This window comes from Mustela erminea, chromosome 10 (genome assembly GCF_009829155.1).
Source record: "Mustela erminea isolate mMusErm1 chromosome 10, mMusErm1.Pri, whole genome shotgun sequence".
In the NCBI taxonomy this organism is placed as follows: domain Eukaryota; kingdom Metazoa; phylum Chordata; class Mammalia; order Carnivora; family Mustelidae; genus Mustela; species Mustela erminea.
The window spans coordinates 36063917-36136005 of record NC_045623.1 but is presented as its reverse complement, the minus strand read 5'-3'; positions in this window follow the sequence as shown (position 1 = coordinate 36136005).

The following is a 72089-nucleotide window of genomic DNA, read 5'->3' as shown; positions in this document are numbered from 1 at the left end:
AGGCCCTCATCCCCAGATCTGGTGAATATTGTTTTATATGGCAAAATATGCGATGAAATTGAAGATCTTGAAGTGGGGAAGTTATCCTGGATTATCCTGGTGGTCCCTAAATGCAATCACAGGTATCTTTGTAAGATGGAAGCAGAGGGAAATGTAACATGCACAGAAGAGAAGATGACAATGTGAAGGGGAGAAGAAAGAGAGTTCGAGATGCTGGCCTTGGAGCTGGAAGCTGTGCAGCCACCACCCAAGGCGTACCAGTGGCCACCAGAAGCTAGAAGAGGCAAGAAATGGATTCTCCACTAGAATCTTGGGAGATGGCAGAGCTCTGTGGACACCTTGGTTTCAGCCCTTTGAGACTAATTTTGGACTTTTGGCATCCAGAACAGTGAGAAAATTGATTCTGCTGTTTTAAGTCACCAAGCTTGTGGTATTTTGTAACAGTGACTGCCCCAATGAGGGGTGTCTTCACACCCCCCTTCAAGTCCTTCAAATGATAGTCACTCTTCTTAGATCACCTGTCTTTTCCCACTGACTCTTTGGGTGTTACTTAACTCCTCTGAGTGTCAGTTTCTTTTTTTGTAAAATGAGGATTATCATAGGGTTCTTGTAAGAATTAACTTTAAGAGATATACATACAAAATGCTTAGCATATCATTGGTATCAGCTTAGTGCTTAATGAATGCTGGTTGGTGGATGATATTACTATGTTCTGAGAATCCCTTTATACCTTTCCAGAACCTGTGAATTTACATTTCAGTTTGAGTCCATCTATATTACAGAGAGAGCTGATCAATCAAATCTCAATTTTTCCTCATCTAAAAGATTTTGCCAGCCCATTTATATTCACCAATGTCACAATGATGATGCATTTGATGTCTAAGAGTGTTAGATGTCTAAAGACATACCAATCAGTCCTGAGAGGCTGAGTTTCTATTTTTATCCCAAACATTTTTACTTTCCCAAAGGCTGAAGTCTTTGAACCTGGTGTCTTCAATCAAATCAGTGCTAATTTGCCCAACAAATGCTTAGAAATATGCCCATTTGCAGATGGGCATGCCTGTTGATATTAGGCAAAATGTCTTTTTCCAAAAGTGGGAAAGCATATAGAAGTATGAAAAAAATAATCCAAGGAGCCAGTATACTTTGAAAGGGGACAATTCATAATTGTAAAATCACCCAAAGTCATAAACAAAAAATAAATAGGACGACAAATTTATTAAAACCCATCTACCAGGAGATAAGTACAGAGAATGGAAGCTGATGGATGGCAAAGACGGGAAATAATTTATTTGAGTATCACCTATGGCTAGGCATGGTGCTAGGCATAGTCATATACTGATAGGTATTTGTTCTACTTAGCTCCAGTCAGAACAAATATTTTTGATAGTTTAAAGTGTTCTGTTATAGCTGTCCTCATTTGAACAGGCGTGGTTTTACTATTTACAGATACATAGCCTTATCTCTGCAAAGGTAACTGTTTTTTTGAGCATAACATACATTTAGAATACATTATTCTTTTAGGCGATGTAATTTTGTGGCTTCTAACCAATGTCTTGAAGGTTCCAGGCAACTGGGAAGCATCCACAGCCCCACTAAAAGCCCACTCTGACACTGAGGCCACAAAATGTGAGAGGTGCCAATACAATAGTAATAATCTACTACCACAATCTCATTCTTCAGTGGGGAAAAAGCAAGGCACAGTGTCCATACACCCACCTGGGGTAGTACAGTTGTTAACAAGCAAAGTGAAACCCGAAGTGTTTGCCTTTCTATCCAGAGCTCTATCTGTTCCACAGTAAAGGCACTACTGATTGATTGGTTGTTAGCTCTTTTCTCAACTGTCAATTGAAATGCCTCAAAAAGGCTGCAACATCCAGGAAGAGGAGGTTGTCCAGAACTGGCCTGGGAGTTTGGAGCCCCAAATTTAGAACTCAGCTCAACTACGGATTAGGTATAATTTTGGGAAGATCATTTATCCTCATTTTGCTTAAGATTTCCTCACCCAGGAAATGGTTCTCCCTCTTCTCTTTCACAGCACTTATCAATAATGTCATTGTTTAAGTCCAATGTCTGTTCTAGAGTGTGGTAAAGGCACAGTTAGACTCAAGCTATACTGTCTGGGTTCAAGTCTATACTCCAACATGTACTGAGTGTGTGGGCAAATTGCTTCATCTTTCTGTGCCTCAGTGTTTCCTCATCTATGAAATGAGACTGATGATAGAAGCTATCTCAGATGTAGGATAAATGAGTTAATATGTGTAGAACATTTAGAATAGTACTGGGTCCACATTAAGACTATCTGCATACTTACTCTCTGATTTTTCTGTTTCCTTCACCACTCCATTCCAAGTGCCAGTAGTATGCCTGATTGGATTCCTGCCTTTCTTTCCAATTTTATCTCCTGCGACTCTCCCACTGGCACTAAATTATTTGCATTTCTGACCAAGTTACCTGATGTTTCCATGACCTTGTTTGGAATTCTTCTACTTGAAATATCCTTTCACAGTTTTCAAGCTAAAATGTGATAAGAAAAAGACCAAACGTGAAAAAGGGACTGAGAAAAGGAAAGATTCTCTTAGCTTTCTTCAATGAAGTGACTGAATGCAAAAGATTATGTATAGGCTGCACAGTGTAAACAGTAAGATCCCCGTCCATTAGCTTTTATGACTCTATGAGGATGGATACTTAGTTCAGTCGAGCGTATCAATCGTCCTGGGCTTAGTACTGGCCGCCATGCCCACTAACTACTCATTCCAGGGCACCTAGAGACACTCAACTGGCTCCTGGGCACATGCTCTCTAATGCCTTAGGAGAGTTGAAAAATTTTTCCTCTTTGTGTTCCCAGTGCACAGCAACTTTAATTTCTTCCATTGTATGCTGGATAGATCTATGTTTAAGGTTTTCAATGTTTTGTGTTGCTTTTGTTTTTCCTTCTGACACACTGAGCTTTGCAGAGACAGGGATCCTGAGTTAGTCATCTCTATATGCTGGTATATACACACATTTCTTGGTTCTTGGGCACCTAACCCTTCTAGTTCTAAACTCTAGTTCTAACCCTTCCTTTTATTTTAGTTTATTTATTTTCATTTTATCCCTCCTTCTTCTTTCCTCAGTACTTTGGTTCATGTTTTTTCTCTTCTTATTCTTTATGCTCACCTGGGTATTCTCACCTGATCATATGGCTTCAACACCTCCCTATAGCAGATACCTTCATGATCTCTCTGTGTCTAGACCTGATCTCATCTTCAACCCAAATGCTGACCAGACATCTTTACTTGGGTAGTTCATGTGCACCTGAATGCAAGTCTATTTCTAAAACAGACCATACCCAACACTGTCATGCTATATACTCTTTAAATCTCATCATTGATGAATACCCCAACTGAAAAGCTTTGACTTCTTCATCTTCCTTTCCAACCACATCTAAGCAATCTCTAAATGCTGAAAATGGGAAATTTGTATTTCACATTTTTTATTCCTCCCCAAAATCCCCCTTGCCAATGCTTTATTTCATGTCTTCATTATCTCTAGTTTGACCTGTAGCAACAGTCCCTAGCTCCTTCCTAACAGTGACATTGAAGAAGAGTATGGTCCAGATGTTTTGCAGGCTATTTCTCAGTTTGGGTTTCTTTCCTTCCTTCTTTCCTTCTTCCCTTCTTCCCTCCCACCCTCCTCTTTTTCCTCCCACCCTTTCTTTCTTCCTTCCTCCCTACCTCCCTCCCTCTCTCTCTTCCCTTCCTTCCTTCTTTTCTTTCTTATTTATTTTAGAAAGAGAGAGAGAAAGACAGTGAAAGAGTGCATGATCAGGGGAAGAGACTGAGGGAGACGGAGGGAAGACGATTCCTGCTGAGTATGGAGCCCATTGCAGAGCTGGATCCCACCACCCTGAGATCATAAGCAAGCTGAAACCAAGAGTCAGATCCTCAACCAACTGAGCCACTGAGGCTCCCCACAGTTTGGGTTTTCTTATCTTTAGAGTCAAGTTATACATTTTGGGCAGATACATAAGTAATGTACCCTTCATTCTCAGTGTATTACATTAGAAGGTATATGATGACTCTTTGTAATTAATAAGTACTTTGTGGGAATATATTTTGAGGCCATCTAAATATCCTATTTATTCATCAAATTTTCACAAAGTAGTTTTATTATGCATTAATGATTCATGCCTGAATCAGTTATTGTTATATGGTTGCAAAATAGCAATTTGCTCACCCTATTATTCCCTCTATATTTTTTAGTTGACATTCTACTTTAATTCAATAATATATTTACCAACAGGATTCGATGAGGTATAATCCCATAGTGTCATTATTTATTTTGATGTTTTAATTGTCCCAGATTTGGCCAGTTGGAGACCCTTCAAGCTGGCTTCTGTGTCATTTTGACATGTCTTCCTAATTTCTTGAGCATAAAGAAGCATTTTGTCATCATTTTTGAGGAATATTTTGACTGGCTATAAAATTATAAACTATGTCTTCCACTCTGTCTAATCTTCTGTTAAACCCATCTTTTGAATTCTTCATTTCCAATATTGTATTCTTTGGTTCTATAAGATCTATTTGATTTTTTCATATAGATTACATGTTTCTGTTGAAATCTTCCATACTTTCCTTGGTTTCCTTGAACATAGTTATCTTAATGTCCCTATCTAGTAATTCTAATATCTGGATCATCTGTAGGTCTGTTTTTGCTTGCCTTTTGCTCAATTGGTAGTTCTTCTATGTCTCCTCCTCCTCCTCCTTCTTTCTGCTTCTTCTTCTTCTGACATATTTTATACTTTTTGGTTATTTGCTATACTATTCAATTAATTGCATATTAATTACAAATATTGTAGAGAATCTTAATGTGTTATCTTCCTTCTAAGAGAGTTAATATCTTTTAGGGCAATAAAGAGTACATAAAGAACACCTTAATTTTATTGAATATTGCTTTTAGGACTCTTTCATTTTATTTTGTCTTTTCCATGTTCTGGGATGGAACACTTCTCCATGTTTCAACTGAGAGTCTGGGAAGTTTACCAGGGCCATTCCATGTTGACCTGCTTTGAAATCCTTCCTTTGTCTTCCCAGAAGTCTAGTCTTCTAAAATCTCTGCTCAGTCCTTTGGCCTTCTAGGTGCTGTTCCAGATAGTTTTTTGAAGTCATACTCTGTGTGCAGCTTAGAAATTGGCCAAATCCTTAAGTGGATTTTTAATAGAGATTTTTAAGCTGACTTTCCTGTGGTTTTCTTCTTTAGGATTTTATTCCTCATCTCCCAGCTGCTTTAGCTTTCCTAAACTCTAAGATCTGTCTTCTCAGACTATTGGAACTGTCATTTTCTGCTGGGATTCAAATCCTTCATGCTAAAAATTTGCAAATGCCCATGAGGAAAAAGCTAGGTAATGTGGATCTCACTTAGAGTGCTTCCCTTTCCTCAAGGGATTTAAAGTCTCTTAAGTTCTGTCTGTGTTGGTTGCTCCCCAAAGTTAAAAAAAAAAAAAAATCATGTTTCTTACACAGGTTTTATAATAGATTTAAATGGGAAAGAGCTTAGACCAAATCAAGCTTGCTGAAGGCAAAAAATTTTCCATTTAGTAATTATATTAAAAATTTCAGAAATATTTTTTAGGTTCTCCTTTTGTTTTTGAGATTTAATATCATAGTGTTATGGTGAGATAGTAGTTTATGGGATATATTAGTTTGGGCCAAATAAAATTGCCATTTCGGGGTACCTGGGTGGCTCAGTTGGTTTGCATCTGATTCTTTATTTTGGCTGGGGTCACAGACTTGGTCTCATGGGATCAAGGCCTGTGTCGGGCTCCGTGCTCAGCAGAGAGTATGCTTGGGATTCTTTCTCTCCTTCTTCCTCTGCCCCTCTCCCCGCTTGCTCTCTCTCTCTCTCTCAAATAAATAAATAAATCTTTTAAAAAATTGCCATTTTTGTGGGTCAGATGCAAGTGAATATTGGCACTTTAAAGAATACTTCAATCTACAGTTTCTTTGTAATTTTTGATGCTTTAGAATCTAGAATATGGAATTTTTTATATCATGTATCTTCAGAAATTAACATGCACCCTGTATTGGTTGGATGTACTGTTTAGATTCTCTCTTTTTAAAACTCTTGTTGGGCTTCTGGTAATGCCGTTGAACTGGTCAGGAGGTTGGGCCATCTGCTGTAAACCACGAGGCACTAAGATTCCTACTTTGTAAAATGACCCATCAATACTAGAAAACATACATCTTCCTCAAGACTTACTATGAGGAAAGGGAACAGACACTGTTATCATCTGCGACCAACCAAACCTCTTTTCTTGCCTATGTAAAAGTAGGGAGGGGAGGGAAAGAGGCGGTCCAAACCAAGACTGCCTAGTGCCATATTTGAGCCTAAGCCAAAAGAAAGAATCATCAATATTGGTTCTTTCTTTATTGCAAATTTTGATTTTTGTTTCATCATAGATTTGTCTTAATTTTTAAAAGCATTACATTAAAATACTATTACTGGGTTTTTTGGTGCCTCCTTAGGTTCTATGCCTGACGTGAGTGCCTCACTACTTCCTCCTACTTTGGTGCCCAGATGTTCAGTCTATTACTTGTCTTCTCTGTGTGGAGAAGGGCTGTAAATTCTTGACTCCTGAAAGCAACACAAAGCCAGTGTGAACCAGAGAGAGCAGGCAACCTCCCAAACACCAATAACTGACTAGTCAGGTAAAATTTCTTACTTCAGACACCAGAAGGGTTAAGCTGCATAAAAAGGAAAAGGCAGAGTCATTACCAGACTGGACTTTTCCCCTTATGCTCAGCCCCCACCTCCCCAACGGTAGAGAAAGAGAAGATGGGGCCCGTCCCTGCTGCAGATCCCTGTGTTCTTTCAGCATTATAAGAGGAGAGGAAGAGAGATTTATATGGAAACTGAGTCTGAAGTCGTAACTAGATTGAAACTTCTAATAACCTACAGTTACCAAAGAGTTAGGCATTTATCTGAGTTATCATTAAAGAATGCTAAAGGGAAGATGCCTGGGGGGCTCAACTGGTTAAGTGTCAGCCTTCAACTCAGGTAATGATCCCCCCCGTGTCAGGCTCCCTGCTCAGCAGGGAGTCTGTTTCTTCCTCTTTCTGTCCCACCCCACTGCTTGTTCTCTCTCTTGCTCTCTCTCTAATAAATAAACAAAATATTAAAAAAGAAAAAAGAACAAAAAAGAATGATAAAGGGAGATTTGACAATATAAGGTGGAAAGTTCTTGGAAATGGGAAAACCACTTCATGCTTATCCCTACTGAGTTTATATATACTTCATAATCACTGCTTGTATATATATTGACACTACATGAGGCTTATTTAGAATATAATTCACATCTTTCACATTATCGTTTAATTTTTTTTTTCTACCTGATCTATCAGATTCTGAAGGAGGTCAATTAAATCTCCAGGTACTATTGCTGATTCAACCACTTATTTTCTGTGGTTCTGTTGGCTATTGCTATATGTATTTTCAGCCTATGTTGCCAAGTGGGTATACATTCAAAATAATTATACCTTCTTGACATTGTTTCTTGCAAATACTATTTTATCTCTCATGATTTAAATTCTCTTTTGTCTGATATCAAAATTTTTACCCTGGCTTCTTTGGGTTTGTGTTAGCCCGGAATATTTTCCAATAAATTATTTTTAACCTTTCAGTGTATTTGATATTAGGATTTATTTCTGAGTTTTAATTTAATATTTTTGTTTATTATTTATCCTTTGTCTTTTTCCCCTACTTTACACTGGATAAATCAAATTTTATTTTGTTACTCTGAAGATTACACATTCTATCTTTATTCTCTGAATATCTCTAGCTTATTTATACCCTTATTTCTCTGCAGTTTCCTTCCATCAACATCAAAAGCTTATCAGTAACCATATCTTCCCTCTGGACATAACAAGAATTCTAGCATTCTCTTACTTCTTCTCCATACCTGCTTTTGCCCTATGTAAGCTTTCAGAATTTTGAATGTGATCTTTGATACCCTTAACTATCACTTTATTAAATTCTTAAATCTTTCCTTAATTTTGGGAAATTCTCTGCCATCTTCCTATTTCTTCCTTTATATTTTCTTTCTCTTCTCTACTCTCTCTCTCTCTCTCTCTTTTTTCCTATTGGGATTCCTGTTGGTCAGATTTTGAAAATTCTACTTCAATGCCCCTTTCTTTGACTTTATTTTGACTCTTTCATTTTATCCCTACTTAGACCTTGCGTTTTGTGGCTGTATCTATTCTTCTCTTCAACCAATCCAATTAGGTTTTAAATTCAACTATTATATTTTTTATACCCAGTAGTTCTGATTTTCCTTTAAAAAGTTTGCTCCCCCTTTATGATACATTATCCATCCTTTCTCTCTCTCCGAAGATGTTTATTATACTTCAAATTCTTATTCCATCTGTTTCATCTATTTGACTCTGTTTGGCGTAGGCCATTCCAATTGTTGTTCATTTTACTGATGCTTCTCAGATGTCTTATTTTTCTCAGCTATGAGTTCATCCTTGTTCTCTTTTACTACTCCTGTTAATATGGGGGAAGTAGCAAAAGTCTAAATCATGGCCTGTGCTCTTCTGGGGAAGTGTTTTTGTTTCTGTTATTTTTTGGGGTCTTCCTTTGTTTTACTTTTGGGATACAGAGCAAGAATTTCTAGAGATGACTTTTCTGGGTTTAACTCATTCTTGTTTCTTTTGTTCCAGAAATTTAATCTCACACCCTACATTGTGGAGGGAAAAGGGGAGGGGTGGAAATGCTTATGGGGCCAGCCAGCTCACCTGTACTCAAAGACATTGGCTCCCTCCCCTCCCCTGGCATTACTCAGCCTGATTTAGCTCCAGTCCCCAAGATGGCTGTAGGTTGCCAGAGCTGGCTTTCTGACCCATAGCCACAGTACAGAAAAGATCCATTTAGGAGAGTAAAAAGGACACAACTAGAAATCTCTTCCCCAGCTAGCCTACCCTCTGGGGTCCAAGGCCCTCCCTTGCTCAAGCTACCATTCCCCTCCCTTACACTAGCTCCTCTGTTAGGATTTCTCACCACTTTTGAGATTCTTGTGTGAATGGGAGGCTGAAGTTCTGATACTCATCAACCTCTATATCCTGAGCCATCTATGTTTAGCCCAGGAAATGGAGACAATAGCCCATCATGATCAGGACTGTGAATAAATGGTCTGTTTCTCATTGATAGGAGATTATGGTCTACAGCTCTATCTCCATCAGAGACAAAATTTTGCAGCAAAATGCTTATAAATGGCCTCAACACATATAGGGTTAATAAATAAAACAAAATACAACTTTAAGATCTTTTATAGACGCTTCAGGATTTTTTTTCCCTAGGTTTCTACTCAATATTAATGTTTACCTCAGGGAGAAAAAGGACCTTATGCAAAAATATCTTATTCTCCCTTCCCCCATTTATATTAAATAACACAAAATTATTTTAATAATGTGATAAGGAATCTAGAGACAAAACACTTTGGTCTACAAAAGGGAACCAATTTATTTCATAAATCACATTCTTCTGCTCCTTCCAGCAATTTTCCTTTTCCCTGGGAGGGGGATGTTATTGTGTTCTTTCTGTGGCTCTTTGTGTAATTTTAATTTATCATTAAGTAACACTTTGCTTTTTAACATAAAGAATTCAGTGTGCTTGATGGAGCAGCGCTCCATGGAAAGTTAGTTCACAGCAACAACTGTTTGGAGCAGAGGAGTTTATTAATTTATCAGAACCTTATGTTCAATTTCAGATTTCTCGGCATAGGAACCAACAATCAGCTGCACCTGTTGCCAATTAAAGTATTAATGGCACATCAATCAAAGAAAAATCACTGCGAATGGAGATTATACAAGCTCTTTACTCATGTCATTTTTTGGAAATCATCCTTTAACTCAAAAACAAGAGATCTGCAAGCCATACCTTTCCATCTGCACCCTCCAGTTTTCTTGGTGATGATTTTAGTGACTGAACGCCTTAGACTAGGAGGGCAAGTGTATTTTCCACTGGAGGAAACCATGGTCTCAAATTTAAAAAGTAGTACTGTGCTGTACATATGGAGAGTGGCAGGACCCTGTGAACCATTTTAGAAAGCTTGATGTAAGTTAATTATTTTTTTTTAAGATTTTATTTATTTATTTCACAAAAAGCGTACTCACAAGCAGGGGAGTGGCAGGCATAGGGAGAGGGAGAAACAGACTCGCCCCTGAGCACAGAGCTCATGGGGAAGAGGGGAGGGGCTCAATCCCAGGACCCTGGATCGTGGCCTGAGTGGAAGGCAGACCCTTAACCAACTAAGCCACCCGGGCTCCCAGACAGAAGTTAGTTATTAGCTTTACAAAAAGTGGGGAGTACTAACATTGTCAAGATGGATGCAGTCTTCATTGCCTGAATAGCTTTCTTGGTTTACTTAGAAGAAGACATTCATGGTGTTAGCACAGGCCAGTCCTGGGTTTTTAATGCCCAGCACAAACCTTTACACATAGTAGGTATCCAATTATTATGTGTTGATCAATGGAAGGATTTCCTTGTTGGTAACCCAAATGTCTCTACTTCTCTCGAAAGTTTCCATGTGAAGCTCAGAGTAATATTTAAAAGAAAATATCCATTATAATATAATAAATATACCAGTATCATCTCAAATACTTTAGATGGCAAAAGTTTGGGAAACAGAGGAGAGTAAATATAAAGGTTTGAAATTACTGCTTTGAAGCATGGCTACAATTCTATATCCTCTGTTGTAGGGTGCTTAGGTATACATATTTTTTTCCTACCTACATTTTTCCCTTTGCAGAGCTACCTTGTGCCCCTTCTTTGTGGTGTAATGAATGAATTGGGAATCATGATACTCCAGGTTCCCTTGCCAACTCTCCACTGCGAAGCCTTAAAGAACAATGTGACCCATCCCATCAACTGGTCCTCCAGTAAGATACTGGTCTGTGGGATGAGTGGGCACGTGGCCAGAAGGAGCCCAACCAAATTGTTTAGGATGCCATGCTTAAAAAGTTATTTTTTTCCTCTAGGTTTTCTCTGCCAGGGCTTCCAGAAGTTACTTTCCACTAGCTGAATCCTTTCTGCAGTCGTAGTGTCACAGGGACCCCATAGAGGAAGCAAAGAGAAGAAGCGACGAGAAGCAAAAGGAGAACACAAGAGTCCTGCTAGCAGAGAATTCCTGATTTGGGCTGCTGGGCTTTTGCTGATGTAGTCTTCTCTTCACTTCTGGAAGCTATGCAACATCTCTTCCAGCCTTGCAAGGGAATACCTTTTTTTTTTTTTTTTTTGGTAGCAAATTTGAGTTGGGTTTCTTGTTGCTTGCAACTAAAGGGGGCTGACTAACACATTCAGGCTACGGTTCTAAAACATCCACTCCAAAGCCCGTCCCATCTCCCATCCCAAAGTCCAGAACAGTTGCATATTTTATCATGGAAATGCTGGTGTTACATTCACACGCCCATCTGACATTCTGTTCCGACCACATCGTATGTATACGTCGGGATGTCCCAATCTTGGCATTACAGATGTTTTGGATTGAATAACTCTTTGTGCAGCAGAAAATATTTAAAACTATCCCTGGCTCCTAGTCACTGAGTGCTGGTAACACCATTCCTCCCCTCATAATAAAGATGTCCAGAATGTCCTCAGACTTTGCCCAGTGTCACCGGGGAGTAGCAGTGGGTGGCAGGAGGGCAAAACTTGCCCCTGTGAAGAACGACTGTTACATATGGAGCATAAGCTCCATGAAAGCAAGAGTTTGTCTTCTTTTCTTTCTTTCAGATATGTGTCCCCTGGACAGAAAACCATGCTTGCCTTACAGTAGGTGCTCAGGGCTTATTTATTCAATGAGAAAACAAATGGACTCTGTGTAAATGGAGGGCGCTGTTGCAGATGCTGCTTGAATCACAAACAAGGAAAAGAAGACCAAGGGAGGCAAATGGGTCACCACCTAATTTTATGGCCCATGGTTAAAAACCTAACAGAACAACAGCATGCATAAGTTAGCAAACTAGGAATCCCGTGTACAGCGCAGTTTCTTTCAACAAGACAAGTAGAGAGTTGGGTCAGGAGGAGGGAAAATCATTTTAGAAATTGTTCTTAAAGCACTGTGGCCTTCTAGGTTCTCATTCTTTGTTTGTTTGTTTGTTTCCTATTTAAACAGAACAACATTGTTCCCAACAGTGAAGCCTGATCTGAGATCTGGGTAGTTAAAACAGAACCTAAGAAAAGGTCTCAGGAGGAAAAGAATGTCTACAGTAAATTTTTGCTTTTTTCACTAAAACAAAAACAAAAACAAAAACAAGACACATGCTTTTTGAATATTCTGATTTCCCCACGCTCACCAAGTACTTTTCCCATCAGGATTGAAATGATAGACACATAAGAGGGCCACCCCTAGATTTTATCTTCTTCCTTTTATTATAACTCAATATAACAATATGTGAGTTAGGAATTTAGTTTTGCAGTAAGTTTTCCCATCTTGAGGGGCACCGGATACACGAAGATACATGCATCTCCTTGGCAGGAATAACGTGCATTCATGAAATGATTGAGACCTATCTGATCCCGCCTCACAATGTTAGACACAAATCACATCCTTGTCACCCGCACAAAGCAGCGATGACCCGGCCTGCAAATTGCTGGGACAACTTCCATTGGCAGAGCTCTTCTCCGCCTGCTGGGCTCTCCCTCTTTTCTTCACCCCCTGTTCCCTTGAGCAAACTGAAATAAGCTTGGCCTCTGGCCATAAGAGGATGTTAATCCCCAATATACAGCACTGACACAGATAAAGACCATATTACACTATGGGAAAACATTAATAGAAAGAACAACAGTTCCAGAAGAACTTTATTAGATTCGAATGCAGTCCAACTTTTTCAGGAAATTAGGTCAACAGCTGTCTTTTCCGGTAAGTAGCCACTAGCCACATGGAGCTATTTAAATTTATTTGAATACATTAAAATGAAGTGAAAGTTAAATATTAGGTTCCTCAAAAACAAACAAACAAACAAGCAAATAAATAAATAAATATTAGTTTCCTCAATCTTGCTAACTACATTTCAAATGCTCAAAAGCCAGGTGCAGCTAGTGGTTACCACACTGGGCATCACAGAAGGTTCTAATGAACAGCAAGAGTTTGGAAAACAGCTCATCTGAAAGAAACAAAGATGCACATTCTCCCCAGTGGGGTGTCTTGTTAACTACGACCCTCCTATGTGGTCCTCACTGTAAGGAAGATTCAGCTAGAGAACTGGGGTCATAGTACCACTAGATGGCTAGTAAGACTCAACTCTTGCTCATCTTTTGTGACTATGATACTGACATCTAGATCCCAGGGTAACCATAAATTAGAAACACTGATGAGAACACAGCAGCTGACACCCACCATGGGAAGACCAAGTTGATTCAGACAAGCATTCTCTTATGAGAGAGTGTCAGGGCCAATTTCAATGCTTCCAACTCAGGCTTCTTTTTATTTCCAGACGTGTCACCTGGCAAGGTTAGAGTGACCTCTTGGTCCTAGCTGATACCTGCTTCCCAGCCGGTAACCTCTTCCCAGAGCATGTCTCTTTTCTCTTTATTTGCACAGCTCTGAGATTGGCCACCCCTCCCCCCCAATAAACTTATTGGCAGCTACTCCAGTCTTTGTTCCCTCCAGAATGGATAACCACAAAGCATCCCTGGAAGGCCACCCAGAAGTTTCAGCTGGCTCGGTGTGGCGCTATCCATCTGCCTGAAGGCACTGGGCACACGGCGCCAGGAACACCTGCGCTCCACAGTTTGCCCTGGCTACCTCGTCACTTCGCAGTGACATTCAAGGTACAGTCCCGAATGCCCATGTTTGAAATGGCCACCTCAGAGGTTGTCTCCTTTCCCTCAGCCCCGTCACAGCAGGGGGATGCTGGTCAGCTAAGAATGGTCCTGAGCAGGAGGTGAGAGTCAGAGCATTTCCTGAGGAATTTGCTTCCTGTCCTGGTCGGACAAAGCCAACTTCTCTGTGTTCAGGGACACAGTGGAAAAGCCATCTGTTTAGTTCGGATTCTGCCATGAAGGGGGTGGTCTTGGGAAATAGATACTTAAGAGTGTTTTTCTGCTCTCCTCATATACATTTAAAACTTTAAAAACACACTAAAAACAAACAAAACAAAACAAGTGATTAACTACAAGCCTTCGGTTTTCACTAGGAAGCCTTTAATTTTTTTTTTTTTAAAGTTGATTTTCTCATCAACTTTGTGACTCTTCCCCCAGAATAGTCCACGCTTCCTTCACTTGGCGCGTCCCCACTTCCTAAGCCTAATTTCTCAATCTTCGGCCACATGAAGGGGTTGGCTTTGGTTGTTTTCCTTCCCCAGTTCACTTCCTCTCGTGCCCACGCCGCCCCAGCACTTTGAAACCACTGCCATTAAAAAGTTCTTTTACAAAAACACTTCAATATTATCCCCTCCCTAAAAATGTCTTGTCAGATTTCTTCCTCTTGTTTGCTCCAGAAAGTGGCGCTTTGATTGTCCATTAGAGAGTTGTTTACATTTCTCCAAAAGCTCCATTTAGTTTCCTTGACAAGGTGGAATAAGTGACTGGCTGTGATGGATAGAGGCACCTGTCCTAATGGCTGCTCACACTGTGCCCACCAGTGCAGGTTACATTGATAAATTGACAACAGTTGGGACATGCTCTGCTAGCAGCAAGAATGAGGCTACGAGGACAAACACAGGCGGTGAGACAGTCTGCTTTCATATGCCTGGGAAAGGTGTGCAGCCTCCTCGTCTACCACCCCGACAGCTGCGGTGAGGGATTAGCGCACAGGCAGAATTTCTTTGTTACCTTGACACTACCTCTGCTGCTTAGTCTAGAATTCTGCTCACTGTCCTCGACCCCTCCGGCTCCCGGTTTACACGCCGGCCATCCCCGACTTGGGTGCCCTAATGAAAACCGCCCTGGAAGACTGAACTGGTAGGGCTCGTACATATTTATTTGGGTTTTCGCCTCCCTTCCTCGGAGACTTCTCTTTCCCCCCACCCCACCGTGGGAAAGACAATGTGAACGACAACAAAACGCTGCCTATTAGCTACGGGTTGATTACCAAGCAAATGTGGGAAGGAGCCTGATCAAGGCTAAGGTGTTAATTATCTGGAATAAGGAGCTCAGGAGGTTCCAAATTTGAGTAATGAAGAGGTGGCTGTCTGTCACTGCACCCTGCTCCGCCGGGGGTCTTAGAAGGTGTTCAGTTCCCTTCTCCAGCCTACCCTTTCATTTTCTTTTTTCCTCTCCGATGGTTTCGTGTTACCTTTAATAAGCCGGGCACAGCAGCGCGGCCCAGCAGTTGCCCGTCCCCTGGTGACAGAGGCCGAAGCCGGCGCGGGGAGGCAGGGGCAGCTCCCCGATCGCACAGCTCTCGCAGGCTCCCTTCCCCGGCAGATAAGTCGTGAGCCGTGGCGGGGCGAAGTGGTGGGTGGGTCCACTGACACCCGCGGCAATCTCCACACAGCCCCTCGCTTCATCCATTACATGCTTATCTTAACTGAAGACTAATCTAAAGGAACAAATGACCACCGAGAAAATGTTCCAACTTAATACAAAGTCATAAAAAGAAAAGAGGCGGGGGGTGAGAGAGAGACAGAGAGAATGCGGGAGCAAAAGAAGCATGGACATCATAATGCTTTCCTGAGCTTCGCTTTTAAATGGCCTAGTTACCGATTTTATGATAAGACACAGTTTGCCTTTATGATTTGCATGGGTAATGAAGCAATTAGCAGCCATCATATATAAAACATGCTAGTTCTTCATTAGATACCAAACAAAATGGCATCACACAAGATGTATAGTGTGGCGAGGCTCAAGTGACTCGCTCGTTCTATTTACTTTGTATGGAGTTTTGTTGGAAGCCGGGTTGCGGCACGCATCACATTAGAAGGCTAGACTGTGGTTAGTTTGATGTGAAATTCTGACTGGCTGGCAGTCGCCTCCACTCCCCACCCCCTAACTGCTACTAAATTTCATTTCAAGTTATAATTATTGACATTGGAAACAGCTACTCGGATCACAACAACAAAGCAACAATTATACAGGATCTGGTGTTTCTCATGCAAATTACAGCAATAAAATACAGGAAAATCCGGCCCACTTACAGACCAGTCTTTGTCTTTGGAGAACACAGTCTGAACTATTTGGTTAACTAAATTAAAATGTAAATCTTGGCTGGCTTTTCTTCTTAGATAGCGATATGAAACAGTTTCTAAAAGACAGAAAAAGCTTAAGGGACCACATTTCAAACAACTTGTCATGAATATACTTTTTTAATGAATTAGGGCTGAAAAGCTTAACTGTCTATAGCAATCAAGGATTCTAAAATGCTCTTCAAAGAGGAAAAGCATGAGGGGAGAGAGAGTCCTGTGTATTTACTCCTTCTCCGTTTGTTTATAAAGGAACTGGGGAGCTTTGGAAAGATGCACAGTTAACAGTGTCCCCCGTGTTTTCACCAGTAAAACCATATAGCTCTCTTATTCCCGGTTGGTGTAACGTGTATAATGAAACATATAACCTAGAGAAGGAGATTAGTGAGCATTAAAACTGAGTTCTTTTACTTTATTAGAGTTGTGTTCCTTCCTGGCTTTGTCTCTTCTTCCACACAAAAACCCAAGCCTGAGAAAGTGTCACAGTCAGGGAGGGCGAAATTAAAAAGTCAACCACAGTGGCATTAACGTTAAGGAGCCGTGAATGGAGCCCCTCCAGCCACATGGAGTTCTGCACAGAACCGGAAACAATGTTTGACTCTGTAGGGAAATGGTATGGCCTCCGAGATCCATTCTCATTACTGCTTAGGAAAAAAAAAAAAAAAAAAAAAAAACCAAAAACCTAAACTAAACTAAACAAAGCACCTCTCAACCGGCCTAAAAAAAGGTTTGGATCCACGAGGCGGCAATCAGAACTAAAGAAGAGGACATCAAAGAAAACGAGAAGAAAAGCAAGTGCCCGTGTCCCTGGCCAGGATTCAGCTAACTCCGGGTCTGCTTTGAAAGCCACACCTCGGAGTTTGACCATAAGTAAAGTGACCCATGTGAAGCCATGGACAGTGGAGGGTCCTGACATTTAATTTATGTTTTTAATTTTTTTTATACGGTGGAAAGAAATTGTGTGATCACATCTCATTTATAACAAATCTGATCTTTAAAAGGCAATAATTTTACAAATGCACTTTTGCATTAAGGATACTGTTATCATAAGCACGGAGCAAACGCCGTGTGGGCAGTCACTCTGACTTATTGCACTCTGTCCAGCCCCAGCGAGATAACCAAGAGTAATGGTTTTTGATAATCAGGCCACACTATTAATATAACATGAACCACAAGTGCTTTTGTACTGCAGCCCTGGTTAAACTAGCAAAGCTCATTGGAATATAAAGAAGGCGTGGGGAGTCAGGTTCTGTTTTCCGCTGCTTCGGCACTGAAAAATAGGACTCGTGGTGCTGTCTTGGGTGGTTCATGTCTCAGGGAACAAATGGCAGCGCTTGAAGAATGTTTCCCTTTAGAACCTCTGGTCCTTTCCGCTCCCTTCGAGCTCAGCAGCTACCCGCTAGGTCAGGACTGAGGTCCATGAATTGTAACAGATGGATTTCGAACGGCAGTTCTGTTGGCTGGGGTAAAGCTGGTGAAGCGGGCCGAGGTCCGTAGCAAGCTGGGTTTATGCTGGTCTCTCGCTGGTCTGTGACTGTTGAAATATTGCTGGGTGTAAAGGGGCTCATTTTGGCCAGTGTGAGCAATGGGGAATGCTGGCACTTCATTGTAAATGTTAATGTGAAGGAAAATAGGAGGGAAGTGCTTTTGGTGGTAAGAGTCAGGCAACATAATCATAACAAGTAAAACCAGGCTTAAGCATGTTACTCCAGTGTTTATTCGTATGGTGACATTTACTGTTACTTTCCTCGAAAAGGCAATGGTTTCCACGGATTTTAACGACCCAGAAACCATTATGAAGTTATCTTTGGACACACGATGTGTATCTCTGTCGCAGACCTCTCCATTTCCTCGGCCATGTGCGCTGGGGTGAATCCAGTCTTCACAATCAGTGCTTGGACTATTTTGGTAAATTGGAGGAGACATGTATTCAGTGAAGAGATGCGTAGTTCCTGAATTTCAGAATGAGGAGAGAAGGTTGGAAAGGGCTGGTTAGAGAAGCTGAGGCGTGATGAGACAGAGTGCCATGTTCCATCACTTAAGAACCTCCTCCGTGCCACGTTTTCCCGAAAACTTCCCCTTATAACGCATATCAGGAGTGGCTCTCCCTGGACCTCGCCATCTTTCATTGCAGAGATGAAGGTCAATGTCTACAGTATTTCGATTGTGACACTCTGGTGGCGATGGCTGTATACCACCCTTATACTGTTGGTCAGTCATTCATTAAATATTTATTGAGCACGTACTGTGTGTCCGCCAACGGACCAGGCATGGAGAAGGAGGATGAAATAAATCCGCTTCAAGGAGATCTGAATCTGGTATGAACAAATAGACATGTACATAATTGATTATAATACTTGGTAAAATGTGATAAGGAGAAGTCCTTGTAAGCTGCAGTGGGCAAGATTACACTGAACAAGAGAGAATTAATGAAGATTTTGATGCATTTAAGCTGAGCCTTGAAAAACGTGTCTGCTTTGCACACATGTTTTATCTTCCCTGCTATGTTGTAAATTAGTTGAGATTAGTCACTATGTCTAATTTATATCTTTACAAATTATTACATTGAGCAGAATGTTTGGTCTCTCAATGCATTGTATTAATCGGTACCATCTATGAGCACTGACTATGTTTTAGGCATTGTTATAAGCATATGTTATCAAATTTAATCCTTACAGCGCCTCCTGCAGTAGGATCCAAATTACCCCTATTTTACAGAGGAAAGTGAGGCACAGAGAGGCCAACTAAATCGCCTAAGGTCACAACTATTAAGTGGAGAGGGTGAACTGGAGCCCCAGCAGTCTGGTCTGACTGCAGAGACTACATTCCTCACCATACACTCGGCCTGTGGTCAACAAACATTGTTTGAATGTTAAATAAGCTAGCAGCAGTTTCTCAGCAGTTATAATGTGATTTCATTTACCACTGCAGAATTTCTTAAGAACACTTAGCTCAGGAAACAAAACAAAAAAATCATCAGGGTGCATAAAAATCAGTTTATGATTAAATTATTAATCTCTGCAAGACAGAGACAAGCGCTTGCCCACAATGTATTTGTTCTCTAAAAAGCCTTCAGGTTGTGGATTATCTAAGAGGGTCTTGACTTATGCTGATACTTTTTGAAAATAGTTTATACTGTTGGATGAATACACATCATTGCTCTTGGCACGAGTCCATTCTCATCGCAGAGTGTAATGAAGACACATCCACCCAGTAAACTTGGATTCCATGTTCCCGAGTCTCCAGCACCCTTGGTGTTGTGTGGGGAGCACAGAACAATTCTTCCCTGTAAGCAGAGGAGGATCATGGACATCTGGTTCTAGAGATGATCAATAGCTTGATCTTGTCTGCGCAGATAGGACCTCCTAGTGGCATAGATTGTAGGGAGTTGGTGGACCAACTGGGTAGAGAATAAGCAATGGTAACATCCATGCAAGCAAGCGAGTCACATCCAGACAACTGCTCAGTTAGAAAAGGGAGGAAACAGAATGTGCCCCAAGTGGGGCAAATACCTGCATTTCACCAGGTTCAGTGTCTGCTTCAATCCTATATCCATGATACAGTTAAACTTATTTCCAAGACACACACACACACACACACACACACACACACAGGTTGTGAAAAAAGTGCATATGAAACTAACAGATACACTTATTCTCTTAAAAATTGGCAAAGAGCAAAGAAAGCTGGAATATCCCGTTTGTTGAGGTTGCTGACAAATGACTTTTCTTATACATCACTGCATGAAGTACAAAAACATTGCCTTCTTGGTAATTTGGAAACTCTATCTAGAGCTATAAAATGTTATGCCAAAGGTACACCTAATTTCATGGCTAGTAATTCATCATAAGAAAATAATTAGCTATGAACATAAAGATTTGTGGATGCTGATGCACATCTAAAATTATTTAAAGTATTAAAAGGTAGAGATAACCTAAATGTTCATCAATAGGGAAGTGAAGAAATACATTTTAGCACATATATAAAATAAAATACAAAAAAAGAAGCAGAGTACAAAACTGTACATACAAAGTTGTCTTGATTTAGGATAAAGAAAATGCACCACACAGTAAACAGTAACTAATCTGTGTGGTAAAATTACTGATACTTTTTGTCTTTTTCCTTTACACATTTTATCTGGTTTCCCGAATTTTATGCCATGAACATGTATTGTTTTTATATTGTGAGTAAAAAATAAATATAAGGGGGGCCTGGGTGGCTCAGTGGGTTAAAGCCTCTGCCTTCGGCTCAGGTAATGATCCCATGGTCCTCGGGTCGAGCCCTGCATCGGGGGGGGGGGGGTCTCTGCTCAGCAGGGAACCTGTTTCCTCCTCTCTCTCTGTCTGCCTCTCTGCCCACTTGTGATCTCTGTCAAATAAATAAATAAAATCTTTTTTAAAAAAAGGAAATATAAAGTCCTATTTATGTATTCTTAAATACACAAGAATTTATGTATTTATTCTTAAGTAGGCTCCATGCTAGGCAGCGTGGGGCTTGAACTCACAACTCTTGAGATCAAGACCTGAGCTGAGATCAAGAGTCAATGCTCAACCAACTGAACCACCAAAGCATACCTGTAAAGTCCTATTTAGGACACTGTGGGCATGTTGAAGATCCATCCAGAAGGCCCTGGACTTTCTCTGTGAGACAACACTTGTCCCTTTTGTTCCAGAGTCCACTCTCAATTGCTGAAATCAGTGATGCCTTTTTCCTCACCCTTCCACAGTAAATTGTAGAAAAGGTAGAACTTTCTGATAAGATATGAGAGAGCAGCCATTAGAAGAACTTGGAAAAGGAATGGGTATTTGGAATATATCTCCATGGGGAAAATATAAGCTAGTTGATATGGAGAACTTGTTAGAAAACAGAAAATTTCCTTCCTGCCTGAGTTATGTCTAATTGCTATATGGGTAAGTTACTTTCTGGATTGTGGACATAGGCATACAATATAGATTGCTTTTTGCTTTGCAAGTGATAATACCTAAGTTTAACAAGTCAAACATTATTAATAGATTTTAATATGAAGTTTTTCGAAGAAGAAGAAATAAAAGGAAACAGTATTGAAAGAGATGTGAACATTTCCTAAATTTTGCTTTGTACTTCCCTAGATAAGTATTAATGTCTACATGGCCACAATGGAATAACAATAGCAAATTAATTACTATACCATTGGCTTATGAGGACAACAGTGTTGGCCCATTCCATAAATGCTTCTTTTTAGTTTAAACCTATGAATCAAATAAGTTTGATTTTCCCAGATATTGTCAAGATACAATGTCATTCACTCTCAATTATACCCCTGTTCATATGATTATGTACAATTGAATTCCCTTGTTTTCATACTTGACATTCACTCATTTATTGAATATTTACTGAATTCCTATGATGTAAAAAGAAACAAGACCTTTAATTCACTCTTTAAATTTTATTTCCAACCTCTTACGGATTTTCTAAAACTAATACCAATTATTTTTCTCTTACTCTTCCATCCGGTACCCAAAATGGTATGTGGCATGTTTATTTTTTAAATTAAAGTGAATTAAAATAAATTTTTAAAAATTTCATTATATCCCTTGAGATAATTGGAAACATAAAGTAACATAACATAGAAGAAAACTTGCCTTTATATCTCTGTGTGTGTGAATATGTGTTTAGTATTGGAAAGAAGCCTTACAGCTAATCAGTTAGATAATAAACAATCAGGAAAGCAACAAAAATTTTTATGGTCCTTAAAAAATGGTAATTGTAACTGACAACATAATTTTCACATAGTAACTTGGAGAAAATGGAAATATTTTAGTTTGTTCAACTTTCAGATTTGAATAGCAATAATAAAAAAAAATTCTGTTAACTGTATTGTGGCTCTAATTGCATTAAAATAATTTAATAAAAATTAAAGCTATTATTTAATTTAATATACTAAAATTTATAATTTAATTAAATAAAAATAAATAATTCAAAATATAAGGAACACTATGATCTAATGGCACAGTCTATTAATATAGCCCTGGCAAAGAAAAATGACTTAGTATCACAAAAAACTAAAATTGGAATCAACTTTCTATAATCCTAACTGCTCATTTTAAGAATAAGGAAATATGGTTATAGACAAGTTGAGAAACTTTTCCAATATTCTCAGCCAGGGGTGAGCCCAATATAAAATTCAGGTTTTCATATTTCCTTCATGGTCACCTTGCCTCAGCCTGCATGAGGCAAATTCCTCTGCTAAAACTCTGATCTGTTTGGTAAATGGTTTCTTTGCTAGCAGACCAAACTACCTTTAAGAAAGCTCAGTTTCAGAATAAAAAAAGAAGAAAGAAATAAAGAAAGGAAAAAAAAAAAAGAAAGGAAGAAATCATTTAACAGTGTAGGTAAATAAAAAATAGGAGTATATTTTTACTATAAAAATAGGAGTACAAATGTCTTGTGTAGTATAAAATATATGGAGGATTAAAATATATAGAAAATAATATAAGTGATAGAAAGGACAAAGGAAGTGAAAATGTAATATCAGCATTATTTGAGAAGGTAAAAACATGGACTATAATTAAACAAGGATGCATACTTTAGTATCTAGAGTAATTATTAAAAATAATGATAAAATACTAAAGAACTAATAGAAAATAGGATGATAGAAAAATAATTGAAAAGAAGGAAAAAAGGGAGAGAAAAACACACATAAAGCATAAGGAACAAATAGAAAATAATAAGATTATAGCTATAAAACTATAGACATCAGTAATTACATTTAATGTAAATGGCCTAAAACTCCCATTCAAAGAGAGAGGTAGTCAGATTGGATGAAAAACAAAAGCCAACTATATGTTGCTTATAGAAGACATGTCTTATATATATATATATATATAGATAATTTGAAAGTAATAGGATAGACAAAGGAATAATCCAAATCCTAACCTCCCTCCCAAAAAACTGCCGTATTTATAACAATATCCAAAAAAGGAGTATTTTTAAAGAGAAACAGTGACATTTTAAAATGATAAAAGGATCAAACTGCCAGGTATATATAAAATAATCATAAGCTCCTAACAACATAGTTTCAAAATAACAAGTCAAAAACTAACATAAACAAAAATATGCATAGATTTATCTATAACTGTGGTAAGAGAGTGTAACACATCTTATTAATTGATAGAGCAGAAAAAATTCAATGAAGACATAAAATATCTGAATCTAAAAATACATAGTATGTTGATGTGCATGTGGAATATTTACCAAAGTTGACCATATCCTGGATCATTAAGCAAGTTTCAATTTTTGAAAGACTGAGATCCCAGTGTGTTCTCTGACTTGAGCAGAATTAAGCTGAAATCAATAAAAACATTTTTAAAAATCCAATTTCTGGAGACCAAGGAACATATTTAAATATTGTCCTTGGAGGAATGCCTGGGTGGCACAGTTAGTTAAACATTTGACTCCGGGTTTCGACTCATGGCCTTGGTCTCAGGGTTGTGAGATCAAGCCCCACATTGGCTCCAAATTCAGCATGGAGTCTGCTTACATTTTCTTCTCCCTCCGCTTTTGCCAATCCCCCCACGCACACACTCTCTCTCTCTCAGATAATAAATAAACTTAAAAAAATCATTTATGTAAAAATAAGAAATTACAAAGGAAATTAGGAAATATTTTGAGCTAAATGATAATGAAAATATAACATCAAAACTTTTAGAAATTTGTGAAGGCTGTGATGAGAGGAAAATTGATAGCCTGAAATGGATACACTATAAAAGAAAGGCTGAAAATCAATAATGTGAGAATTGACCTAAAGAAATGTAGTGTAAGAACCCAAAACAAATGAAAAGCAAAAAAAAATAACAAAAAAAAACCCAAAAAACAAACAAAACAAAACAAAAGAAACGATTAAGTACAAAAGTAGAAGAAAAGAAGAAAAGGAAACAAACAAAATTTACAACAGGAATAAATCACTGACTCAAAATTTTATTCTTTGAAAAGATTCTTAAATTTATAGGCTGATCAAAAAGAGGAGAGAAGATACAAAATATCAGTCTTAGAACTGAAAAATGGGCTGTCACTGCAATCCTAGAGATATTAATAGGGTACTAGGAGCATAATATGGAAAACTTTATGTTAATAAACTTGAAAATTTAGATAATATAGATAGAGTTCTAGAAAAAGACAAGTTTTTAAAACTAATGCAATTTTAAATAGAAATTTCATATTGTTCTTATATCCATTAAATAAACGAATCCTTAATGAAAATCTCTCTCACACACACACACACACACACACACGCAAAATTTTTAAACCCAGATGGCTTCAACAGTGAATTCTTTCTTCCAAATAATTAAGGAAAATTACTCCAATCTTATATTCTTAAATTCATTTAAATTCATCTTAAATTCAATCTTATATTCTTAAATTCAATCTTAAATTCTCCCAGAAAATTGAACTGAAAACACTTCCCATTCATTTAAAAGGGCTAGGATAGCCTTGGTATTAAAACCTGTAAAGGACTTTGGTTTTTTTGTTGTTGTTGTTGTTGTTGTTGTTTTGTTTTGTTTAACCTGTCAAGGACTTTAAAGGAAAAGATAAATACAAGCCGATTTCTCTTGTAAATATTGTAAGGGGTGGCTGGGTGGCTCACGCAGTTAAACATCCCACTCTTACTTTTGGCTCCGGTCAAGATCTCATGGGTGGTCGGATGGAGCATAGAGTCAGATTCTGTCCTCAGATGTGTGCGGAGATGGTGAGTGCTTGAAAATGCTCACCCTCTGCCCTTCCCCCTACTCATGCACATGTGCTCTCTCTCTCTCTCTCTCTCTTGCTCTAAAATAAATAGATAAAACTTAAAAAAAATATATTGCTGCAAAAACCCTAAGTGATATATTAAAAAACAGAATCTAGTGACATTAAAAAATAATACATCATAACCAAGTCAACCTATACCAAGAATTCATCGTTAGTTTAATATTCAAAAATTAATCAGTGAACACCCATATTAATAGAATAAAGGAAAAAATATGATCACCTCAGGATATAAAAAATGGATTAAAATTTAATATCCATTCATGACTATGAAAAGTTTCAGGAAATTAAGAATAGAAGAAAATTTACTTAATCTGACACAGATTATTTTTACAAAAATCATTGACCATATGACTTTACGGACTGCCAAGGTATTTGGCTTCTTTTAAAAAATGCTAATCACCCAGACCAGCCTCTGGAAAATTATGGATCATCAGGGATTAAAGCTAAGAGTTTTTAAACAGGTTAACTAGTATCCAAATCAGTTATTAATCCTGGAGAATTAGCTTGTTCTGTCATTATTTCTAGATTAGAGTTGGTGATTCCCTACATTATACTAGGAAAGTTCTTGAGTTCCTTTAAAGAACGTGCTTCCCTTTATTCTCATTCTGTAAACATACCTGACAGGACATACTGCATTTACACTGAATATTTATGTATTTTTCTAAGTATACTTAACGAATTATTATGACATAAAGACAAATTTTTCATCACTGATTTAAAAATTTTAAAAATCCATGGGCCCTCAGGTAGAAAGTGTAGTTCAAAGTAGAGAGAAAGAAAAGATGTATGATGGCATCATGAAGGGATGAGTTCAGAATAGATGAATCACTTAAAGGTTTAGAGTTTCTGTTTTGAGAGGCGGACAATATGCCTGAAGAAATATATTGCATAAAGAATTATTAAGAATGAGGAAGGAGCTAGAACAACAGAGCTATTCTTCCAAACCTGAAAGCAAAATTCTATTAGCATTCCTTTAGTTATAATTAGATGATGGAGATTTATAATAATGAAAACAATACCACGATACTCACTTAGCCTGATCCTTTTCTTTAACTTCGCTGCAGGGTACAGGACTTTTACTTCCTTGAAACCAAATCCTGAGTTAGTTACACATCAGCTGACATGCAGCTAAGTGTAAAGTGGGCCACTCTCTGGTAGGAGGGACATACTTTTTCCCGTGCGCTGTTACCAAACTTGACATGCCATGAGGAAGAACCTTTGTCAATACAGGGGTGGGGGGGACTCATGAAAGAGTCTACAATCTGGAGTGGGTTGAAAGATACAGTTCAATGTGGGAGTCAGATTAGTGAAAACCAGATGTTAGTTTCTTGAGTGCACACAGGTTGGGTGGAGACATCTAGCGATGGACACAGGAGGAGAAAGGGGACACATAAGGAAATTTAGCATGGAGCAGTTTAGAAAAAACTGTCAAACCTCATTGAGTACTTGCATGTATGTAGAGATTTCTTTGGGATTTGCCCTGTCTGAATCAGTTAATGCCAGTAGAGAGGACTGAACAAAATGGATTTAGAAGAATGCTTAAGACAAAGGTAATGATGAGAATCATTAGTAATGGGCTTCCCACAAGAGGTATGCTTGCCATGCACATGACCTTCTCCAAAATTTACCTTAAGGCTATTTACACTACAGTATGGCCTGACTCTTTAGGAGTAGATGTATCTGGCTTTATGCACTACTATACTCCCAGAGTCTAATCCAGCGCCTGGCACATTAAGGGTGCTCAATAACTATATTTGGAATAAATGACACCCAAGATCAACTACTAGGGTAATAGTTGAATCTGTTTTCCTCTTGATACCTAGATCAATCAAAAATAAAACTTTTGACAAAAGTATCTTTTTTCCCTGATGACCTTTTTCCCTTTTCTTCATAGTTAATAAACACTTGGTATCTGATGTTAATTTATGGATCTCAATATTTATATATTTATATATATCATCTTTCTATCTTTCTATTGAGAGAATATGTATATATATTCACAGGTACATATAATTTGCGAATGCTTTTTACAGGAGTTTCTAAAAGCCACTCTGTGTCATACATTTTCCATGTTCTGCAAACTAAATAAGGGTTAGATAAGGATACATTGCCTACTCTGTCCCCATTATATTAAAACAAGTTAAAAGAGTGTTTCCACCTTTGTACATATGTGACATGGCAATGACCTTGTGGCCATGTATTGTGGTCCCAAAAGCACCCAGGACATCTGGGGGAAACGCCATCTCCTTTAGACTACAGAGTAAAATATGTACCTTGTCTTAACAAGGATCAAAAATGCTGATTTTCCTAATTGTTTACAATTTGTCTAAAAGAACAAGGAAAACAATATGCTATAAGAATACATCGCCCATTCATTCATATAGCAGTGCACAAATAATAGGGATAAAAAGTCAACTTAATATTCACATGGAAATCCATATTTACTAACACCATAAAGACCAGAAAGGAGCTATTCTATTATGAGGGATAAAATTCACTCACATTTCAAATTCACTGCAAATTGTTTGAAATAAGAATACACTAACTTTATGCCTTTCCTGAAAGTTCTATTGTTTTTTTCCTTAGAGGTCAAAGACACTAAGGTCTTAAAACGTGTTAAGACACAAAGCTTATGAGATGTAAATAATCATGGTAGAGATTTAGTGTTCACCGGGGAAAGTACTATTAACATATTTATGATGTCTTCTCTAGGCTACATTTTTAAAGGAAATTTAGACATAATTTAGACATGATTCTGTACCCAAGAAACTTAAGTCTGCTGGAGAGAGCATGAGGGAGATATAAATAAAAAATTATTGAACAATATAATTGATCTGCCTGACATGTCACAATCCGTCAACTTGTCAAAAGTCAAGAAAGCTATTTCTATCATTGTCTTTTGAATGCTATGTTTTCTTAAAAGCAAGGTATTTAAGCCACTACGAAAATGACTTCCCTTGAGTTTTATGACTTTTTAGTTTGTCTGTTTTGTTCCTTTGCATAGCTAATTCTAGTCTAGTTGGGTCCAACATTGGTATGACCTTTTGAGTAGGTCATGCCAGCATTTACTATCCTTCATTTTCTCATTGTTTTTCCACAATGTTCTGCAATGAACCTTTTAAACACATTTGTCCCATGCTTGGGGGGCTTTGCATAGTCTTCTATCTCTGCCTGGAAGTCTCTCATCTCAATGTCTTTGCTTGAATAATTACTATTCATTTTTCAGGTCTCAGCTTAGATACAGTTTCTGCAATTTGACATAGATCTTTAAAAGTCATTGGATTCCCTTCTTAACGTTCCTTGATAATAGTTTCTTGTTCTTAGGTATATTACACTTCAGTGCTATACTTCACTTGGCTATTTATTCACATCACTCCACCTAGACTGTAAGCTCATTAGGATAGAGAGTAGGGTCAATGTCTTGTTCAAGATTATGGGCCATCTTTGTATTGATGTATTCTGTATTCTGTATGTATTTGTATATGTTTTCTAGTATATCTATGTATAATAATATAATGAGACCATATGACAGAGTGGTTAAGTTGAGTTAACCAGACTAGATAAGTAACTAGTCTGCGTGGGTCAGAATCTCTGTTCTGCCACCTGCTAGCAATGTGATCATTATTTTTCCATACCTTAGTTGCATCATGTAGGAATCAGAGGTGACAAAAACATCAGAGTATTGTTGTAAATGTTAAGCAACTTAATAAATGTAAAGGTCTTAGTACCTAATAGATACTATGCAAATACTTGCTTTTATTATCATAAATATTCAGTAAATAAATGAATTAATCTCAGTATTACAGTCTCAGTATTATATTCACGTAGGTGCTACATATCCCCTACCCTCTAGTGATGCCATCCATCTTTTCCTTCCCAGCCTCATATTGTCTCCTGTTTAATCACTTTATTGAATCCCAGACCTCTGAGTTCCACTTGATATAGTCACTTCTCCACTTCAATTCTGAATTGATCACAAGGTCAAGGGCAGAACATTCGTCGGTCACAGGAGGATTACTATTTCTCAGTGCTGGTGCATCTGTCTTTGGACGTGAAAGGGCCCTTGTCCATGGTCACAGTCCACAAATAATATTGTTGAAAAAATGTAACCATTAGGAGCTGAGATGTGGAGCTGTTGCCTCTATCACTCCTTGAGGAAAAAGAGCTTTGAAGTGTGCCACAGACGAAAGCGAAGTCCTTATCCACAGAAAATGTCCCTACTTTACTCGAGTGTGGTTCTCTTATTGGAAGGAATGAATAGCTTATAAAATGAGCCAGCCTGGGTTAATCACTTCCCTCTCTTAACTACTTTCCATCATTTCTCTCTTCTCTGACTTTCTTCCCATGAGACTGGTGCGGCAGGACTAGTCCCCAAGACTTCTCTTGATCAAAGAGCACTTCCACTAGAATACACAATAGGGTAGGTCCCAGGAGAAGTGAATACTAAAAGCTACTCAAAGATCGCCCACTCCTTTGTCTGCTGGGTGGGCATTAGAAGCCCCTGGTTCTCACACATGGGCTAAGAGGGAACAGTAGATTAGATGATCAGATGTGATATAGGATGCAGCCATAATATTTTTTATGATTATCTTCTTGAGGAGTCTTGGTAGAATGATAGGGTAGACAGAATTTAATCATTAAGAGACTCTGCTCTAGGGCATGTACTTTTAGGACTAACAGCACTAAACTTCCATCAAAGAAAGAGATTTTTTAAGAGGATAGAAATGAGAGAAATTTTCAAAAACTGACTATTTAGGGTTTATAATGAAAATTGCACATTGTAGAACTCCTCTGATGCTATAATTTGCTTTCAAATTTCAATTTACTTTGAAATTGACAAAAAACAAAATTTCACTGAAACTAGTGAAAGAGGTCAATTTTAAAATTAAATTATTAGAGAAAAGACTACTTAAGACAATTAGACATGTATTACTTCTAGTGAAAAATCTGGTTAATTGAGAAATAATTTAATATTGAATTGATAAAAATAAAAATAAAAATACTTTTTAAAATTTCTTGTTAAAATTTTAAAAAGCTATATTTTTGAAAAGCATGTATCAAGAAAATGGTGTGAGACATGTTATGTGACTATATTTGAAAAATTAGATGGGACAGAAAAGTTTCTAGAAAACTATAATTACCACAACCGACTCCAAAAGTAACAGAAATTATGTCTACGTTTGGAAGAAGAAATAAATTGTATAAATAATTAAAATTCTACCACAATAAAAACACCAGACCCTAAATGATTTTAAAGATAATCTTTTCTAAACATTCCAGGGACAGAGAATCCCAATCTTAAATAAACTTTTCTAGGAAGAAAAAATAAATTGTTCTTTCTTAATTTTATTAGCCTATTGCAACTTTGAAATCTAAACCAGACAAGAACATTGTGAGAAAACAATATTGAGATATCTTATTTATGAATATAGATTAAAAATCATAAATGCAGGAGATACCTGTATACCATATTCATAGCAACATGAGACACAGTAGCCAAATCTGTAAGCAACCCATGTGTCCATGGATGGATGAATGGATAAATAAAATGTGGCATATATGCATAAAATGTATACATAGAGGTAGAATATTATTCGTCATTAAAAGGGAAGAAAATCCTGACACATACCGCAACATGGGTGAACCCATGAACCTAAGGCCTTACCGTAAATGAAATAAGACAGTCACAAAAAGACAAATATTCTATGGTTCTACTTATATAAGGTAGTTAAATTCACATGGAAAAAAGTAAGATGGTGATTGCTGAGGGCGGGCGAGAGGGGGATGAGCAGTGATTGTGTAATAGGTATAAAGTTTCAGTTTTGCAAAATGAAAAACTGCTGCAGATTGGTCATGCAATATCATGAGTATTTTTAATACTAAACTATACACTTTAAAGTTGCTAACATAGCAAATTTTATGGTATGTATAGTTTACTGGAATAAAAAAATTGTAAATAAAATGTATCCAAAAATCTATTAAAAGAAATACATCATGACCCAATTGAGAATATTTCAGAATTGCAAGTTTGGTTTAATATTAAGAAATCTGTTGGGCGCCTGGGTGGCTCAGTGGGTTAAGCCGCTGCCTTTGGCTCAGGTCATGATCTCAGGGTCCTGGGATCGAGTCCCGCATCGGGCTCTCTGCTCAGCAGGGAGCCTGCTTCCTCCTCTCTCTCTCTCTGCCTGCCTCTCTGCCTACTTGTGATCTCTCTCTGTCAAATAAATAAATAAATAAATCTTTAAAAAAAATATTAAGAAATCTGTTGAAGCAACTCACTACATTAATGAATTTAATGAGGAAAAAAAAACATGAGCTCACTCATCAGATGCAGAGAAAGTGAAGAAATTCAACACTTCTTTGTGATAGAAAGTTATAATAATCTAGAAATAGAAAGGAAATTCTTCAAAATGAAAAAACAAACAAACAAACAAACAAAAAAACCAAAAAAACAACCCAACCCTGCTAAATCAGCAGTGAAAACCATTCTCAACGGTGAAATATTTTAAATTTCAGAGATAGGAGAGGTTAAACACTAACTTGCCTTCATTTGTGTGCTGGGGGTCCTAGCTGTGTTTATTATATAGATGAATACATTTTTAAAGATAAATTAGAAATAAAGAAGGAAAAGTTTTATAATTCATTAATGACATGAATTTTTTTTTTTAAGAAAACAGTATATACTGACAAGGTTTAAGACTTCAAAGAGACTTCAGCAAGGTTTTTGGATAAATGATCAATATACAAAAATGCAGTGCATTCCTGCAAGCAAGAATTAGACAAATATTCAGAAAAGAGATTCCAACAAAATTTTTGAAAAGAAGCGAAAACCTTAAAGGAAAAAGATTTAAAGCTTTAAAGAGATCTAAACAAATGAAGGGACCAAATTAATAGATAGGAAAACTTATCATTATAATGACATAGTTTCTCTCCGAATTAAAGTATGAAGTTTAGTCAAAATTTGAATACGATTTTTAAAACATAATTTGACAAGTTATCATACATTTTATATGGAAATGCAAAGGCTAAGATGATTTAAAATAATACTAAGAAGATGCAGTATGTGATATTATATATCGAGAAGCATTATTATAATAATTAGACTCATAGTAGTTAATACAGTATGATAGTGAGTCAGAAAAAAAACACACTGGGCTATGGAACAGAAGCAACCTGACAAGTTGTCCAAAAGAGACCCAGGAACACAGAGAACTCTAATTTATGACCGAGGTGGCACGATAAATCCATGGTCTTCTAAATAACCATATGGGGGGGAAATTAATTCTTACCTCATAACAAACACAAAAGCATTCCTGGTGAGTTAGAGACCTTAACGTGAAAGCAAAACTTAAAAACACTTGTAAGAAATTAGAGAATACATTTATGATCTCAATGTAGGACAAGATAAATTAATAGAAAAGCCATAAGGAAAAATTTGACAACATTGAAAACTTCTATCCAACAAATACTACTATAACAAGAAAGGAAAAGTACAGACTGGGTGAAATGATTTGCAATACATAACTGACAAGCACTATTATCCTCAATACATAAAAACTTCCCACAAACCAATGAGAAAAAGAAAGCATTCTATTTTGAAAATGAGCAAGTGAAAAAAAAAAAATGAATGAGCAGGCAAAATAGGAAACAGAGTGGCCAATACTAAACAACAAGCTCAGTGATTGAACAAAAAGATGAGCTCAATCTTGGTAACCAGGGAATTTAAGTGTAGTTTACTGCAGTATACAATTTCTTTATTCACCAAATTTGCAAAATCTAAAAGCAAGATCTTAAAATGCATGAAGAGGGATGCCTCTGTGGGTCAGGTGGTTGGTTAAGATCTGCCTTCTGCTCAGGTCAGGATCTTGGGTTCCTGGGATGGAGTCCCTCCTTAGGCGCCCTGCTCAGCAGGGTGTCTGCTTGTCCCTCTGCCCCTCCCCGCACTAGTGCTCTCTCTCTCACTCATAAATAAATGATGTCTTTAAAAACGGTATAAAGAAAACAAATTTGTAGAACTCAAAAGCTAAATAAACAAGTGCACAATAACAAAAAATAAAAAATAAAAAAAAGCTAGGAAAATATCAAGAATTGGTGAGAAAACAGGGTAGAAAGGTACAATTTGATATAGGCACATTGGAGACAGTTTGATGCTATGAATAAAACCAGAGACGGGCGTAGCCTATGACCCAGTGATTGGAGAATTCCAGCCTGAGAGCACAGTGTTCTCATCCAAGAATGCTCACAAGGGTCTTCCACAGAATGGAAACTGCAGGAGGATGAGAGGATAAATATGTGTGTGTGTGTGTGTGTGTGTGTACATACACATATTATGCATATGTTCTCTACAATTACCTGGGAAGAAACAAGACCCTGAGAACGTCACATATTTGAAATAGCCTCCTTTTGGGATAAGATGATGGCCCCTGAGGAATAAGGTCCTTCTGCATTCAGCCCAATGGCTCCGATTCCTTGAAAGATAGACCTGTCTCCAGTTCCTTCCTTCGTCAAGGAGCAGAGGGCTCTCGGGCAGTTCCAGACACTAGCGACAAAGGTTGACTCGAGGCATCAGAACGAGAAGAATTATGTAGATTAAATTGTATTATTTTCTTTAACATGAGATATAAATGGGCCTGTGTACCAAAATGGTTTCACTAATCATTTTGGAGATCAAAGATTTCATTTCCTAAGAGCTCAAACTTCACATCTTTCAGCAAGGACTTACTTTGAACCCTGTTTAATGATGCTGGAGAAGACTTTTTTTTCTCTTGAACTACAGCTAAAAGACTTGTAAAAAAATGTTGTTTCAACAGTGAAGCACTTTAAATGACTGACTCTAACCACAATGTATAAAAAGTATAATTCAGACTTGGCAGAGTGAGCTAAATAAATAGTGATGATAAGGGACCTATCTAACAATGTAGCCGTCGTGTCTTGTCATTAACACAATTATGTCAGCGCAGTCAATCAGCACATTGCCTTGACTTTCAAGCCGGGGACTGAATACATGCTTTTAAAGTTGGAGGGAGGAGAGCGAGAGGAGAGCTATCACACTTAAGCCAGCAACGTGACTTCACAGTTATTCAGGGCTTTTTAAGAAAAACAAGGTTATACATTTACAAAATGCTTTGTTGTTGCAGTAATGCTAAAATTATTCTTATGAGTTCAATACCTGCTGTAATAACTCTCTGGCGATCCCAAACAAAAAGAGGGATTCGGGTTGCAGCCCTCTTTTCACATATGAGAAACTGATTTACTATCTGAAGTGATAATTAATGGGATTCCGTTCAGTTTCAAGTGGAGATGAATCGCACGAGAGGTGAGTATGGGCTCTCAGAATGGCAATATTCTTCTGAGAGCTCTCCTGAGCGTTCCGGGCTGAAAACCCTCCGTAATGGTAAGCAGCAGGGGACAGCACCTGGCAGCTGCAGATCGCCCATGACAACAGGCAGAGGGACTTTGCCACAGAAAAGGGAAGGACATATCTAAGAATCCTCTGTGTTATTTCTCTTCTGTTTAGCTCTATAAAGCTCACCCAGGCTACAGCAATCTGTTTGTATCAATTGTTGGAGTGACTTCAATTTCATTCATGGACACAACTAACACACCACAAAAAAAAACACTTGGCATTCCTTCGAGTTTAAGATAGTTTTCTGCAGACTGGAGAAGAGGGCAAGTGTCTTTAAAATTCAATGAAGACGTCTGCCTCTCAGAGTTTGAGCAATAAATACTACATTGATGCTTAAAATGGAAAGGGGCGGCAGCACCCAGGGATTGATTAGATTAACTTCTATCTGACGAGTTCTAGGATGTGGGCCATCATACACGGCTCATGGTGGCAGGCAGGTGACCCTGATTCTCTGGTGTCCTTGGACGCACAGCAGCCCAGCCCCACCCTCCTAACACTCCATGGGGTCCCTAGCGTGCCTTGTTTTGCTCCATGTTATTTTGTACCATCTGACGTATTATAAGTTATATATTATTTATTTCTAAGCTTGTTAATGTCTGCCTCCCCATCTGGAATACGAGCTTCCAGAAAGCAGGGGGTTTGTGTGGGCTTCCCTGCAGTATTCTTGGTGCCTAGAACAGGGACCCTCGTGTCATGACTGTACGTGGAAGGACAAATGCCCACGACCACTCTGGTTTTCTAGGTGAGGTGATTAAGAATCAGAGAATGTTGCCCAAGGCCACATAGAACTTTAAGAAAAGGAGCTTCCCTTGGAAACAAGTCTAAGGATAATCTGGTCTTCTTTGAACCAAGCCACACTGCTTATATGTTCATTTAAGAACTGACAAATACCAACTACCAGCTTTATCAGTTTGGGGGCAGATCAAAATCAGGAAAGAAAAATATGGAAAAATTTATTGGTTTCAGGAATTGGCTTTAATATTCTAGTTAAAAAAAAAAAAAAAATCTCCCAGCTTGGGTAGGAGGTGAAATTGCTTGGTTATTTCCCAAACAATTTTGAAAAGCAATGCTGAGGTTTCAGAAATAATTTAATAAGCAGCGTGATGTAATTGGATACAAATTTTAAATACTGTGTGGGTGGGGGTGAGGCGGGGACTTTTTTATGATATTAAAAAACAAAAATGTTATTTCCCCCACTTCCCACTCCAATGAACACCGTATCACTTTTCACTTCTTCCTAAACATTGGATGGCAGCTTGTTTAACTAAAGCAAGGTAGAACTATGTTTACTTAAAGCATGAAGTGTTTTTGGTGGAAATTAGCAAGGTATAGCTCAAGGAATTTGGACACTTCCCACGAGAGGCAAGGATCTGGGCTTTAACTTCGGATATATCTGAAAATCATTAACAATTTCATGGACAACAGAGGTTTTTCCAGGAAGGACAAAAGAGAGTGGAAAATGTTTGCTGAGGACCTGAAGCAGGAAGGAAGGAGCAGGAGAGGTCCACCAGGTACCACCTCATGTAAATATTAGCAAGTGTGCCCAGCCATCCCACAAAGGGATCATCACATCCATTTTACAGATGAAAATGAAGCTTCTAACAGCTTAAACTCTTGCCTAGGATCGCACAGTTGATGAGACATAGGACCAAGGTTCAAATCCAGATATATTGGTTGCAAACTTAAAGCCTCTATGAGAGAATATGGTGGCAAAGCTACTTTCTTTGGTGCCTATTGCTTGGAAGACTGCCTTAAAATGAGTCGTGGTATGAAGAGATCCAAATTTTGCAGTTAATTAGTTCTAATAAACAGAAAAAAACCATGATCTTCAGTTTCCTTGTATGCAACAAGGGGCTAATAATACCAACCTTGTAGGTTTGGCATGAAGATGAAAAGAAATAAGATGACAGATGTAGACGACCTGTGCAGGCCATCAATGCTCAACACACTTTAGGACCATCAGCATTCTCTTACACTTTCATCTAGAACAACTTTCAAGCTCTCCAGCATGAGCTGAGGGGGCCAGGGGTAGCACCTGCCAAATATATTTAACCGTGAATCTCCAACGAGGGTTGATACATATTGACAAGGATTTTAACAGAAAGGTAAAAGGAATTTCCTATTTCCCAATTTTCTAGAGTGGGTGAAATTGGCAGAGAGATCTGCCCTTGCTGGCATGGGAAAAGGAGAACACGATGAATTTGGGAGACTGAAACTCCAAAGCCGGGAAACTTGCTCTTCCAACAATGTTACCATCTCAGGAAATGTCAGCTTTGATAATACTGGGGGAAAAAAAAGAAAGAAAAAAAGAAAAAGAAACAAAGTCACCCTCAAGAAGAACTTGAATCTGAAAGCTTTTCCACATATAACCGTACTCACCCCTTTGTTGGACAGTTCCTATGTAAGTGACATTGTACTAAATGTTTACATATTTTTCTCTTTATAACAGCTTTTTGAATTATGCATCATGCCCATTTTGCAGACAGGAAAACTGAGGCCTGTGGAAGTTAAGGAACTTGCCCAAGTTTGCTCAGCAAAAATAGACCCCAAATCTGGGCTCTGTCTTTAAAGTCACGGCATGTAACCACGAAACCATGAAATAAAATTAAACTGTTCAGGTTTAAGATGTGATTTGATCACTTACTATCATGGCAGACAAGGATATAGTTGGCATTTGTGGAAGGAGACTACATTTCTTCCCCTCTCACCAACCCCCTCCCCTCACGCCGGCCCGCAACAGGTAGAGCTGGAACCTGGGAACAAGGAACTATGTTTCTGTGGCAGTTTGCCCCCTGGGGGTCAAGGGCCATGCATATGACAGTGAGGGAGCATCTCCTGAGTCTTCCATTTCCAGGTCAGAAAGATGAGGGCCCGTGTGAGCTAGGAAACTGCTTATGTAACGAATGGCCTGGAATACAGAGAAAGGTTAAGGATGTAAACTGGAGAGAGGGCTGACTAAGCAACAATGAACGGGGATGTGTTGACAATTTACAAACACTGGCAGTCTGCAAATACCAAGGAGAGAGATTTGCTAAAGCAGAGGAAGAAAAGGTGTAACAAAAGTAAGGCATAATGGTATAATGATTACTCTTCACATTGCATTGAATAAAATTAAGGAAAGAAAGAAAATAGGCCAAATGTCAAGAAAACCACCACCTTGACAGAATTAACATCAGCCAGAGTGTGGAGGGTGTGCGCCTTACTTTGGCTTCACAGCCCCCTTGTATCAAGGCTGCAGACATAATTCTGCCATTGGAGACGAACCCCACTAGGTCCCTGAGTGGGGGCCTTTGGCCAGTGTGGAAGTGTTCTCACACAGAGTGCCAGGGCACACCATCACGTCACTACTGCTGCTCTACGTCACTGTTTCAAATAGGCCTCTCTTTCTTACACCTGCCTTTTTACCTATTTCTAGACCTGGTTTCCTCTTTTTACCCTTGTACTGGTTACTGGTTGTCTGTCCTGTTTCCTGAACCTAAACCTTAATTCATGAAGCTATTCAGCTATCCCTAAGCACAGGGACTGTAGTTCTGCTCTTTCTAACAGAATTCCCACATAGCAGATAATCATCTGCTTGCTCAGGCTAATCAGTTACTACAGGTGGACTTCTTTTGTCACACTTCATCTCCCTATTAGGAAACTCATGACTTTCCCCTAGATAGTTTAGATCTAAACTGTGGCATAGTTAGATCCATCTGTGGCATAGGGATCTGTCCCAAGGCCTCCATGCTTAAGGTCCTGGGCCGGATTTCTTCCCTGCCTGTTCAGTGAGGCATAGCCCCACCCCCAAGTAGATCTAAGCCTTGACCATGGTGACAGCATGGGTATGTAGCCATGACTAGAGCGATGGAATGGAAGAGTCCCTCCAAGGGCCTTCCTGACTGGGCAACACTTGAGTCAAGTCTTGAAGAAGTTGTTCATCTGCTTGTCAGTGGGAGGAGAGAGCACTGAGAGGAAGGCCTTTCAAAGAGAGGGAATAGCAGAGCTATGGAAGCATGACAAGCCTTTCAGCTGCAAGCAGGGCAGCGCAGCGGGAGGGTGACGAGGGAGATGAGGAATGGCAAAAACGATGCTGGAGAAGTAAGAGGACACACTGAGAAGGAATTTACATGCCATGTAAAGAGTTCAGGCTTTGCCTGAAAGCAATGGGGAGATACCAAAAGATTTTAATTGGATGAATGAATTTGATCTACTTGTATAGATACTTTAGAACCATGATTTGAGTAAATAGAGCAGGAGGTGGAGACTAAACGTGCAGTCAGGCAGCCAGGTGGGAGCGTAGTGCAGCGTGCCAGTCAAGCGTTGATGAAATAAGGAATTCAAGTGAATGGCAGTGGGAGGAAGAAAAAGAAGAATGATAGAAAGGACTGGAAGAAATCTTTCTGAAATAGAATTGATTACACCTGGTGGCTTACTGGCCAGAGCAGGTAAGGAGGAAGGAGGAATCTAGAACAAGTCCCAATTTCTAGATTAGACCAAGGGATACATTCCTCTCTTAGACAAGCAAAAAAGCCAGATACTGGATTTCTCCAGGGATATGGTCTTGGTAAGACTCAGGGATGAGAGCACGGCACAGAAGGGAATTGAAAGCCAGGCAAGCATTGCAACAAAAGCATCAATCTGGAGTAGCTAAGCAGAGAGAGAAGCTAAGTACAAGACTATAAACCTAGGACCAGGGGGCTAGGTACAAGGACCAGGAAGCTAAGTACAAGACTATAAACCTAGGACTAGGGGGTACAAGTCAGAGAGATTCTCTGAGCTACTCTGATACCTAAGTGATGGGCGGGGGAGGAGAGGTGATGACTTCAGTCTGAGGCATGCTGAGTGTGCAGGGTCTACCAGCCAGCCCAGTGTAGATGTTCAGGGAGCAGTTGGGTTTACAGTCTGATGATGCAAGGGAAGGGGTTATGGCCATATAGGCTGGATCTGGTCCATGGGGATGGGTGAGGTTGCCCAGCATGAATGTACTGTTCTGGGGATAGTTAGCCCATACTTTTGTCCTCAATCTTGTCCCCTAAGACATTCTAATTCTCTCTCATCATTCCTCTGCCATTAGGAGCTCCTTTGACTTCTGCTTGTTACACTGATCCACTCACAGCTTCTTTGGAGCCCCTACAATCCTCCTTGAGCCTCCCTTTGCTGTTCTGATCCCTTCTATGCCTCCCCTGTGAGTCTTCAATTATCTCTCAGCTTTTCTGAGTCCTTCAAATCCCTTAAATCTCAGCTGTGAAAAGCATACTATTCTTAGTAGGCATGCCCCTTTTGAAGTCAATGGGAATTTACAAACAACAACAATAGAAAATAAACACGATCCATCTGCCGTAAAACATTGATGCAATTTAAGAGAAAACTAGAAGTGGTAGTTTTAAACTACAGGACCTAATCTTTCCTTCTTTTGAAACAATGATATCTAGTAAAAATTTCAAATCAGATTTTTCCCAATCATTTCTACATTTTAATTTTAATCTAAACTGTTCTCCTTTAAAAAGGGTCTCAATTCAACCGCTCAGTGTAATGTCCAGAATTGTACATATGCCCACATGCCCCAAACCAGATTATAACTAGTAACTGGGGGTAAAGGGAAATCAACTTCCGCATGAGTTTTGAACAAGAGAATTTTATCCGATCATATTACAAATCATTGTAGAAGTCACAAAGCCAGGTTTGGAGTCATGAGGTTGATGAGCCCCTTTAATGCACTTTTATTAAAGATACTCATCAAGTCATACGCCACATTTGAAGACTCAGGTATCCATCAATTATAATTTAAACTTGTTTTGTGTGCTGAGAGACAATGAATTACTTTAACTCATGTTTACAAAAGACAGAACGGTACATTGGAAAGGTCTCGAGATTTGGAGGTAGGGGTATCTGTCTTCTAATTTCACTTCTGAATTCTTTGGAAGCAGTGTGGTGTGAAAGAGAGAGAGAGAGAGAGAGAGAGAGAGAGTGTGTGTGTGTATTTGTGTGTATTTTGGGGAAATAACTACCATTTCGTGATCATTTAATGTCTTTGAGTCATCTCCTAAGCTGAATTACAGATATGATTCCCAATCCTTAACCATTATGAAATGTTATTATCCCGTTTTACAGGTAAGAAAACAGAGGCTAGAAAGTCTAAGTGTCTCAATACTTGCAAATTAAGCAGTAGCTCCTGGATCCAGACTCTGGTTTCATGTATTTAGTGAGACTTCAGTCTTCTCTTGTACATCATTGCCTTTCTTATGAATGGCCTCTTTTACTAATAAGCTAGGTGAAAGTCTTAAGGTTGCTAAGCCTCAGTAACCTAATCTTTAAAATGAGGACAATTATTTGTATGTAGAACTATTATGGGGATCCAACGAGGAAATACATAATTAAGTGCCTGGCACATAGTAAATGTTCACAAAATTATATATATATATTTTTGGTAGCCACGAATCTTAGAAGCAAAGTATTTTAGTTTTTGTTAGTGGGGTATAGTATAAGCAGACAAATCACAGAAACCCTCTCATACTCCTCCAAGTGAGAAGGGGTTTCTGCTTCTTAGAAGAGACTCTTTTTGTGTGTCTAGAGTTTTCTAGCTGACCCTAGGAGGATGCCATCAAGTGTTCATTCATTCTATAGTAAATAATGGTACTAAAGTTCTTTGTGTGCTCTTATTTTAACTAGTGGTTCAAGAATATGTTTAGTTAACTTGTGCCCCTGTTGATCACTATGCTGCATCAGCAAAAAATCAGTAAGGAACATTAATTATCAAATGTGCCAGTTTTCTGACCATTAAGTACCTCATTAGATTCCGTTTTGGAAATTACATTTATGAGAATCTTTACAGAAAAGAGCCCAATATGATTGGCATTGCTTAACTATAGCACAGTCTAAGCAAAATCACTTATTTAGTGCACCTTTTTTATTATTATTATGACACAAAAAACAAAATGATAATTTTTTTGTAAGCATAACAGAAAATAATTTACAACCTCAGCCTCCAAACACATGCCTGTTTAAGGGTAAAATTACAATCTCCATGTGAAAAAAAAAAAAAAAAAACCCAACTTTGTAGATTGAAAAAAAAAAGAAGATATATCTTGAAGATCAACCTGTAATTTTTGTTTTGCATTTAAGCTCCTTGTTTGAATAGTGAAACTTGTCTACACCTATAATCATCCTTCCTCATTGTGCTTTCTGGAATGTGGGCAAAACTGGTCTCTGTTGACAGGTTTTATATCATATTGTTCTTAAAGGCACTGATTTTTTTTTTTTTTTAGTAGTGGTTAGCATGAAAATCTGATATGCTTCAACTGAGCAGAGAAAAAATAGAAAAGAGAAAAAAATAAATTAAAACTATGTTTAAAATATATGATATTGCCTAACCTTTTCTCCATTAGGGAAACTATAGCTGCAAAAAAGATTAAATACAAATTTGCTTTGCTTTTAAACCTACTTAAGGAGCACCTATCCTATCTGTCCATATAAATTCCAATGGAAAACATGACGACACGCAATTATTAATCTCAATGTACACAGCTATGCCTCGGGGACTCGGTGGTTCATATTTTACTGTTCTGTAATCAAATACAAAACTAATGAGTAAAAATATGCTTCCCCCAATAAATTTCCAGCACCTGGACAAGTGTCTGACAGGGAAATGGAGGATGCGCACACAGAATTCATTCTGCAAAGCTATTAAAGTGTTATACTTGCCAACAAGTGTTCATTAAACAAGAATGAAGGATCTTTATGCCAGTTTCTTACCAAAGGCTTTTTAATATTTTAATGGAGAGTAAAGACTATTTATCTGAACTCTGATCAGTTAACGTTCAGATCTGTTATGAAGAAACAAGGAGTCCTTTATAATACCTTTCATAAAAATCCACTTTGCAATGCTTCAAATAAAGACTAAGGACTGTAAAAGATTATGCTGCGTATAAACAAAATCAGTATCATTTTGAAATTATATGGTTATCCGTGGAACTCCTTAGTACATTAGAATCATGTTGTATTTTTATTTAAAAAGTGGTTAACAAAAATCCAGTATACAGATGGAAAATGGGATTAGAGGTGGCATCTCAGCCATGTGACTTTACCCAGGCCCCAGAAAGCAAGTAGCACAGTTAATGGGGCAGATGATGGGAGTGGAAGTCTCTTCTGCCATCTACGACTTGGGAAGGGAAGGAAAGGGAAGGGAAGGGAAGGGAAGGGAAGGGAAGGGGAGGGGAGGGAAGGGGAGGGGAGGGGAGGGAAGGGAAGGGAAGGGAAGGGAAGAGAGAAGAGAAGCCAAAACATTGATGCGTGGTAATAGAAACTACTTTTCAAACCGGAATTCAAATTTATTGATTACCCGCAAAACAAAAAAGTGAACTAAAAGAAGTTTTTTAGAGGTTATAATCCAGTACCTCTGAGCCAGTGTTTTAGTGCAGGTTGATATTCCCATTCATTGTTATCACCATACTCTACCATAGAAATGTATTCATATACCCATTTATGCGTACATGAATATACAGAGACTTGTATCACACACACACACACACACACCTGAGTGTTAGAGCAGATGTTGACTACGGAGGCAGGGATCTAGACTTCGGCTCTCAGATACTGTGACAATTTTCAGGACTTTATCCCCAATGCCTGTGTTTGGCCCAAACTAAGCTCACCCTCATGCATGCCTAGAAGGCAACCCAACAGATAAGATAGAGGAGGAGCAAGGTCTCGTCTAACTTAATTTTTTTCCTTAGTCCAAAAAAGAGATTAATAATAGTAATAGTAATGCTTAAGCTAGCACTTAGACCATACGAACAGGCCAGCACTGTTCTAAGAACTTTACATTTATTTTCGTATGCGCGGCTGCCTCCACTTGTCCACCAGACATTTGACCAAAAACAGTAGGAGTTAGAACAGGTGATGCTAGTTTGTATTCCTCAAACCTGCATTACAAAGGGGTTGAGAGCCCACAGGGAGGGACGTGTTTTATGGAAATGAGCCCCTTATAAAACCAGAGGTTGGGAGGCTGGGGCCACTGACTTCCTTGTGGCCTTGCACAAGCTGTTTAGCCTCTGGGTTTATGTTTGGGTAAACTAAGATAATCACGTACAGCTAGAAAAGGGCCTGGAGAAATATGAATGCTTTTGGGGATATTTTGAGCACCTAAGATAAAGTATGAAAATGCTGGAGAAAGATACAATAGCACCCCTGGAAAATTCCCACCTGGACCCAGACTGTCTGTGGGAAGGCTCACAGATGACCAAGGTCACATTTCAGGACTTCTTCTCAATACATTGGAATCTGTTCGTTATATGACCCTGCTACTGATATGTAGGCAATAGGAGCCTATTTTCTAAATGTGAGAACCTCACATCTCAGGTTTGAGTTCCAAGTAAAGTCTTTGTAGTGGGACTATTTAAAGTGGGACTCTCTCTCTCTCTACACACACACACACACACACACACACACACACACACACACATATGAGATAGGAAAGAAGAGAAGGGTCAGGATTTAGATTAATGAATCTGAGTCCAAAGGCCTTTTTTTTTTTTTTTTTAAGATTTTATTTATGTGTTTGGGATAGAAGAAGAGTGAGAGAGAGAGAGAGAGCACAAGCAGGGGAAGCAACAGACAGAGGGAGAAGCAGACTCCCTGATGTGGGGCTTGATCCCAGGATTCTGGGATCATGACGTGAACCAAAGGCAGAGGCTTAACTAACTGAGTCCCTCAGGCACTCCCAATGGCCTATTTAGGTCACAGGGGAAAGCACACTTAAAGGCCAGTGGTTTTAGTTTGTAAATAACACTGGTTCCCCCAGTGGCAGGGACTGTCTCCTCCCCCAGGGTCTGTGTTCATGAAATCACTCAGCTGTTAAGCGTGAGGTACAGTGAGACCCAAAACTTCACATCCTCACCAAAAACATCTGAAGCCAATACTCTCTCCCCTAACTCACAGGCACATTGCTTTCGGTGTGGAAACCCAGCAGGAATGTTAGCACTGATGTCCGTGAATAAATAGAAGGTTCTGATCTTCCTCCTTGTAAAAAGAGAGATCTGAAGTTTAAAAAACCACGAGGAGAAGAAATGACTAACAATTTTAGAAAATCCCACTGGCAAGAAAATGCTGGTAAAGAGGGGAGGAGTGGCTAAATGTGATTTTTTAAAAAAATATAAATACATGCATATACACTGTGGAATGAGAACAGGGATTTTGGTTTTATTTATTTAACTTATTTAACGGATGGAGAGTGTGCCTTGCTGTGTGCTAGGGAGTGTCCTAAGCGTGGAACAAATGCTAACTCATCGAACTTTCTTTTTTGCTGCACTATTAAACCTAAAGGATTGTTTTATTCTGAAACCTGGAACAGAGATAAGGTTGTCTCTGTACATTAAAATGTCTTGCCTTATAAGGAAGCATTTGACTGCACTAGATTAAACTCATAAAAGCTAATGAAGAGTCCTCCTTAATACACATTTCTTTTTTCCTGTTTGGACTTGAAGTGACAACATTACAGAAACACCCTGCAGGTCTTTATCTAAATAGCATCCTATAAAACAATGTCCTCTTGTCAGTCACCACTAATTCAGCCCAGTCAAGCTATAAATCTGTCCAAAGGCCAGCAAAGTGCTTAACTTGGCACATCACTAATAAAATTAGGAATGCGGGTTTATTACATGAACCTTAAGTAGGTTTGGCCAAGATATTAAGATTTTTGCTTATGGCAACCATAGCTAATGTGGATTGGTATTTTCATTATAACACACCCCACAGCATTTCCCAGTACATCTCAGGTTTCCAAATTAGAGGCTAATCTTCCATGCTCTCCCACTCACTGGTAGGGACTGCAGCCCGGGCCCCATCGCCACAGCCTCACGCACTTTAGGGTACTCAAGAATGGTAAAGACTTTTCAATAATGCTAATTCTGCTGAATAAAATTAGAGCAAATTAATTAATACTTCTATTAACGTAACCTGATTTCACTTTGTTCGAGAACAGAAGCACTTACAGGCTTTTAACAGGCGCTCAGAAATATCATTGCAGCTCAGGGCAATTTTGAGAAGTGATTTATAAGCAGCTGCAAATGCTTCTAAAATGGTAAGATTTGAGAAAGCCGAAGGTACGTTAACCAACTTGTCCTGAGGTCTTGGGTGTTTTATTTTATTTTTTTTAAATTATGGAGGAACAACAAATGCGTCCTCGCTCCTGAGCCAACACTTACGGGGATGGCCTCTATTTGCATAGTGATTGAGTCTAGCTAGTGGGCTCCTGGGCTCCCCCACCCCCACCCCACGCAACAAGGTGGATGTTGCAGGCACTATTGTCCTCAGTTTTCCAGGTGAGGACACGCGGCAAGGACCAGAGTGGAAAGTGGGAGTTGGCTCTCTACCTCATGTCAAGAATGTCTCTCAAGAGAATGCCTCTTATTTGTGAATATTTGCAGGCTTACAGAATGTTATCCCATCCACTGGGGCCGTAAACCACCTGGAAAGGGGGTGCGTGTGAAAGTGTGAACCCCCGGGCATGCCTCATCTTTTCGGTTCATCTTAGGATATCTATTTTCCCTGACCTATGGGCTGTTTGAATTGTCCCCTCCCAACACCAGCTTCCTTGGACTTTTCTTTTTACCCAGGCCATCGAGACTGCCTGCGTTGTCAAGCTGCTTTATGGTGACCATGTTATGAGGATAGAGATGTGACCGTGCAGGGAAAGATGAGACGCTCTCCTTTGCATGTCACAATCTCCGAAGCCTGTAGATGGGCAAAGTCGCTGAAGTTCACTTCATGAAAAATACGACACACCACAGAGGCCAAGTAGGATTGATGCCTGCAGAGCAAACTGTTTATCAGACAAATACATTTTGCAAACTTTGACATAAATTGCTAAGTTGCCTTATCACTCAATGTAAGACTAGCATCTTGGTAGGAACTTCCTCCAAATTCTTTAATGACCTCTAAAAATCTTTATCTTATCATGATCTGATTTGCTGCTACGATAAATCATTGACACATAGCTTAAAAGAAAAGCTAGTATTGGAAATATGGAGTCATTTTCCAAATGTAAGGAGGCTTCCAATCTTGTTTGGCTCTTGTGAGTTCTGAAGGCATGAGAAAGCACGCAAGATGATCAATAAAGAATATTCCAGCAGGAGTCAGAGGGCTGCAGCCTATCCAGTTCTGACTGGGGCTAATCACATGTTTGGTAAATCACCCGGGCCATTTTCTCCCTTCCTGCTCTCGGACTTGGATTACTGATAGTCAGGGTGGGAATAAACAAAAGAAGTTAAATTATTGCATCTTTAGTATGTCTAATGTTTGGAAATTAAAATGATATCTGGAGGTGGTGGGATATAATTGGCCTTCAGGACACTAGTGTTTAAACTGTGGCTTTGTCTTATATAATCTAGTTTCATTCAATCAGATCAGTGAACAAACATTTATTGAGCATCTGCTATGAGCCAGACATTGTGCTAGGCATGAGGGATATGACATGAGCATGATGTCCCTGACGTCAAGCTATCTTAAGTTCTGACAAGTCACATGCCCTTCTCCGCCTCTAAAATGATCAATGACCTAAGTAATTTTAAGGTCTTTCTAATTTTTGCGTGGATGATGATGATGGCGGTTTTGCCAAATCTTGTCTATTTGCTCCTCAGATATTTTCTGCTGTTCTTCACCCAAACCTCTGCCTTGAGAGAGTGAGGATGGGCCATTTTGCTTTTTGACTTTAGTTGTGTCTAGTCAATGGGAAGTCCCTGTTGGGGAACAGAAGAAAGAAGCGAGAGGTCACAATATTTGTTCTTCTGGCTCATCAGTTTGCAGGGATGACTTGAATTGGCTGTGTCACTCTATGGAAGATCCCTGATTTTTTTCCAGGTAGTGTTTCTATGTGCCTCTCTCTAACAGGATCCCGGTGACTGGCCGTCTCATCCCTTTGGGCAAGAGTATGGCAAGAATTCCACTGTTACTAGCCCCAGGGCACATTGGGTTACCTATGGCTTCCTTACACCCCACCCACTAATTTTAATTAGTAAATTGTCTTCAAGTCTACTTAATATGAGGGTCCCATCTGTTTTCTGCCAGGGCCCTCGTTGCTATCCTACAAGCTTTTTTTGTCAGTTGAAATTGATTTTTGAAATCTCAAGAAGTCAGTGTAAGGCAGAAATTCTGAGGAAAGGTGGGAAAATACATTAATTCCTATAACAGTTTAGCCATTTTCTTTGGCATAAGAAAGGCATTCTAAAATTTAATTTAATAAGGCTGACAGGTGAACAATGATGAGAGATTCAGGAACCATAGTAATTCGGTGAGTCTGGACTGCATTTCCCAGAATTCCCTTCGTGCATATCATGGGCAATGCTGGGACACAGTTGGAAGATGGAAGTGAAACAGTGGTCACATTGTTTTATATTCTCAAAGGGTCAGGGCAGAGTTGCCAGGCAATATTACAGTTCATGCCCTTTGTCTTCTTATGAGTTGGTTTACTTCACTGGTGTGGGATAGCAGCGGGGCCTTCAACTACTCTCTCTTTCTCTGGGTTCTCCTGCAGCTTCCTCAACTCCTGGGACAGGTGTTAAGCTCAGTAACAAGGGGAACTAACTTCTTTGAAATGTGATTGTCATTCAGGTTGTAGGAGACTAAAAACTGATAGGGGTTCCTTTGCAGAGAACTGACGTGTGGCTTCCAACTTGCATTGACAGGTGCTGGTTTGTTCTTCTTCTTCTACATGTTACATCCAACCTCCCTTCTCAATTCTCTGCCCCTAGGACTTCAATATCTGGCATAAAATGTAAGAAGAGCAGCATTACACAAACTGCTTTGCTAGCTCCCTTAGTTGTATAAGAAGGAAATACCTACAATAAATTTATTTCTTTCTCCCTCTATCCCACTGGTGTACATGTGTGTGTATTTAATATATATATATATACACACATATATATGTATATATACACACACACATATATAGGTATATACCTGTGTATATATATACATATATATGATATATAAAGACCTTGCAATGTATATACTCATTATATGTATCTATCTGTCTGTCCTGATCCATCTCTCTCTCTCTCTCTCTCATTGGTTCTACTTCTTTGACTTCATCCTGACTTAAAAACTGACTAAGGCTTTTTAGTAGCCTAAGCTTCAGGCATGTCCCTTCAAAGTTGGATCTGTTCTTCATATTGTCAGCCAAGAACACATTAGCCAAGACTGAACCTTGACTCTCATGCCAAAAGCAAAGAAACGTTTCTTCCTAAAATAGCTCTTTTGGCAAAAGGATATTAAAAAATGGGTAAGATTTTTAAATTGGGAAATTGTATAAAAATAATGAACATAGGTTAATGAACATACCTGTTGGGTTACCCTGAATCCTACTGTGCGGGTGCCACAAAAGGAAGATTGAGATTAATGTATCTGAGAAAATAAAACTGTCTGAAACCCCTGGGGATAAAGACAATATTTGGATCAGGGTGTCTGTGTGTGGAGAAGGTAAAGATGAGCAGCCCAGAGTGGACAAATATTTGTGTAACAGTGAATTAATAGGTTGGGGTGAGATTTTTAGATGTACTTGTTACCTATTTCAATACCACCATGAGGCGAAAAATATTAGTACCATTCTAGCCCAGTGACAACCAGAAAGACAGGGTGACATCAAGATGATACAGAGATCTGGCTGGATTGGAGAGTGGATGGCCATGGTTATAGCCATTTTTCTCCGTCTTAAAAAAATCAAACTATTTGAGGAACACAAGCCAAGAAAAATAAATAACCAAAGCTGTATATTTTTTATACATGAAGTGGAATTAATGGGCCAAAGACAATATGAGTTACAAATTTAAAATAATCATAATAAACATCCTGAAATAGAGAAGTTGGCATATTTATAATATGAAATTATGAAATAGTTACAAATTATAAAGAGAAATCAACCTGATATCTAAGGAAAATATGGTAGACCAAAGAACTTCATAAAAATGTAAGAGGGCAGACACATCTCAAAAATAAATTCATGAGTTGGAGGATCAGGTCAAGAGGTTCTCTCAGCAGACAAAGAGGAGGCATAAAAGAAAACTTAAAAGATACAGAGGACAGAAGAGGAGATAGCCAGACATGAATAACAGAAGACCCAGAAGGAAAGATATGAGTAAAGGAGAGGAAAAAATGTTTGATAAAATACCCAAGAATTTACCAGTAGTAGAGATGAAACACATCTGATTAAAAAGACTCACATATTCCCAAACAAAAGAGATAGCAGGGGAAAAAACCCTACACCTGAATATATGACAGTTAAGTTTAAGAGCATCAAAGTCAAAAAGTCAAATCTAGAAGTTGCTAGAGTGAAAAAGCAGATCAGCAGAAAGGAAAGTGCTTGATTAACATCAGACTTGACTAAGATGAGAAAAAAATGGCCAAGAAAATAAGGACCAGGAAGAAGCCTTGTGTTCTGTACCTAGTGGAGTACTGTCAGGTTCAGAAGTCATCAAAGCTACATTTACTCTCCTCTTCCCTGTAAGTTTCTCAGTTTGGGGGTGAGAGGGGAGGTTTCAGGGAGCCTGACAGAGTGAAGGTTGCTTGCTGGCAGCCTTTCCTATGCACCAGCTTCCTCACTCTGTTCTCCTAATGGCCTGGGGCTTGTTTGTCAGAGCCTCTTCATCTTCCCACTTTGCCTGGAGCAAAGAAAGTGTTCCACTAAACGCTTCCTGAATTTGTTGTACTGGTCTAAAAGTCAATGATATTTCTTCTCTACTGAGAATTTGATTAATTAAACCAACTCAACAAATTTAACCGATAAACTATGAAAATGGAATAAACCAAACATATCCCATCAACAAATATTTGTTATATATAACCCAAAGCACTAGGTTTTATAAAAATGTCGGCATGGATGAAGCCCATCTCCTAAAAAAAAAAAAGTAGGACTTAATGGCTTATATGCAAAAAATGAAGATGCAAGGTATCTTAAGTATCAGTCACATGCAGGGGAGGGAGAAGCATGATACAGGAATTCAGAGGAATGAGGCATCACTTTTATTCAAAATGATAAGGGAAGTTTTCATGGAAAGAATAGCATTTAACTTTGTGTTCTGAAGAAATGACAAGATTCCAAGTGGCAACAAACTGGTGCTTGGATTCTAGGTGGAAGAAATAGCAGAAACACAGGAGAAAGAATTCTGAAGTCTACAAAAAGCCAAGTGTGACTGGAAGTGAATGTTCACAGGGAATAGTAGAAGATGAGCCTGAAAAGACTGGGTAGGTCCAGACTGCAGAGGACTTCAAAGCAAAACCAGGAGCTGGACTAAATGTAGTGGGTCTGTAGACCACTGAGACGTTATGAGCCAGAGGAGAGCATGGTGAAAACCAGAGGAATGAATGAAGTTTAATTTTGCACCAGTAAAACCTATATATTGGTTGGAGAAATCCGAGAGTTGGAAGGAAGAATGCACTAATTTGAACTAGAAATAATTAGATCATAAGCTAGGAAGATAGTAATATCCAAGAAAAGGAGACATAAGACAGTGACTACCCGGCTGTTTGTCAGGTGTGGGTTTGAAGAGAAAGAAGGCTAGATGGCTGATAGGGGTTCCAGCAAAACATTGGAAACTCTTGGAGTATATGGCGTCCATGTCTAATCTTGGTTCCAGTCGATGGGAAGGAAGAATATATACATGTGTGTATTTCTTTTTTCCATTCAAGAACCAAGTCACTGTTTTTTCATGAAAACGTGTTCTTTGCAACTTTTGGATCCAAAAGTATTTTATCCAAAGGATCCAGATATTTTGAATTTCTACCTCTTTTCTTCGGCTGCCAGACAATGCCAATGCCAATCCAGTGTGATTATTTTGAGTTAATTACCTTTCATAAAGTTTAATTTAACATTTTGAAAGCCTAGAAGCAGCCAAAACTTGCCTTGAGTTCCCAAATCTTCCTAGGCATTTGGATTTGTGAAAACTGTAAAGACCAAGGCGGGGGTGGAATCTTGTTTTGCAAGAGAAAACTCACAGTGAGCAATAGAAAGTAAATTTACTTCAATTTAATATGGATAATCATATGCAGGTCTAGAGTCTTTATATTTTATAGCCCTCCTTAATTCCACATCTTCCTACTGCAGGCAGTACAGATATAAAACATTTCATCGCAGTGTTTAGGGATTTTTTTTTTTTTTTTCCTTAAGAGAGAAAAAAAAAAAAAAAAAAGGAAGGGAAAGGGAAAAAAAGTTCTTCCCTAATAGCATATACTCTCCAAATTCCCGGCTATATTATTTACCATGATGTTTTCTAGGCCAGGGCTACAGAACTGTACTGACGTGTCTAATTGAGAATAAACTGAGAAATGCACAACGAGGGGAGCAATACTAGAAACAGAGCTGTGTTTTTTTGTTGCTGTTTTGTTTTTGTTTTCAGGCCTCATTTTAGAGATAAGTGTTGCTGATAAAATGAACATTTTACTACTAAATATTTGCCATGCTGCATTTAGATCACATCAATTGCCAGCTCTTCGCTCTAAAGCAACAAGCGTTATTTCCCCCTTTCGTATTTAACATATGTCTCGCCTTCCTTTCAACATCACCACAGTTAATGCCCACATGGTGGGGTGGGCCCTGGGTGTGCTCAGACACCTGCATGCATATATACACAAAGAATCTACTGTAGATCACCAACCACCCTGGTTATCAAAAGTTAATGGGCTCTGAAATTGATACAATTCCAATATTGCAGCTCATAAAAATGAGGGTGATATTTTATTTGTGACCTACATCATTCACATTTAAGATCCAGAGGGAATTAGGACACCCTTCTGCATTTCACCTACACAGCTGCTTCATTCATTTTTTGGATGGTGTTCGTTTCTAAATTGTGGTAAGGTACACGTAATATAAAATTTACCCTCTTAACCATTTTTAAGTGCACAGTTAGGTAGTGTTAGGAACATTCACATTGTTGTGGACCAACCCTCAGAAGTCCTTCCTCCTTGTGCAAAACTGAAACTCTACAGCCATTAAACAATTCCCCATTTATCTCCCTCTCCTAGTCTCTGGCAACCACCATTCCACTGTCTGTCTCTGTGAGTGGACCTCTGGAAGTACTATGGCGAAGTGGAATCATACAACATTGTCTTTTTTGTGAATGTCTTATTTCGCTTAGCATAATGTCCTCAAGGATCATCCATGTTGTAGTATGGGTCAGTGTTTTCCTCCTTTTTAAAGCTAAATAATATGCCATTGTACATATGTACCATATTTTGTTTATCCATTCATCTGTTGATAGACACTTAAGCTGCTTCCACCTTTTGGCTATTGTGAATAACTTGGGTGTACAAATATCTGCTTGAGCTCTTGTTTTCACTTGTTTTGGATATATACCTGCAAGTGGAGTTGCTGGATCATCTGGTAGTTCTATTTCTAATTTTTTGAGGAGGTGTCATACTGTTTTCCATTGAAATTGCACCATTTTCTATTTCCACCATCAGTGCACCAAGGCTCCAATTTCTCCACACCCTTGCCAACAGTTGTTTTCTTCTGTTTTCTTGTTTTCACTTGTTTTGGATATATACCTGCAAGTGGAGTTGCTGGATCATCTGGTAGTTCTATTTCTAATTTTTTGAGGAGGTGTCATACTGTTTTCCATTGAAATTGCACCATTTTCTATTTCCACCATCAGTGCACCAAGGCTCCAATTTCTCCACACCCTTGCCAACAGTTGTTTTCTTCTGTTTTTCTTTTTCTTCTTCTTTGCTAGTAGCCAACCTGATGGGTGTGAGGTGGTATCTCACTGCAGTTTCGATTTGCATTTCCCTCATGACTGGTGATGGTGAGCCTCTTTTCACGTGCTGTTGGCCTGTACGATACCTTTTGACTTATACTAACCAAAACAAGCATGAAGGCAAGGATGGGAAACAAATTTTCTAAATTTCTCAGGACTTTAGAGTGGCAATCAACAAACATTTATTGAGTGTAGTCTTAAGAGGAGGCTCTGGGCTAGGGCTAGCGATTTTTAAAAATAAATAAAATGGAGGAGTTGGAAAGGAGTCTGCCTGCAGGAATCTGGTGGGGAAGACAACACGAGACCAAGGATCCCTTAGGGAATTTCTAGCACTGGGACGTTTTAGGCCACATCTTCAGTATTTTTTTTTTTTTTTTTTAGCAAATGAATAAACTCATTTTCTGTATATGTGGTCTTCAAAAGAACACTCCAGAGCAAACTTTTTATGCTTTTCCCAAGCGATGAGCTTCCATATAGATCAACATACACTACACTCTTGTAAGTCTTCTGAAAACAGTTGCCTTTGAAGAGGTGTGAATTTCCCTTACTTTCCCTAAAAGGGTGTTAACTTCAAAAGGCGACCTGGTGAGTGTTAAAAAATTAACACATTTAAGTCAGTAGCCAAAACATCACCCCCGGATCTGTGAACCTGAAATTGAACTGGTAGACTGAGCTGACTCTGATTTGGATGCCAAAAAAGTCATCACTCAGCACGAATCCGGACCAGTGGAAATCTGCTCTTCCCTTAGGTTGAGGAGAGGAAAGGATCTGGAGGATGGTGATGTTAGCAGGGCATAAAAGCAGAAGGCAGCTAGTTATAAAATCTTCTAGACCCTTCTAACCCCTTAAACTTGCTTTAAAAGTTGCTTTACTGCAGAGAATGTGCACTTTAGCTGGCAATCATAAAAAGAAACCTCTTTTTATTAACAATGGAATTGTTTATTTGTGGAGAAAATTGACTGGAATATCTTTGCTGAGCCCCTTCTCTCCTTGTTTCTCAACCAGTCAGGACACAAACATAGACTTTTTTTTTTTTTTCCCCCCTCCAATTCCCTGTCATTTTGTACAGCATCCACCAATACATGGTTTGGCTCCCCTTTTCTCTCCATAATCCTTGTTTGGACATGATCTTAACTATCAGATTCTGGTCAACAGAAGTACAGCAAAGGCAGGAGTACTGTTGTCAGGCTCCACATTGGGCACTTTTAATGCTCAAAGGAATTCTCTGAGGGTGCCTGGCTCTCCCCTTCCGCCTCTGGGCATGACTACACTTAGCTGATGCCATCACAAGGCTTTCGTGCCACAAAGAGGCAAGGCATCACTGTCTGGTGGTGAAATACTAGGAAACATCAGGAGCAGAAAAAGAAAGCTGGTGTGTCACAGAAGTACTGAAAAAAAAAAATTTTTTTTTAAATAAAGGTTTCTAAAAGAATTGGAGACCAAGAGGCCATGACCCAGGCTTGAGTTCTGCTAAAGCTCTAAAGCAATAAATAGTGCATGAGAGTTTCTAAAAGGGAAAAGATCTGGCGGTGGATCGGTCCTCTTAGTCACTGCTCAGAACTCTGACAATCACACAGACTGATCCCAGCCTTGTGGCCCACTGCTTGCTTTGTCTGGGAGATGCCTTTCTCAAAGCTATCCCTGCTCATTCACCAGGTCGCTCCTTCATTCAACAGAGATTTATTAAGTGCTAATGGCCTGTCAGGCACTTTGCTAGGTGCTGAGAGTAAGGAGATGAATATGACCATTTACTCCATGAAGGGTCTCCATTCTAGGAAGGAGAGGCCCATCTAAATATGAATTACAATGCAAGGTGGTAGGCTCAGCAGTAGCCTTCTTTTGGAGCTAGAAGCATGCCTGTGAGGGGGGTGAGAGGGAAGACACTATGTCTCCAGGTGAGTCAGTGAAGAAGCTTTCTGGAAGTTTTTCTTTGTTATTTTATTATCTGTCTCCTGATGCCTTTCTCCATTAGCATTTTTATGGGTGCCCTCTTCCCTTCCCCACATTCTCTCCTGCTTTGGGTTTGGAGCCCAGGACAGAGACAACCTAGAGCTATGAGGAATCCATGCTTTGTTTTATTTAATTTGTTAGTAAGTAATAATATTTAGTGAGCTCTTACAACGTGCCAGCCACTTGTGTAAGCATTGTACGTGACTCGGGCCATTTTGCAGCCCTTGGAGTCCCTTTGTGAGGCAGGTCCGTTTTCCATCATCATTTGACAGATGAGGAATCTGAAGCATAAATATGTTACGTAATTCCCTAAGGTGGCAAACCGAGTGGTGGGGAAGCCAGGATTTGAAGCCAGGCTTTGGGCCACAGAGCCGTGAACACAGTGGTGGACGTGGTAAGAAGAGCTAGAAGAAACATGCAGAGTCTAGAAGAGAAGCAGACTGAGCCAGGACACTGAGGAGTAGACACATGTTGTGTGTGGACCCAGGTAGACACGATAGCAAAGATGGTACCAGAAAAGGTGGGGAAAATGATGGGGATCTAGAGGACATGCTGTCTTGCAAGCCTGGGGAGAGGAGAACTTCAGAAGGACGTGATCCCAGGCAGCTTGAATTTTGAAAAAAGTGCTGTAGGAGGTGAGAATGGGAAGTGAAGACTTCCCCAAGTCTTGGTCATGGCACTGTCACGGTGTAGGCTTGGGAAGGTCACTTAACCCTTGTTTCCTCATTATAGAATTGTGATAATTTTTATGTACCACAGAGGTTTTCATAGAACTCATGCTAGAAGAGTTTTTTGAGGACCATCTTGAATATAGTATAAAACATTCATTGTGTGTTTTATTATTTATTTGTTTTTTATTTATATTATTTATTGATACTATACTATGCTATTTATTTATACTATTATATAGTATAAAACACACATTATAGTCTTTAATATTACACCCTTCCTCCTAAAACTGATTTAATTCAAACATTAATGAAAATCGCCCTGAACTTTCCCAATTTTTACTTTAAGTATATGTATAAATGTATATTTTATCTCCCTTATAACTTCTGTGACAAAAAGTGATATAATTATTCCATATGACTATTAATGCCCTAAATTATTAGTTTATGCATGCATAGACTAACCAACTAAAACTAAGTTTTGAGTAAAGTTTTGATTATTATATTCAAAGCAAAAATATGTTCAACTTACGATTTCTCCATAAAGCAATTTACAATCTAGATCAGAAATCTATCTGTGAACAGATAACTACAGTACAATGGTTCTGAACTAGGAGTGGCTTGGCCCCTCAATGGGACACCTGGTAATGGCTGGGGATAGTTCTGGTAATTACAACGAAGTGGGGGTGGTGGGGCCAGTGGCATCTTGTCGGTAGAAGTCAGAGATGCATGCTAATCATCCTACAATGCACAAGACAATGTCCCCTCTCCCACCTCAACAAGAAATTATTCTGCCCCAAATGTCAACAAGGCCACAGCTGAGACTACTGCTTCAGTGTAATGAACTAGGGGTTGTAATAGAGGATTTGAAAGATGATGCAAAGGAAGAAGTGGTAACACATTTCCTGGGAAAATCAGCAAGTGACTCTGGCCTTAATAAATACATTTGGAGGGGCTCCTGGCTGGCTCAATTGGTCAAGCAACTGCCTTTGGCTCAGGTCATGATCCTGGAGTCCTGGGATAGAGTCTTGCATAGTGCTCCCTGCTCGGCAGGGAGTCTGCTTCTCCCTCTGATCTTCTCCCTTCTCATTCTTTCCCTCTCTCATTCTCTCAAATAAATAAATAAAATATTTTAAAAATACATACATACATACATACATTTGGATCTTGTACAATCCAAATCCACCCCAGAGATAATTCCCATTTCACTGAAACTTCTTTTTTTTTTTTTTTTTAAGATTTTATTTATTTATTTGACAGAGAGAAATCACAAGTAGACGGAGAGGCAGGCAGAGAGAGAGAGAGAGAGAGGGAAGCAGGCTCCCTGCTGAGCAGAGAGCCCGATGCGGGACTCGATCCCAGGACCCTGAGATCATGACCTGAGCCGAAGGCAGTGGCTTAACCCACTGAGCCACCCAGGCGCCCCTCAATGAAACTTCTTAAATGACACTTGCATGTTTAAGCAGCTACACAAACAATTCAAAGCTTTTCACACAACTCACTTGAATAGGAGAGTTCCATGAAGTGCTTTTGTGCCAGGACTTAGACTATATTATACATTAGTTCACTAGTCTCTAATTGCTTATGTATCATATTTGTCAGGGACTAAGTCAAGGAAATCGAAACCACTGTAGATATTTTGAAAAGAGATAATTTGTAATTTAGATGGTGGAAGAGCTGAGAAGCCAAAGAGGAAATAGCCAGGCAACCCAGAGATTAGTGGGAGCCATGCCCCCCACCCCTCCTGAGGGGTGGAGGAAACAAAAAAAAACTGGTGTTACTAAGACCTAAAAGCTGGCGAAAAACAGCTGGCACTAGAACCACAGAATGGGCTCCCTTGCAGAAGCTGGAATTGGCGAGGGAGTTCTGTCAAATAGGAGCTAGAGCAATGGAGGAAATACATGACGGACAGAGATGTCCCCTTAGAAGGTATCAGAAGGCGAAAAAACCCCAACTCCTCCCCCTAGTCTCTTCATTCTACCCTTAGGCTCTCTCTAGTCCCTCCCATTGGCTGAAACTGCCCCATAACTAGTGGGCAAGGGATTCTGGGAAATGTAGTTCTCAGTGAGACAGATGGAAGCCTGAGAAAGGTAGGGAAGGAACAGTAGGCAAACACCTGGCACTCACATCATTGTTAAGAAGATAAGGAATTTCTACCCTTTAAAAAGAAAGAAAGTGATCATTAACCTTAATTATATTTCAAATAAATAATGTTTTCTCAAATGTGTAATCAAAATGGCTGAGATATTTTTATGATGGTGGTGAATGACAAAGAAGCTCTCTGAAATTTACTTTGTAGCAACATCTAAGATTTCGTTTTCTTATAGTTCCATAAAAGGGTGAATATACATGGCATTAGCCATTCAGTGGAAACATCACTTACTTGACTAAAGAGAACCTGGCCTTATGACTATGTGTGAGAATATAGTTAAGTGTTCAAGTAAAAGCAGATCAATGAGACATGTGTGTCTGTAAATCTAATTAAATATAGTTGCCATGATTACTGGATTATACTGGAGATTGTTGATATAGAAGTAATCTTCTCTGAGCACTTATATTTCTGTGATTATAATCACAGATTATAATCCCTATAGGGAAGCAAAAATTGACATAATATGAAAATATCCTTTAACTTACTGAGCATTTGCAATTAATGCTCACACCAACATGCCTACCAAAGATGGCCCAGATCTCTCTATTCCAAAAAAGTTAAATGTTCTATTGGTCATCATTTCATTGATTATTAAACGTTATACCACAAGAGGAAAACAAAACAAGTACCTTATGGAGTGAAACAAAATCTTTTTTTTTTTTTTTTTAAGATTTTATTTATTTAATTTGACATACAGAGATAACAAGTAGGCAGACAGGCAGGCAGAGAGAGAGAGGAGGAAGCAGGCTCCCTGCTGAGCAGAGAGCCTGATGCGGGACTCGATCCCAGGACCCTGAGATCATGACCTGAGCCGAAGGCAGTGGCTTAACCCACTGAGCCACCCAGGCGCCCCTCAATGAAACTTCTTAAATGACACTTGCATGTTTAAGCAGCTACACAAACAATTCAAAGCTTTTCACACAACTCACTTGAATAGGAGAGTTCCATGAAGTGCTTTTGTGCCAGGACTTAGACTATATTATACATTAGTTCACTAGTCTCTAATTGCTTATGTATCATATTTGTCAGGGACTAAGTCAAGGAAATCGAAACCACTGTAGATATTTTGAAAAGAGATAATTTGTAATTTAGATGGTGGAAGAGCTGAGAAGCCAAAGAGGAAATAGCCAGGCAACCCAGAGATTAGTGGGAGCCATGCCCCCCACCCCTCCTGAGGGGTGGAGGAAACAAAAAAAAACTGGTGTTACTAAGACCTAAAAGCTGGCGAAAAACAGCTGGCACTAGAACCACAGAATGGGCTCCCTTGCAGAAGCTGGAATTGGCGAGGGAGTTCTGTCAAATAGGAGCTAGAGCAATGGAGGAAATACATGACGGACAGAGATGTCCCCTTAGAAGGTATCAGAAGGCGAAAAACCCCAACTCCTCCCCCTAGTCTCTTCATTCTACCCTTAGGCTCTCTCTAGTCCCTCCCATTGGCTGAAACTGCCCCATAACTAGTGGGCAAGGGATTCTGGGAAATGTAGTTCTCAGTGAGACAGATGGAAGCCTGAGAAAGGTAGGGAAGGAACAGTAGGCAAACACCTGGCACTCACATCATTGTTAAGAAGATAAGGAATTTCTACCCTTTAAAAAGAAAGAAAGTGATCATTAACCTTAATTATATTTCAAATAAATAATGTTTTCTCAAATGTGTAATCAAAATGGCTGAGATATTTTTATGATGGTGGTGAATGACAAAGAAGCTCTCTGAAATTTACTTTGTAGCAACATCTAAGATTTCGTTTTCTTATAGTTCCATAAAAGGGTGAATATACATGGCATTAGCCATTCAGTGGAAACATCACTTACTTGACTAAAGAGAACCTGGCCTTATGACTATGTGTGAGAATATAGTTAAGTGTTCAAGTAAAAGCAGATCAATGAGACATGTGTGTCTGTAAATCTAATTAAATATAGTTGCCATGATTACTGGATTATACTGGAGATTGTTGATATAGAAGTAATCTTCTCTGAGCACTTATATTTCTGTGATTATAATCACAGATTATAATCCCTATAGGGAAGCAAAAATTGACATAATATGAAAATATCCTTTAACTTACTGAGCATTTGCAATTAATGCTCACACCAACATGCCTACCAAAGATGGCCCAGATCTCTCTATTCCAAAAAAGTTAAATGTTCTATTGGTCATCATTTCATTGATTATTAAACGTTATACCACAAGAGGAAAACAAAACAAGTACCTTATGGAGTGAAACAAAATCTTTTTTTTTTTTTTTTTAAGATTTTATTTATTTAATTTGACATACAGAGATAACAAGTAGGCAGACAGGCAGGCAGAGAGAGAGAGGAGGAAGCAGGCTCCCTGCTGAGCAGAGAGCCTGATGCGGGACTCGATCCCAGGACCCTGAGATCATGACCTGAGCCGAAGGCAGTGGCTTAACCCACTGAGCCACCCAGGCACCCAAGTGAAACAAAATTTTTAAAAAATTAAGTTGAGGACAGTGATTCTGATAGCCAACGACAATGACCAAAATCAATAACAAAGGAGAATCTTATAGAACTAAAACAGTTAACAGATAAATGGACAAGAATAATAAATGGAACTTCAAGTGAGAATGATTTTAGTATTTAAGAATTAATAGAGGCCTCAAGGAAAACTGAAGTTATTATAAATATAATATTATAAAAATGTTATGAATATTATAAAAATGTTTATGCTCTCGTAGGTCAAATTTGAGATAAATGTTGTTCAATCAGGCTATCATCAAATACCTTTGAAAAACAAAAGTCTTCACTTGATCTATTCTTTGTTCATTTTAAGAATTAAAGTTGGTTGGAAATATAATTGAAATGGTGTTATTTTAGTTAAGAGAGTACACTTATTTTCATATACACTAGATTCTATTTCGATATGAAATCACAGTAAAATTCTTTTTCATGATTGCTTATGAAAATTTAGTTCCCATTTAACGTGGATTCCCTGTAAGTGGTCTCCTCTCCTGAAAATCATCTTCAAACAGAAAAGCTGTGCTGGTCCTCTCACGGCACTAGAGCATTGTTTGTTTATGTCTGTCTCCCACTCTAAACACTGAGTCCCTGGAAGTAGTCAGGGACAGTGACACAGGCAGTCACTTCAATATCACTGCAAAGTACCATCTATAGCTTTTCTGGCACAGAGATTGGTTCAAAAGCCAATTGCTATAACTTCTAAAAAGTGATCGAAATAGGAACAGGTAATAGAGGAAGCAGACTCATAAAATGTTACAGCTGAAAGGACTTTACCATCATCTAGTGTCCATCCCCCTCATATTACCACTGAAGAAACTCAAGAGCTGAGAGCGTAACTTGTCCAGTGTCATGCCACTAGCTTGGGGCAGAGCTGTTTTTTAAAACCAGGCCTCTGGACTCCTGTCTAGAACCTCTTCCTGAATGGCATGTCAGTAATCACAGCAGGTGACGAACTCTGTGTAGCCAAGGCAGACACTGTGTATTTCAGGAACCTAGACACGGGCCTCTGGGTCATCTGCAGGATGTTCTGTCATTTGCAGGCACGGTAGTGCACAGCAGTGAGAAACCCAGGCTCCGGAATGGGACCGCCTGGGTTTTAGGAGGCTCCACCACTTTCTAGCTGAGTGAGCTTGGGCAGCTACCTAATCTCTCTGTGCTTCCATTTCCTCAATATTTTCGGAGTGTCTACTATATGCCAGAAGGTAACAATACCCTCAATGACAGAGGGTTTACGTTTAGTTAATCTTCATGTAAACTACTTAGACTATGGCCTGGCTCATAGTAACCTCTCAGCCCTTCCAGGTGTGAAAGATGGAGGAATTAGCAAGTTAGTATCAGAGATCAGAGGCACAATAGGAGAAGCTGTGCAGGAAAACCACCTCCATCAGCTGAACACCAGGTAGCCTGAGGCAGGATGGATAATGTCAGAAGCACCTAGGTGCTCTCGACTTACCCTTCTATGGGGTTGGCTCTATGTATTTACCTATTTAAGTTGGAGATTCAAAAAATCTACAGCTCAGGGTCTTTCTTAACTCCTAACTCTTTATTTCCCCTTCAAAGTCTTGAGTTAAAAATTAATTAAGATGTTGTTAAGGTGTCAAAACAGATAGCATTCATTAGTCTGGTTTTCTGATAGGGAGCAACTTATCTATGATAGAAATCAGATCCACAAAGCCTTGAAGAATTGAAGGTCCAGCTGGAAGCAGCCTTGTTTGGCAGAGCCAGAGAAACCACCCCTTACAATGGAAGCTACACACGTGTGCGTGTATGTACACAAACATGGACGTTTGGATTCAACTTTCCTACTCCACACTGCAGATAGATTTAAGTTCACACATGCCAAATTTCCTCACAAATTTTGTCAGTAAGGTACTGTTCACAGAATATATGTCTCTAAGGCCAGTAGAATTAAGACTTTGTATTTAATAAAAACATCTGTTGAGTAAATCTAGCCTAATTCCTCTGAAGTCCAGAGCACATGCTAATTTGAGTAATCTATCAATCCCGTTCTTAAACTATCCTGAGAAGTAGATTCTCCAACTTTGCCTAGAATTCCATCCCAGTTTCTCATAAGAAATGTCAGGCAACTAGCTAAATTACAAAATGAGAATCTGAAGGAAACAGACAATCCTACAGGTATGTCTCCAATCTCTCTACAGTAGTTCATCAGACAAGGTAGTGCTAATAGTATTTTATTCCCTCTTTTAAAGTTGTGGAGAAAAATACGAAAACTATTATAAGATCAGTGCTCCATGGGGGGTTTGAGGGAAACTCATTCCAGGAGGCTCCTTTCAGAGGATTCTCGAGGATTGTGAAATGCTCCTTCTAAAAATTAGAGAAGAGAGGATGCAAAAGACAACAATTGAACATCCGATGCAAATGGAATTAAACTGTGAAAAGCTCCAGGGAACAACGAAAATTCAGTTAAGCTTCTGTTTTTCTGTAAATATATCAATCATTCTTTCAATATTTATTGAAAGGCAATGAAGGGTGGGGTTGAAAGCTTGGGCTTTGGAGTCAGGTACACATGGAGTCAAGTCCTGGTTCTGGCACTTACAAACTGTGAGATCTCAGGTAAGTTGTAAGCTTCTCTGAACATCTGTTTTGTTGACTATAAAATGAGGATACTATGGTACCTACCTCATAAGGTGGTGAAGATTAAATCAGGTCATGCATACAGTGTACCTCACATTGTTTTGACACTCTATAAGCATTAATTTGCTATGTGCCTACTGAATGAGTATTATATGCAGGCAGTTAATGAAACAAAGTCCCCACTATCTTGGAGGTATGTTCTAGTTGAGAGAATAGGAAATTAGTCTCATACACACACACATGTGTGTGTATATATCTATGTATTTATCGATCATATATATATATATATATATATATATATATATATATCAACTTTCCAAATTAAAGCAATGTAAAGAGATAGAAAGGGATGGATGGAGTTGGGTGATGTTACTACTGTATATAAGGATTTCAAGAAAAGCTTCTGTGATTATTGACATCTGACCAGAGACACCTACAGAAGTCGGGCATTAAGATGGGCAGAAAGGTAGGAGTTAGGTGTTTCAGGCAGAGGGAACACTGCAAAAGCCCCAGGGTGGGAGGGGAGAGTGCAGTGGTGTGCTGGAGGAACCGCAAGGAGGCCAGTGAGGGTGTGGCAGATCCAAAGGCAGCTGGAGCAAGAACAAGGAGGTCATTGTAGGTTGCTCTTGAAGAGTTGGAATTTGATATTGAGTGAGGCAGAAGTCATTGGAAGGTTCTGAGCGAGAAGTGACATGAACCAACTTGGATAAAATGCTCACTTGGTCTCTGAGTAAAGAGTGACCTGCAGAGTGAAGGTAAGGATACAGGGAGAGCAAATAGGAGGGTTCTGTAATAATTCAAGCAGGAGATGATGGAGGCCTGGACTGAGTGGGGAATGGAAGAGTTGGTGAGCCATGGTCAGAGTCTGGATATATTTTGAAGGTAACTATAAAAGGCTCTGCTGCTGAATGTGTCCTATGATGTGTCCTATGAGAGGAAGAGAGAAGTCAGTGATGATGACAAGTCTTTAGTCTGCATATGAAAACTACAGGGACGGCTGGAGCAACTGGGTGGCTCAGTCAGATAAGCATCTGACTCTTGATTTTGGCTCAGGTCATGATCTCAAGGTCATGAGCTCCATGCTGGGGTGTCGGTAAGATTTGCTTGGCCTAACTTCCTGAAACAATATAAACAGTGCCTAGTCTTATGAGGAGGATTTTTCCATCTGTGCTTTTGGCCTATCTACCTTTTTCCTGGAACAGAGAAAGGGGACTTGAGTTGTAGTAGCCATTGGCAATAATAAGAACCAAATGTGTACCGTAAAGATGGTAGAGCTGGGAGATAGGAGAGTGGGTTCTTGGTGTCACCATTAGAGCAATAACATCTGCCCTGGACCGAGGGAAATATATAAGCCTGTTACATCAATCAAGTTTTCTGTCACTCATAGCAGAACATATTCTTAACTGATACAAAGGTATATTGAGCATCTAAGTGGAGGTAATGAGGAGGTAGTTTGAAAATAAAGATATTAGGTCTGAAAATAGAGGCCAGACACTGGCAGCATGCTGTGGGGTGGACTGGACAAGCTCACCAGGAGAGCTAGTGTGGGGAGCAATGAGGGGGCCTCTGAGTGGTGCTCTGGGATCTGAGTCAGAAAGAGAGGAGAATCAGAAAAGGAGATGGAAAAGGCATGGCCAGCTGGTGAGAAACTGATCCAGGTGGTATCCAAGGAGCACCTTGAAGAGTGTCAAGGAAGGAGTCACAAACTGTATCAGATGTTAATGGGAGCCAATGAAAAATGGATCCATGGACATGGAAATATGGAGGTCATTGGTGACATTGATAAGAGCATTTACAATTCAATGTGCAGGAGCTAGACTTCTTATGTGTATCTACTATGCCCAGACTCTGATGGGACCTGTATCAGAAATTAGCCTGTACACTGTCTCCCTTTTCAGGAAAACTAAAAATGAACCATGTCAACAAACAAAAGGACAGTTTTCATTTATTGAACTTTAGGAAGTGAGGGAGAGGATGACTTTCTTTTTCTGCTAATAATATTAACATCTCCACAGTCGTCTTCTCTGGGTATGAACCTTGTGAGAGAGACATGGGTGATGACGGTTCAGAGAAGGATGAGACTGAGCTCTGGCTCTTCCCCATCCCTTCTCACCATGTCACAGGCTGAATGAGTCATTGACTCATCCTGGGCTCATTTCCTCATCTGTACAGAAGATTGAACTAAGATTCCCTTCCAATTCTAATATGCTGCATTTTTAGACTAATTAAAGGACATTTTACAATTCATAGTACCCAAAACAAAACAATACCCAGCATGTTGTGGGCACTCAAGAAATATATATTATTAATAAAGAGTGAACGTACATGTTAAGAGACCTTGACACAATGTTATGTGACTTGTCTAGTCAGAGCTGACAAGTAGGGGAACCAAGTGCTTGTCTTCCAACTCCAAGGTTAGTGATGGGTTTTGCCTAGATTGCAAGATTTAAAATATACAATCTTTCTGTCTGTGAAAACACCTCTCTCTTTTTGTACATTTACAATGATTTGAATACTAGCCAAGTAAAATAGCCAAGTTTTCTTGACTAATTGGCCTGGACTTCAGAGGCCTTCAAGAGATACTTATACCTCAGGAATCCTAGGATAACGGATTCGGATCCTACAGTTATTGTTTAAAATAGCTCAATGTTTCTTTAGTTAAAAGGCAAGAACAAAGTCATTCAAAGAGTAGAGAAAATATTTTTATTTTTATTTTTGGAAGGTTTATTTGTTTGATTCCTCAAAGTAAAAATGCCCCAAATTCCCACACAAGCAGAAACATAGTTAAGCTGCACGGTTCTGTCTTGAGTATGCAAATATCACAGCCCAGTCTTATGTCAGCTTGAAAGATAATGTCATGCAGAAAATTAAGACCATCTGATGAAATCATGTTATGAAATGTGGCTTGAGAGAGCAGCTTTTTGTGTGTTAAGATTTGATATATTTTCACACCAAAACTCAAATGAACAGGCAAAGGAGTCTCAATTAATGCAAAATTTGAAAATTTCAGACAAATTTACAAGGTGTTTACTGAGGAGAAGAGGGAGGGGGCGACATCTTAAATACTGTCTTCTGGTAACAGCCTTGATTTGATGTTCTGTGTCTGAGGAACCGAATGCCTCTGCTTTTCATTTAGAGTTTTGAATTTAATCTGATGGCAGTTTGGATATAATAATGATGCATTTATTGTTAATTTCCTTAAAGCCTTTCTATCTAACAATGTAGACCATTATCACCCCAAATACTTTCTATGTTTGTAAGGATTTCCATATTCCACAGTGCACAGAAGCCGGCTCCGAAGCAAGGCTGAAGAGGAATATATGAGAAACAAGAATATATTTCCTTAGTAACTAGCTGGTCTTTTTTTCATCTCTGCAGACCTGTTTTCCAGAAGATGGGAAGGAGACTTGACAGGACTTTATTGGTTCATAAATTAACTTGGTAGATTTACAATCATTACTTGGAATGCCAGGAAGTCTTTTTAGGAACTTATTTTCAAGAGAGAGAGAGAGAAAGAGAGAGAGAGAGAAAACAACCTATGTTTAACTCAGAATATGAAATTGGCACTGCAGTTGGCCTGGGAGAAGATGGGTTCATTTGTTTTTCACCCATGGTCCTGATCTCATTTGCCACTGACATGGTTATTTTTGGCCAAAGGGAATATTTAAACAGATATTCATGATTACATTTTCTTTCCAGGGTAAATGAATAAACAATAAACCATCAAAAGCCATGTGATCACCGAGGGGTAGTCTGTCAAATTTGCTGGCTTCTCTAAGAGACTATGATGAAGTAGAGAAGGTCAAATGAGCTACCATGCAAGATTCCAAAATATCCATTGTTTCCTGCTAACCAGCAAGTCCGATCCAGGAGTGAAGAAAGATAGGTTAATATCTGGGTGACCTTCTCCTCCCGACTCCAACCCAAAGCCAGCTTTTGGAGATAAATGGCCCCATCCTGAGCAGACCTCTGGTCTCAAGGTTCATGAGAGAGGGTAGTCTCCTAAGTGCATCAGTGAAGGAGATTCTACTTTGATGAGGGGTGGGGAGAAATTCCTACCCATAGCTATTGGACCAAAATTCTCTGTTTATCTTATTTCATCCATGGCCAGAAGAGAGCTACACAGAGGTCTCTAGCTCTCTCAGAAGAATGGAAACAGAAGGGCAAATATTTAAATTCAGTCCCCTACACTCCGTGGAAAAACAGGCTGCTAATGAAGGAATTGTTCATTTGGCCAAAACAAACTTGAGCCCTATATTTTGCTGTGATCCAGGCAAGCAAATTAAAAAAAAAAATTTTTTTTCAAATAAGATAGGGCTAATTATAGAAGGCAGAGAGTAGGTAAAAAAGCTCCTTGTTCACAAGCATCCACATATTTTCCTGAGATGAAGAGCAAATATTGTGTTTAAATAGCAAGCAATTTTCTATAAAAGTGCTACTGCTTGGAAATGCTCTTTATGATTTATTGCTGCCTTTTAACCTGAAAAAAATATTAATAACTGAGGAGCCCTTGTTGGTATCTTTATTATGCTTAAACCCAAATAGCCATAATATTATAACTGGTGTGGTCACATTCAATATTTTTCCTTCATGAATGCAGCATGGGCTTATTAAGAGAGACCAGAAAATAAAACTGGAGGCGACCTTCCAGGCTTTAGCTTTGTGGAGATACCACGGCAGTAAAAAGGCAGCTAACTTTTAGAAGAAGGTGGGGTGAGGCTACGCAGAGACTCTCTCCGCGTTTTCCTGCTTTCTACCAGATAGATCCCTTTCTCTGCATTTGGGTTCATGTCATCATTCAGCTGTTTCTTCTGGCAAAGCCAGAATCCAGAACAGAATCTCAGTGAAAACGAAACCAATAAATTAGATCTCTTTGTGAGCAATTTGCCGTTAGTTCTATTGTCCTTGCCTATTAAGATTCTTTATTTACTTCACCAAGAGATTCTTGTTGACAAGTCTATCATTTACCACTAGCCTAGATAACATGATATAAACAAAATGTCAAAAAATGTATTCATGGGAACTTCCCCATTCCCACCCGTTCCCCTTCTTTATCGTCAAGCTGATATATTAAAAAAAAAAAAATCACTGGAGCTAAAAAGTTTAAAACTGACACAGTGGGCAAAGGCTTTTAGTTTAGCTAATTAATTGTATTTCACGGCAATGTTTAGGTATTACATATTTATAGTTGTAATATGCACAGGCACACATAAATATCACACCCAAAGCCGGGCGGGTCAGAAGGGCAAGTATCTTTCAGCTCCTGCTGCTTCTGTTCCTGATCTGATTTTGCTAATAATCACGTCTCTGGAATGGGAAGGTGGAATGGAGGCATACTGGGGGAAAGGAAATTTTCCATTTTATGCTTATGGATGATTCCCAGAGGAATCTTTTGTCTCAAAGTATCTTTCGAGTCCTTTGGGTGAAAGGCAAACGCTGAGCAGTTCTATCTCGCACATAACTCCAATGGAGACACCTATAATACAAAACAGAGATCCCCCGAGGGCACCGTTATACATTTATTATAAAGCAAAGATTAAAACAATTTTATGGAAATTAAAGATAATATGGAACATTTGTCTCTCTCTAAGTCAAAGAGTAACATGAAGCAGTTCAACAAACAGCTCCAGGCAGTTCCACGCGAGGTGATCGAACGGCTGGGACTAAGGGGCGTGCAGGGCGCGGTGGCAGATTGCGAGGCGTGGGTTTTTCAACGGAGTGTCTTGCTGGTGCTTGGCAACTGCGCTGAGTGAAAAATGATACGCCTGCAAAATCAGAACAATGGGCCAGTCGAAGGGTACTTAGGTGGTTGGCCCTTCTGAAATCGATCTCAGCAGGACGGGATACACATGGGGGTGGGGTGCCCGGAGAGGTACTCCCTGGGGGCTTATGTTTTGTCTGTTTTGGAGCGTGTGTGTGTACATGCGTGTGCCTGTGTGTGCACGCGCACGGGTGTTTCTCTTCCTGCTTGATTCACATGCTCACTAGAAAAAGAATGTACAAAAGCTGAAAATTTGCAAAAACTCCAAGCTGGTAGCATTTCCATTTTATATATAATAGAATCCTGTTACCAAAAATGTGGTTGTCAGCGGAGAGTAAAACATCTGTGTTAAGCGAGAGATCCTCTACTTCATTTGCACACAGGGGTCTGATTTGACCTCCAGCACACCGAATTTATGGCAAAAGGAGTGTTTTTAAATTGAGTTTGTTTTATTTTGATCCTCTGTCTGGATATTTCTTTCATACCTCCCAGGCAGTAGCTCTCATGGGTAAGCTTATATTTTTGTTAATAAAAAAAAAAAATGCAATTGGTGCTAATCTGGACTTCCATCGTGGTCATTCAAGCTTTCCAATGTTAATAACCACTCCCAAAGAAAGGATCATCAAAAGAGTTCAGATACGTGGTTTTGCGGTCAAGGCAGTGAGCCATATTCAGAAATGTCTGCTTCCCTCTCCTTGGTCCATTGCTGGATAACTATGTGACATTTATAAGTTAATTGTTTTCTTTCAGTCCTGATTTCTTCAGCTGTAAAAGGCTACTCTTTATTTACTTATTTAACATGGGTCTCCGCATGGCAATGATTTATGGAGCGAACTAGTTAAGATATTGGGCCCTTGATCTGCCTGACCTGGGCAGGAATCTTTTCTCATTACTCACTAGCCGCATGACTTAGGATAGTTACCAAATGTAACTTGTGCGTGTGTGTGCACCGGCGCATGCCCTTGCATATAATATATGTAACGTCTATGCATATACATTAGTTATTGTGAAGATTAACTGAGATAATGTATGTAAAGTATGTTAAGACAGTGACTGGCACATGGCACTCAATAAACATCCAGATTTTATAAATAATAATAATAGCCAAGTGTACTTAAGTCTCCACACAAATAATTAACTAAAGGGGAAGCATTATCATACAATTATTATTCATAAATAATAACAGCAACATTTATATACAGATTTTTATGAGCTCTACCCAGCAATGAATTTTAATGCCAGATCACAAGCACCATACTTCACTTTTGATTTTAAACTATACGACTTTTTCATATCGTGGCATAATGTAGTACAGACGCTTGAAACACCTCCAATTTTAATTCTCCTCCTCCCCCACCGCCTCCCGCTTTGTGCTCTCTAATGAAAAGTAAAGGTTAAGGGCAATCTGTTGGAGGCTAAGGCTTACTAGACAGAGCAGGCCAGCTGATGGCGCAGGGCTCAGAGAGTGATGTGAACAGGAAAGGAGACACGGAGAAACTTATGAAACACACAGAAGGTGTCTGCACTTTCATATTAAAAATACACTAGGGGAAAAAAACTCAGCACCAAAAATAACAGAAAAAATATTTTCAAGCACTTCGCGTTTGCTTCCTTTCGTCCTTCCAATAGGAACTATTTTCCCCCAAATGGATGGATGTGTTAGTACAATAAATACAAAAGCCCTCTTGTTAGAATTCATTAAAAAAAAATAAATGTGAAAGAGACCTCCTTTATAATCACAAAAAGACACGGAAGCCAGGGGTTCCTGGGTAATAACACACATCAAGGGGCATTAAAGGGACAAGGCCTTCATTTTTACCTAATAACATTCACCCTGGAGTGTCATTGCTTAATTATGGTTTCTCAAAAGTTTGGGTAATAAAGGAATCAGAATTTATCTTCAAGCACATACTGAGGTACAGCCAAACAATATAGTTGTTTCTTATCTATTAATGAGGCTAAGACCTATGCCTTTAAAGAGATCACAAATAAATTCTTGGGTGTATTTTGCCTTTTAAATATTTTGAATATATGAATTCATCAGGATTTGGGGATTAGGTAACTGCTGTCTACACAAAAAATTCTGCAAAATTTTTCATTACTTTTTTATTAGTTGGCAGCAAATACTCTAACTGAACTTTTATGAAGCTATAAACATAAAGGACCTTCTGATACTGGTATGATGATAATTCTAAATTTCCTCTTTGCAGCTGTGGTTGATCCCCCCTATTTGGTACAATCTATTTTTTTGTGACTTAACAGAGAAAAGTTGGCTCACTCCCGTATTGCCTTCAAGCACTTTCTCGGGAAGTTCTTGAATTAAATCCACATGGAAACCCAATTCCCCTCTCCACCTTTCCCTTAAGGTAGTTATAAAATGTCAGTAGAAAGCAAAGTTGTTTATTTTACTTAGGGTTGGATTCTGTTAGTAAATGAGTTTCTGGTGGGGCTTATGTGCAAACCACATCTTTCAATCAGATTCTTTACATTACTAAATGTGTATTAAATTGTGCCATAAATATTAATTTAAAATTCAGAAGTTCAGATTTCACCTAAATCCAAGGGAATAAGCAGAGAGACAAACTGTTTAACAAGTTCTAGATTCATATTCTAGCTCTACTAGCAAAACACTGCTTAACTTCAGGGTGTAGTAAGCCAGAGGGACGACAGTGCTGCCTTCCCAGGGGGCAGATCACCCACCAGTAGAGATCACTCTGTGAGCCAACTTCCTGACAGCTTAGAGATCTCTGCAAAGAGATATGGCCTCTGGGCAGGGGAAAAGGGCTCTCCTCCTGACCCCCCCGGGGAGATGGTCCGCTCTAAGGCCAGTCCTGGCTGTCCAGCCTTGTCGAATGCTTCCAGGGTTTGGAAGGTTTTCAGATACGATGGGACAAGGCAGTGACCTGGGATGTGCCAGGAAAGGAAGATGCTGGGAGGTTAATTCATCCGCGATAGTATGTTTTCTCTGGACTGGACGTTAGGGGTATCTCTTGTGAAACCGATCTCTGATCTCTGTTCCCAGCCTCTGATAGGCAAGAGGACTTTGCGGGCCCCTTAGTCGCTCCATCTGGCTCTCTCCAGCTGGAATCTTCGAAAAGTATTTGTCCAACGTGCCACAGACTGCAAGGTGCTGCTAAGGGTGCGTGTGTAGGTAAAACACAAAGACGAAGACTTCAGTTGCATTTGCCTGTTCATGTGACTCAGCCTCTCTGGAGATATTTTACCTTTTCTCTTACTAAATTCAAGGCGGTGTAAAGAAAAGAACAGTGACATTGGTAGAAACAGAGGATGGATGGCCGAGACCACTTCCTCCCCTTTCTTTTTTTCTCATTTTCCTGCAGACTTGGGCCTGTTCTCCCTACGGGAAGCTGTAAGCAGCTGCCATTTGTCTCAGGGCTGTGAGGTGTTGATGT